The 72,089-nt window shown below is 42.2% G+C and overlaps 1 protein-coding gene and 1 long non-coding RNA gene across 10 annotated transcripts; one reads left to right on the forward strand and one right to left on the reverse strand.

Moving 5' to 3' along the window:
* Positions 1-2,258: 2,258 nt before the first annotated feature.
* On the reverse strand, positions 2,259-52,258 carry LOC110522258. 9 transcript variants are annotated; one of them, XM_036975830.1, is made up of 18 exons: positions 52,232-52,258; positions 35,877-35,916; positions 30,931-31,128; positions 30,631-30,833; positions 30,364-30,430; positions 30,195-30,265; positions 29,925-29,967; positions 29,461-29,676; positions 6,779-6,981; positions 5,531-5,599; positions 5,242-5,308; positions 5,043-5,170; positions 4,825-4,894; positions 4,515-4,724; positions 4,087-4,143; positions 3,640-3,747; positions 3,217-3,405; positions 2,259-3,019 (listed from the first exon to the last, which is right to left on the reverse strand). In XM_036975830.1, the coding sequence occupies exons 1-18, from the start codon at positions 52,241-52,243 to the stop codon at positions 2,811-2,813; spliced, it is 2,160 nt and encodes a 719-aa protein (XP_036831725.1). In that variant the 5' UTR covers positions 52,244-52,258; the 3' UTR covers positions 2,259-2,810. The 9 variants fall into 9 exon arrangements, with proteins under 9 accessions (XP_036831725.1, XP_036831726.1, XP_036831724.1 ...); XM_036975831.1 differs by lacking the exon at positions 52,232-52,258 and adding an exon at positions 36,030-36,213 and having other exon boundaries at positions 3,217-3,402; XM_036975829.1 differs by lacking the exon at positions 52,232-52,258 and adding an exon at positions 36,030-36,212.
* Positions 37,054-48,577, forward strand: LOC118964443. Its single transcript, XR_005051484.1, has 3 exons — positions 37,054-37,281; positions 40,475-40,587; positions 48,419-48,577. It is a non-coding gene; the product is annotated as an uncharacterized LOC118964443 (long non-coding RNA).
* Positions 52,259-72,089: the final 19,831 nt, after the last annotated feature.

Below are 72,089 nucleotides of genomic sequence, written 5' to 3' on the forward strand. Positions count from 1 at the left end.
TAAAATCCCCAAGCTGACAAGGTAAAAATCTGTCGTTCTGCTCCTGAACAGGCAGTTAACCCACTGTTCCTAGGCCGTCATTGAAAATAAGTATTTGTTCTTAACTGACTTGCTTAGTAAAATAAAAAATGTTTAAAAAAAAGGAGTTCCAACATATGCTTAGCACTTGTTGGCTGCTTTTCCTTCACTCAGCGGTCCGACTCATCCCAAACTATCTCAATTTGATTGAGGTCGGGGGATTGTGGAATCCAGGTCATATGATGCAGCACTCCATCACTCTCCTTCTTGGTCAAATAGCCCTTACAGTGTTTTGAGTCATTGTCCTGTTAAAAAACAAAAGATACTCCCACTAAGCGCAAATCAGATGGGATGGCATATCGCTGCAGAATGCTATGGTAGCCATCTTGGTTAAGTGTGCCTTGAATTCTAAATTAATCAGTGTCTCCCCCACACCGCACCCCCACACCGTCACAACTCCTCCTCCATGCTTCACAGTGGGAACTACACATGCGGCGATCATCCGTTCACCTACTCTGCGTCTCACAAAGACACGGTGGTTGGAACCAATACTCTCAAATTTGGACTCATCAGACCAAAGGACAGATTTCCAACAGTCTAATGTTCATTGCTCGTGTTTCTTGTCCCAAGCAAGTCTCTTCTTATTATTGGTGTCCTTTTAGTAATGATTTCTTTGCAGCAATTTGACCATGATGGCCTGATTGACAGTCACTTCTGAACAGTTGATGTTGAGATGTCTGTTACTTGAACTCTGAAGCATTTATTTGGAATGCAATCTGAGATGCAGTTAACTCTAATGAACTTATCCTCTGCAGCAGAGGTAACTCTGAGTCTTCCTTTCCTGTGGCGGTCCTCATGAGAGCCATCATAGTCATCATAGTGCTTGATGGTTTTTGCGACTGCACTTGAAGAAACTTTCAAAGTTCTTGAATTTTTCCGGATTGACTGACCTTCATTTCTTAAAGTTATAATGGACTGTTGATTCTATTTGCTTATTTGACTTAGCCATATTTGGTAGAAGACCATCTTCTGTATACCTTGTCACAATAAAATTCCACAATTTAACTTTTAACAAAACATGCCTGTTTAATTGAAATGCATTCCAGGTGACTACCTCATTAAGCTAGTTGAGAGAATGCCAAGAGTGTGCAAAGCTGTCAAGACAAACGGTGGCTACTTTAAAGAATCAAAAACATAAAATATATTTATTTGTTTTTTTGGTTACTACATGATTCTGTTTGTTTTTTCAGTAATCACTATTACTCTACAATGTAGAAAATAATAAAAACCCTTGAATGAGTAGGTGTGTCCAAACTTTTGACTGGTACTGTATATATTTTTGTGTTATTTAGAGTATATTAACCATGGCTGTCCAGTTAACATTCACAAGACATATCAGATGGTTGATTGTCTAGGTTGAGTTAACTGGGATAAATGCCATGTGTGTGTGAGAGAATTGTAAAGCTATTGTGAATTCAAGACAGTTGGTTTCTTGTGACATAGGGATATGATACTGTCTAATGGGCATACAACCAGTGGTGGTGATGAGACAGGAGTTAAATATATTAAAGAACAGTGATATACTGTTAATGGCCTATATTTTCCAGCATGTGGCAGTAGTTCTAGTGTCCTATGAGGACAAATGCTCATGTGATTCATACCAAAGTGTAAAAGGATGTTTTCTCACACTTAAGCATATTGCACACGTTAACAGGTTGCAGACCAATTCCTGTTGAGGGAGAAGATTTGAGGACAATCTCCTGTAAAGCCTGTCCCTATAAACACATTACATTTGGGAAACATGAAATATCATATATTTATCAATGATCTGCACTGTGTCATGACACGGTTACTGGATGGATCATGGGACATGGCCTTACTTCCATTGGAAATAAGAACATGCATTCTCATCTACTTTACCATGGGCCTGTAGCACCAACATGGACTGTTTTGACACTAAAGTGTTGTTGTTGTGGCCTGGTGGGCTTATGACATTTTGATCATGGTGTCCTTTATTTACATCAGCTTACAAAGCCTGTCTTTACTTTGATGGAAAGACTTAAGGCAAGAGAAAAGTGATTCTAAATCACTGTGTGACTATAAATGCAAAAGTATTGCTTGAAGGATGTTTAGAAATGAATGCCGCTATGCATCTTTTATATTGATATCAGCAGAATTTTTTTATAATCAATTACGTTCTTAGTGTTGTGATAAATATTAAATATTTGAGACTTGTTCCAATCAATGTTGCGTGTGCACTCTTTATTTTAGCTTTGGAATAGATTAGTCTATCTGCAGAGACAGAAATTCCTCAACACAAATGAGTAAGTCTATTGATATCAGAAGAGTTGAGAAAAAATCTTATCAATATCATTAAGTTATTCAATATTTTATGCAACACTTGTACTTGATTTATTCTCATAGAATAAGATGAAACATTCATAAACACATTCTCATGATTGAGGCATAATGTAACAGTAGGAAACACAAACTATAAGTGCTTCTAATACTAAAAGTAGAACAAGCTGAAATTCACATGAGGTATCTTCAAAGATTCCCTCACAACAGAGGTTCTACAGAGAGAAGTCTAGTTTTGTACTTATTGAGAATCAAGATAATATTTAATTTGGCTCACTACACAGATTGTGATAAGCTTTCTTCTAAACTAGAATGAGTCACCAACGCCCTGGGTGGAAGTTGTCGAAATGTAGGTTTTTAAATAATGTTGGTGGCGTTGTAATCTTGTTACAGACTTCAAACACTTTGTGTTGCCACAATGGGGCGCTTAATGTCTAAGGACTGCTGTTGTATTTCAGTAAGGCCTTATGTATGAGAGTCACTGCAATATCATTTGTTTTACAATGCAGAAGTCCCACAGAGTCATGGAAGAGAACATTAACTTTCTCTACTACGTTGTTGTAGTGAGATGCAGATCTCTGGTCTGTGACAAAGTAGCGATCAAAAGTATGGTGCATCACCACTAGAATGGCATCTGTGTTACCTGTTGAGTGACAAAATGATGCAAGCTTTAGAAAAGTACTTCCACCCCAAAAATCATTAGACAAAAGGTTGTTCTACAACATGGACCAATACATCCTGTTGAGTAAAATGAAATCCCATGATAGAAGTAGTATTGACAATTGTATTCGGTCTAGAAATCTTTTGCTTTCATGGTGTAATCCCAAAAGGCTTTCCTACCTGGAACTTGGCTCATGGCAGCCTCAATGTCAGTTCCCACACGAGATGTAACAGGACAGAAGACCATTATGACTTGGCAGTCCTCTACACTGGTCTCCTTTCGTTTAAGTCCCAGATCCTCCACTTGTTTCATGAGTGCAAGGTGAGTGTTCAGGGTTTTTCCACACACTTGGGAATAGACTTTAACTTCTTGAAACAAAACATAATTAAATTACAACACTACATACAGTATATCCCCAAGATGTTGCAAACAAAAGCAAAGTGGTGGATTTCCATTGCAGACATTTTACACTAGAAAGCTCATCACACATCAGCTATCAGAGTGGAGAGGTAAGGAGGGATTTATGCCAATTAGATTGACTGACAGGAAATGCATGAACAAATAGTTTTTGATTAGTACAAAGCATATCTCAAGAATCTCACCCGGAAAATGTTTTGTTACATATCTACTGAAAAAACTCCAACGTCCAGGTTCTTTTCCTTCCTTTTCTTTTGGGGCCTGGATGTTACCAGGTGCTGATGAGGACCTATCTGAAAGTAGCAATTGAAATCAAATTCTCAACACATTGTTTCCAATTCCTTAAAGGGGCAATCTGCAATTGATACATCAATTTTTGACGTATAAATTAATTATATTTTAAAGGATTTAATGACATTGAACAGTGTTTAGGCTTTGATAATGGCCTTTGTAGTATGTTGCAGATGGCTCAATATCAGCTGTTCCTGAAGTGTACGGAGAGCATGATTTTGAGGTCTCCAGTTTGCCTCGCGACCTGAACTGCACATTACCAGTGGTACTTGGAGGAGCATATGTTATTCCAGCTGCTCCTGAAGTATGAGGTGGGGGTTCCTTGAAGTTTTGCCACTTACCACTGGTGGGCAGATCTGTTCTTGGTCGTTTGGGGTGGATCTCTACAGCACCTAAGGCTGAGGACAACAAGGTACTATGAATTCAAGTCCAGTGTTTTTGCAGCACATTGTTGTGAGTCTGTGCAAGTCATTGTGGTTGGCTTTGCCAGCTGTAAAAGGGTTTAACATTATAGAATTCTTATGTTTTGAGAAAAACATTTTTAAGGTTGAGTTACCTGGTCGTTCTGAAGCGCCTTACATTTCGGCTGTTAACAGAGTAATTTTAGGCTAAGAAAAGACTGTGTTCGAGCTCCATTAAAGTCCCAATAGTGAATGTCTTGAATGTTTAATTTCTCAACATTTTGTATACCATTATCTATGTCTTTTGATTCATGAGGGATGAGACCCACTATTCTGCAACCAACACAGACAGCAGTTATGTCATTTACCTGCAACATTGGATAGCTGGTTTCCTGCTGTAGCAGAGTCAGCTGATGGGGACACAGCATTGCCCTCAGCCTCCATGGGCTCTTCTTTATTGTAGCTCTCAAGCAGTTCAACGTGTTCCTGAATGAAGTGCAGGGCTTTGGCCAGCTGCTTCTTCAAATCTTTAAGAATAGGGATGTAGCCATGTAACACTCCCCCAGGAACAAGTGCATCTGTAAGGAGAAAGTGACCAGTGCATACAATTACAACCAAAGAGACACCACAAATGTATTGGGTGACAGCTATGCTGAAAGTCCTTGAAAAGGGACTTACTCTTCATGACAACAGCTGGAAGGAATTCCCTAAACTCGTTAAGAATGAAATCGATAGGTTTAGCTGTGTCCTAAGAAACAAAAATAACAGAAAACATGGGGGGATTAGTACATACAATGGAAATGTACAATGAATCAAAAACCTTCATTCTATTAACTATACTGAATGATCCCACAAAGTGGTACAGTAACCATAGAAGCTTTTGGGACTATACCAACCTGTTTAGATTGGGTTAGAAGTTCACTGATCTTCTTCCTAAGTTTGAAATGCTCAAGGCCTGGCAGAAGTTCCTTCAGATCATCTCTTGTTAACTCTTGAATATCAATGTCCTCTTTAATTCCAGCTCCTGAAAACAAATATGATGTTATTGGGAGGACAGTTAACAACAACTGCATAAAGCTCAGGGAGATAACTTACTTGCAAGGGCAGATGCTGCAACTGGTGAGAGGCCCCTGATTTGTTCTTCCAAACTCATTGTCCTTGCCTAAGAGGAAGAGATTGATAGGCTATTTATTACTGTTCACAGGCTTATACAGCTGCTAACTGTATCATTTAATTGTAGTTACCTGAAACATATTTGTATTGTCACACTGATGCTGCTGTAAGGAAACAGGATGTGATCCCCTCTGCTCTGACCACCTCCCTCTGCTCTGACCTGTCATTCGTATTTTGACCAAGTGGCAAAGTCTGAAATGAGACGACATACCTCTAGGTTTTCCTGCTCAGGGGCATCACTGGCTTCTTCTTCTCCGATTAGTTCCCAGACCTCATCATTCTGCACCAGTGTTAAAATACACAGTACACATACAGGTCAGTGTGCATGAGGAGTATTACAACTACGTGTTATTTCCCTAGACGTTACTAATCTCAACTCAAGCTCACTTTTTCCCATTTGTATTAATTGGGGACACAATGTTCCAGGTGGTATCCGATTTTAAGTACCTTGGCATCATACTTGATTCCAACCTCTCTTTTAAAAAGCATGTGAAAAAGGTAATTCAAATAACCAAATTCAAACTAGCTAATTTCCGATTTATACGAAATTGTTTGACTACAGAGGTAGCAAAATTGTACTTCAAATCTATGATACTCCCCCACTTAACATACTGCTTGACTAGTTGGGCCCAAGCTTGCTGTACAACATTAAAACCTATTCAGTCTGTCTACAAACAGGCTCTCAAAGTGCTTGATAGGAAGCCCAATAGCCATCATCATTGTCACATTCTTAGAAAGCATGAGCTCTTGAGTTGGGAAAATCTTGTGCAATACACCGACGCATGTCTTGTATTCAAGATCCTTAATGGCCTGGCTCCCCCTCCACTCAATATTTTTGTTAAACAGAAAACCCAGACATATGGCAGCAGATCCACAAGGTCTGCCATGAGAGGTGACTGCATAGTTCCCCTAAGGAAAAGCACCTTTAGTAAATCTGCATTCTCTGTGAGAGCTTCCCATGTCTGGAATACACTGCCATCAGACACACATAACTGCACCACATATCACACTTTCACAAAATGCTTGAAGACATGGCTAAAGGTCAATCAGATTTGTGAACATGGTCCCTAGCTGTGTGTTGCCGCTTTCCATGTTGTCTGTTGTCTGTAGCTTGTGAGGTGTGGAAACACTTAGTTGCTTTTATGAATTTTGTCTTGCTGCTTTTTATTTTATGTTGCTCTGTCTGTATGCTGCGTCTTGCTTGTCTTATGTTGCTCTGTCTTTATGCTATGTCTTGCTTGTCCTATGTTGCTATGTCTTGCTTGTTCTATGCTGCTATTGTCTATATTGTAATTGGTTTTAATAACCTGCCCAGGGACTGCGGTTGAAAATTAGCCGGCTGGCTAAAACCGGCACTTTTACTGAAACGTTGATTAATGTGCACTGTCCCTGTAAAAATAAAAAATAAACTCAAACTCAAACTCTATCTAAATTATCATATTGAATAAAGGTGAACTACCTTTGGCTGTTTTTCTGGCCTGCCCAGAATCTTTCTAATTGCATCTTCATTGCGAGGACACTTCAGTAGTCCCTGGTTCTCATGGAAGAGACAGTCCACTGTGAGTATTACATCACCTCTGGTCACTAGTCTGCTACTGTCAGGTACAGTGTAGTCTGGATTGAAGGTGTGATGCAGCACTACCAGAATGACAGGTTTACCAGCTGTAAAGAGAATGAGGGACAGATAAGAGCTTTTGGAATTAGATGTCACTTTTTGAGAAGTTCCTTTATGAATTATTGATCGCCTGGAAATAGTCTCTGGTGACTGATTGTTACAGTACACTTGGTTCTGGGTGCCCAGATTACCTGGAATCTTCTGCAGTGCTGCTTTAACATCAGTTCCAGCACGAGAGACAATGGGACAGAAAGCCAGGATGACATCACTCTCCTCTAGTGACGTCACCTCAGTTAAACCTTTTGCAGTGAGACAGCGATTGATTTCCTCATGAGACCGCAGAGTATTCCCAGTCACAATGGTGAAGAATGTCTCCGTCCTCCACTCTATAGAATAATAAACATGTGATTTAAGTATAGGGTTAAGCAACTGTGACACCTCAGTTACTACATTAGCATATTCAAAAGTGTCTTACAGCTAGCCTGGTCCATAAATGGCAGTGTTGTAGGCAAACTTAAATTGTACTGTAGAAGTCGCAGCTACAATAAAGACATCTAACTAGCCTGTTTGAATCCCTTATTGTGCCCTTACAGGCAATGTCCACTAACATGGACGTGCACTGACAACATGACGGAGCCCATTCATTTTCAATGAAAGGAAAGTGGATCTCGACAAAATGAGCACGGATAGATAAGTTTGGCGAACAGAGCGATGCAAAAAGTTGGAGATAGCGGAACTCTTTGTTAATTCCTGGTGATATTGCGGTGAAATTGACCAATTGGGGACACTATTCTACTGATGCACAAATGTTCAGCACCACAACAGCGCAAACTACAGGAATATAGAGCTCGCCCGCTTGAAGTCCTAAAATACTGAAATGAGTTACCTCTGGTTCGTTCAGCCATTCCTAACAGGTAAATTAATGGGGAAAGAATAGGGTTTTGGGATAAACGCCGTAAACAAAGTCTGAGGTTAACACAGGCTTAGGAGATATTTTGTATGAATGTAGAAGATCTCCTGGTCTGTGTTTACCACAGACCTTATTTCAGCTTTTATTCAAAATGCCTACAAAAACTCAATTTATTTCCCAATAAGCTTTGTCCAACGAACGATGGCGGAGTTAATGCCTACAAAAAGACGCCATTACGATTGCTCTCTATACCGGCGCACAAACATTTAGCACCATGGACAGCACCACGACCATTGAAAACTGATAGCTAGTCGACCTAACCTTTTCAGACACTTCCTTTTTGCCAAGATGCCCATTGTTCCCCTTCCCTTGAAATGTAGATGTGTTAAATAAATATAAGATTATTGCAATAGCCTACAGCTCTCAGACTCTTTGATATCCTACAACCGGTGGTTACCACAAGTTAATTGGGACCCAGATCATGTAAATCTTTGCTTACTTGTAAGGGCACATGCTGCATCTGGTGAGAGGCTCCTGTTTGGCTTTTCGAAACTCATTGTCCTTGCCTAGGAGGAAGAGAATTATAGACTATTTATTAGTACAAAACATTGTTCACAGGCTTACACAGCTGCTAACTGTATCATTTCATTGTAGTTACCTGACTCATACTTGTCACACTGATGCTGCTGTAGGGAAACAGGATTTGCTGTCCTCTGCTCTGATCTTGAAAAGATAACGGATTCAGGACGGTAGGCCTATTCTGATACAACGTCACAACACTTTCAGATAGAAAATACATTGTGCCCAGAGAATACATTTTCCTTGCTGTTCCTTGCTGTAAAAAGGTACATTTATCAACATTTTTTATAATTCAATAAGCCTGGGCAATCAAATAACAAATTCACTGATTAGGGCAAGGTAAGAGTCATGAGTGGATGCAAAAATTAGAAATATAATCTCACCTGCTGCTGTTTATCAACCTTTATTACGCTGCCAGGTAAGACCCACGGAGAAACAGTCACTGTTTAGATGAGTGTTGGCTGAGTGGGACGTCAAATACTGACACTGCAGAGACACAAAGGATTGCCTGTTACTGAAACACTTAATGACATAGATTGTGGCATCATTTCCCTCCTATACTAGCTTTAACGACGAGAAGGCAGAAACAAAAGTTAAATACCAGTATAAAATAGTGCTTTTGGTTGGTCGTGACAGACAACCACTACGCAGATGCACACCAGGTATCACGGTCGCAAGGCATATGAATTAACAGTAGCGGTGTGTGGATAAGTTCACTGGGGAAGCCAAGCCACCCCCCTCACCAGAAAAGCCATATTACATCCTACACTGTATGTGCTGTGATAATTGCGTTGTTTGCTGTTAATTCATATGCCTTGCGAGCGTGATATATAGGCCTAAAGGCCGAGACAATAAGAAGACACAGTGGCAGAATACATTAACAAAACCTTGGCTTTATCACAAAACAGTAAAGTCCCCCCTTATCTCAGCTCGCTGGTCACCATAGCATCTCCCACCTGTAGCACACGCTCCAGCAGGTATATCTCTCTAGTCACCCCCAAAACCAATTATTTCTTTGGCCGCCTCTCCTTCCAGTTTTCTGCTGCCAATGACTGTAACGAACTACAAAAATCTCTGAAACTGGAAACACTTATCTCCCTCACTAGCTTTAAGCACCAACTGTCAGAGCAGCTCACAGATTACTGCACCTGTACATAGCCCACCTATAATTTAGCCCAAACAACTACCTCTTTCCCTACTGTATTTTATTTATTTATTTATTTTTCTCCTTTACACCCCATTATTTTTATTTCTACTTTGCACATTCTTCCACTGCAAATCTACCATTCCAGTGTTTAACTTGCTATTTTGTATTTACTTTGCCACCATGGCCTTTTTTTTGCCTTTACCTCCCTTATCTCACCTCATTTGCTCACATCGTATATAGACTTGTTTATACTGTATTATTGACTGTATGTTTGTTTTACTCCATGTGTAACTCTGTGTCGTTGTGTGTGTCGAACTGCTTTGCTTTATCTTGGCCAGGTCGCAATTGTAAATGAGAACTTGTTCTCAACTTGCCTACCTGGTTAAATAAAGGTGAAATTAAAAATATATATCTATTTTTTTAATACAAGGAAAATTATGAAACACAGAGATCTGAAAAATATCTATATATATTTTTACCCCCATTTAGTGATATGCGATCTTGTCTCATTACTGCAACTCCCCAACAGGTTCGGGAGGTGAAGGTCAAGTAATGCGTACTCCGAAACATGACCCGCCAAACCGCGCTTCTTAACACCCGCCCGCTTAACCCAGAAGCCAGCTGCACCAATGTGTGGGAGGAAGCACCATTCAACAGACAATCGAAGTAAGCCTGCAGGTGCCCGGCCCACCACAAGGAGTCGCTAGAGCACAATGAGCCAAGTAAAGCCACCCCGGCCAAATCCTCCCCTAACCTGAACGACCCTAACCTGAACGACGCTGGGCCAATTGTGCGCCACCCTATGGGACTCCCGGTCACGGCCGGTTGTGACACAGCCTGGGATTGAACCCGCATCTGTAGTGACGCCTCAAATACTGCTTCCCAGTGATTTTACCCACACATAGCTACTGGTGACAACCAAAACCTAAGAGGTCTTCAGCAGGTTGGGTGCCACCGGTAGCAATGACTTGAGTCTGTGCGACATCAGATGCTGTGTGTGTAACAGTACTCGTCTTGTACAATCAGTCATCGACACGGAACTCCAACATGTAGCACCAGTCATGTAGCTTTATTCTGATAAGAACGACACAAAATTGCACGTCATGCAATGCACGTCTCACCATCCAACTCTGCACTCACGCACGCTGGTTTGGTGCTTGTTCACTGGGCTAGTTACCAAAATAATACAATTACAATATAATATATTTAACAATGTACCTGATAAGAACGACACAAAATTGCACGTCATGCAATGCACGTCTCACCATCCAACTCTGCACTCACGCACTGTACAAAATATATGAACCCCCCCCACCAGACACAGTAAGTTGCTAGCTAATACTGGCGGGAATTCTCTACAACAAAATGCACAACAAATATTCTCCAAAAACCGCTGCATCTTATGTGTGATGTTCGAATAACATTTACAAACAATTTGATATAAATTGTACATTTAAATCATCACTTGAGAGTATAAAAATCACTTTTGATGTACAGTGCTTTGCAACCAACAACTTACCGCTGGTTTGGTGCTTGTTCACTGCGACGATTCTAACTGGAACATCCCCCCTCGTAAGCAAGCTACGCAAACCAGCCAATAAGATGCCATGTTGAGTAGGTGAAGGCAAAACAAACTCAAACCAAAAACCCATTGGCTTAACAATAAAGTGGCATGGGGAATCACCAATATAACCCTGTTACATGTGTGTCTACTGTCCATCCCCTCCGTGGCGTGTTGCACCACTGCAGTATAGCTGACCATACATCCATACTGTCTAGCTTTGCCCTCTTGCATAAGTCTTTCACTCTCTTGGCAGCTGGCTCTGCCTCATAGCCCCCCTCCTCCCCACTTTGCAGAATGTGATGACCATGTCAGCTGACACGTCTGGCAGTGGCTCCACCTCCAAGTAATCTACGTAATGATCAACCTTTTTTTTATTTTTATTTTTTATTTTTTTTATTAATTTCAAATCAATACATAAATCACATGAGGGAACACAAGCATACATAGATTACAAACAATAGACAATCGAGCTAGGGGGTACAATATCACATTACAATTACACAAGGACCTTAAGGGACATGCATATACTTACAATTCTAACAGCTTTTTTGTTAGTAGAGCATTTAACTGTCTTAAAATACAGTTCAATTTCTTTTGTAGGGTACGAAAATGTGGTTTTCTGTTTGTAAATTTACATTTGTGTATATGAAATTTGGCCAAAAGAATAATGAAATTAATTACATAAAAATGATTCCGCTTATTTCTATTGTATGTAAAGAATCCAAACAGTACATCTCTCCACAATAGTGTAAAATCTTCATAAATATGTTCAATTATAAACCTACTGATGTCTTGCCAGAGTTTTCTTACATGAACACAATGCCAAAAAAGATGCACAACTGTTTCTGGGTGGTCATTACAAAAGGAGCAATTTGAGTTTATGTTTTCCTTAAACTTCTTCATATAGTGGTTGGCAGGATAATATTTATGAATAATTTTAAAGGAAACTTCCTTAATTTTGTTAACAAGTAGGTATGTGTGTGGCAACATCCAAACTTTTTTCCAACAGATATTATCAATAAATCCATTCCAATAAGGCATGACATAAGGTATAGATACAACATCCTGCTGAAACAAGGTTCGTATCGCTCTGTTGTTGAATGGACCAAAAGAGAAACAAATCTTTCCTACTGATGAGTCAACAGGGTCAACAGAAGGTAGGCTCTGAGGGTCAGGTCTTGACAGGTTCCTGAATAACATAGCAACACCTGAGGGAATGGCATTTAAAACAATTGCAAAATCTTTAGGTGTTACAGGGACCTTGTAAAGTGATAAGAATTATTTATAACTGAGTAAAAGACCCTCTGCATTTACCAGTTGGCTCACCAATAGGATATTATTTCGGAACCAATATTCTAAAAACAGAGTTATTTGTATACAATATATCCCGATTATTCCATATATAATATCTGTGTGGAGAAAAATTGTGTTTATAAATTAAGGACCATGACAAGAAAACCTGCCGATGAAAAACAGAAAGTTTCACTGGAACTTTGTCAATATTATAATTGCAAACCAACATGAAGTTAAGGCCTCCAAAAGTAGAGAAGACATGATGAGGAATATAATTCCAGATAGAAGTGGGTCTTCTTAGAAATTGTTTTATCCAATTGATCTTAAAAGTATTATTTAAAGTAGTAAAATCCAGAAAATTCAGTCCTCCATTCTCATAAGTGTTCATTACAACAGTTTTCCTAATGTAATGGGTACGGTTTCTCCAAAGAAAGTTGAAAAGCATCTGGTCTATCTCCTTGCTTATTTTACGGTCAAGATATAAAGATGGCGCACCATATGTTAGTCTAGAGATACCTCCAGCCTTGGTTATTAGGACTCTACCTTTTAAAGATAGGTCCCTCTGTAGCCATTGATTTAGTTTCTTCTGGGTTTTTTTAATAAGAGGGTTAAAATTTAGAAAGCCTCTAGACTTCTGATCCTTTGTAATGGTTATGCCTAAATATGTAAGTTCTTCTTTTACTGGAATACCATAATATGAAGGTGTCACACAATCTTTGACAGCCATGAGTTCACATTTCTTAATGTTAAGATATAGACCAGACGCTTTGGAAAAGGATTGTATCACATTGATCGATATGGGAATTTGGTTAGCGTCTTTCAGAAAAAGTGTAGTATCGTCAGCCAGCTGGCTTATAATAATTTCTTTACCAGCTATGGAGATACCTTGTACAGGACTATTATTTAAAGAATTGTAATGATCAACCATAATCAGGAAGTCCTTTCCTATATACGTAAAAAGGTCCATGCTCACTGTTTGCCATGGGCACTCTGGGATGTTATGTGAAATCATTGATTCGTTTTGCTGTGCTCGTGCATATTCATTACAGGCTGAGCAGTTGGATACATGTCCTTGATTCCTCTCTCATGTTCGACCAGAAAAGTGTGTCCCTTGCCTGTCTATAGCGTGCCTCCCCGCCAATGTGTCTTGCATTTATTCGGCTCAACATTTCCGGAATCAGGGTTAGAAGAAGGGTTAGCTAACATGCTAATGAGTTGCAGAGTAGCTAAAAAGTAGTAAGTAGATGAAAAGCTGCTAATTAGTTACAGTTGTCCGTGATGAGATTCCAAATCGCAACCTTTGAGTTGCTAGACGTTCGCCTTATACGTTCGACCCCGACAAACCACCCTAAGTAGCCATCTGTTTTATGTAACCATACCAAACATAACATTACTAATTTGAGTCTCCAATATGTACATTTACGATGTTATGTCTAGTCTATGAGACCAGACTGGAAGAGGACATCTCCAAGCACAGACTCCACTAGATCATTGAACACGTCATGATATTCGCTCAGCAGCTCTTTGGGGCACTGCTCCACTTTGTTTAGCTCGGCTGGAATTGTGAGTTACGAGTCCTACGTGCTCACACGTACAACCAGAGAGTAGTGGGTTTTGATCCAACTCCACAACTTCAAAGACTAGCTTGTGCTTAACCCCCTTAATGACACAGTCTGTGTTATTTCACCCCATTTATCAAATTAGCTCTCCTGAGTACAGCTTCAGTTGTGTGTTACTTGCCTGTAGTGGGGTATTTGGTGATATTCTATTTCACTCTCCTACTCACTACATGTTGCACCTGTATCAAACTGGCATTATTGTCTTTTATTATTCTGTTTTAGTTGCAAAAACCATTTCTGGCACTGAGTGAGCTGTAATGATGCAGGCCAATTCCTCTCTGTCAGAGCATTCCTCTCTCTCTATATATATATATATATATATGTATATACAGTGCCTTGCGAAAGTATTCGACCCCCTTGAACTTTGTGACCTTTTGCCACATTTCAGGCTTCAAACATAAAGATATAAAACTGTATTTTTTGTGAAGAATCAACAACAAGTGGGACACAATCATGAAGTGGAACGACATTTATTGGATATTTCAAACTTTTTTAACAAATCAAAAACTGAAAAATTGGGCGTGCAAAATTATTCAGCCCCTTTACTTTCAGTGCAGCAAACTCTCTCCAGAAGTTCAGTGAGGATCTCTGAATGATCCAATGTTGACCTAAATGACTAATGATGATAAATACAATCCACCTGTGTGTAATCAAGTCTCCGTATAAATGCACCTGCACTGTGATAGTCTCAGAGGTCCGTCAAAAGCGCAGAGAGCATCATGAAGAACAAGGAACACACCAGGCAGGTCCGAGATACTGTTGTGAAGAAGTTTAAAGCTGGATTTGGATACAAAATATTTCCCAAGCTTTAAACATCCCAAGGAGCACTGTGCAAGCGATAATATTGAAATGGAAGGAGTATCAGACCACTGCAAATCTACCAAGACCTGGCCGTCCCTCTAAACTTTCAGCTCATACAAGGAGAAGACTGATCAGAGATGCAGCCAAGAGGCCCATGATCACTCTGGATGAACTGCAGAGATCTACAGCTGAGGTGGGAGACTCTGTCCATAGGACAACAATCAGTCGTATATTGCACAAATCTGGCCTTTATGGAAGAGTGGCAAGAAGAAAGCCATTTCTTAAAGATATCCATAAAAAGTGTTGTTTAAAGTTTGCCACAAGCCACCTGGGAGACACACCAAACATGTGGAAGAAGGTGCTCTGGTCAGATGAAACCAAAATTGAACTTTTTGGCAACAATGCAAAACGTTATGTTTGGCGTAACAGCAACACAGCTGAACACACCATCCCCACTGTCAAACATGGTGGTGGCAGCATCATGGTTTGGGCCTGCTTTTGTTCAGCAGGGACAGGGAAGATGGTTAAAATTGATGGGAAGATGGATGGAGCCAAATACAGGACCATTCTGGAAGAAAACCTGATGGAGTCTGCAAAAGACCTGAGACTGGGACGGAGATTTGTCTTCCAACAAGACAATGATCCAAAACATAAAGCAAAATCTACAATGGAATGGTTCAAAAATAAACATATCCAGGTGTTAGAATGGCCAAGTCAAAGTCCAGACCTGAATCCAATCGAGAATCTGTGGAAAGAACTGAAAACTGCTGTTCACAAATGCTCTCCATCCACCTCACTGAGCTCGAGCTGTTTTGCAAGGAGGAATGGGAAAAAAATTCAGTCTCTCGATGTGCAAAACTGATAGAGACATACCCCAAGCGACTTACAGCTGTAATCGCAGCAAAAGGTGGCGCTACAAAGTATTAACTTAAGGGGGCTGAATAATTTTGCACGCCCAATTTTTCAGTTTTTGATTTGTTAAAAAAGTTTGAAATATCCAATAAATGTCGTTCCACTTCATGATTGTGTCCCACTTGTTGTTGATTCTTCACAAAAATATACAGTTTTATATCTTTATGTTTGAAGCCTGAAATGTGGCAAACGGTCGCAAAGTTCAAGGGGGCCGAATACTTTCGCAAGGCACTGTATATATAATATCCTCCACAACATGCACTTTCTTTATCCTGCCTGACACACCTTGACAAAATGCATATCAAGCCTAGACAGACGATAGTGCAGATCTAGCGCCCATGCACTATCCGCTGCCCAAACTAGAAAAATATACACAAATTAAGATGACCAATTCGTAGTCTACTTACCGCATAATACTGTCACGACGTCAACCAACACAGATAATAAACAAACTAGTCACAATCACTTTTGGACGAGAGGTTCGTCAAATACCAGATCAAAAGTAATATAATCTTAATTTATGTAAACACTTCTGTGTCGGTATTTTCACTCTTGAAACGTCCTCCTGATTTCTAGTAATCAGAAAGTGAAAGTGTCAGGCTATAACAGCCCAGCCCGTTGGTTGGCGGGGGATAACGTTCAACTCACAATCAGCCAAGCGTCTCTATGGCTCTGACAAAATAAATAGCCTCCTTTATTTATTCGTTTTTATTGGTTTCTTGCACAGCAGGTCATTATTGTCACAACAATACACCATTTTCTGACAAAGTAAAGGTCAAATAGCTTGACACAATGCAAGTATTAATTGGTTTAACAAAAATAATATACATGCATTTGTGAGTTCATTGGCTCGTATATTAGATAAAGTAATGTTTAAGGCATGTCTAAGGCATGTTCAGTGTATTATTTAAACAATAAGGGCTGGGGGGGTGTGGTATGTGGCCAATACACCACAGCTGATGCTGCCTTCATAACCAAGATGGAGGGGGGAATTTACCGGTGATGCATTCACGTGCTTTGAACCAGTTTAGAAACGCTGATTGGCTAATGGCCAACGAGCTGTGTAACCTATCAACTAAAAGTACAGCTATCATGCTCGTAAACATATTACTATAAATAAATAGTTTTGTTTTTGCATATAACTTTTGAAAATGTCTGGAAATGTGAAAATGTGAACTGTTGAAAATGTGAAGTGTCTGGATACAGCCCTTAGCCGTGATATATTGTCTTTACACGTGTCGCATTCAACCAGTTAGCATGTCGTACATTTCCGAGTTCCGACCAGCACGTGAACGCTGCAAAAAGGTTTGAGGCAAGCAACATCTTGGAGCCAAACTACCCCGTTTATAATATTGAATATATTGTTTTGTTCGTTCTGTACTGCCTTGGCATCAGTGGGCTTCGGCATCTCCAGTTCATCACCAGTCATCTCTGTGTCCAGCACATGAACACAGCAAAAAATGTCTCATATACCACAGCTTTCAGGCGATCACCATCCAGGAGCCAAACTACCCGTTTATAATAATATTGAATATATTGTTTTGTTTTATCACAGGTATAACCATCTCAGTCATTATCAATGTATAAATTGTATTTTAAGCACACATTTCTTCTTTGAAAATAATTAGATATCTTTTTAGAGCAACAAAAACATTTGATTTCTAGTTTATAACATGACAAATATTAATTTCTAATTATACATGCTTTTGAGGGGAGAAAACAGCAACAGTGGTTGTTGAGGAAAATGTCACAACAGCTTGTCTCCTGAGAAGAGATTAACATACTGTCACGACTCCTACCAAAGGTGGCTCTCCTTGTACCAAAGGTGGCTCTCCTTGTTGTTCGGGTGGCGATCAGCGGTCGTTTTCACCGGCCTACTAGCTGCCACTGATCTTTTCCTCCCCCTCCTTGTCTGTTCATTAGTTACACCTGTTTTTAGTTAGGATAATTAGTTGGGCTTTATTATCCAGCCGGCCCCGCCTGCTGGGTGTGCGGGATTGTTTTATGTGTACTCGTGTAAACGCCTGTAAGTCACGGTTGTTCGTGTATGTGAATTATTTTTGGGACTGTTTAGTTCCCCTGTGCTTTGGGGCATTTGTTTTGAGTGGCGTCATTTTCAACTGTGGTGAATAAAGAAGTAGCGCTACTCTGAACTCTCTGTCTCCTGCGTCTGACTTCTTCCTCCACTACACCCCGGGCATTACAGAATCCCGCACCATTAAGAATGGAGTAAGCAGGAGCAGCTGCCAACCGCCTCCTATCGATGGAGGAACGTGTCCTCCACCACACCACCGTCCTCCATCGGATCCGCCATGGACCAGATGATGGAGAGAATGGACAGATGGGAGAGGAGTGGTCTCCTCTCTCCACCTTCGGTTTCCCCAGCTCAGGATTCCCCTTCTCCTCTCTCCCCATCCACCGGCTCCAGCGCTCTCCGTCTTGCGCTCCCGAGGGATTATGATGGAGCGGATGCGGGGTGTCAGGGGTTCTTACTCCAACTAGAAGTGAGACCCACTCCCTCGGGAGCGGAGAGGGTGAGTGTCCTCGTCTCCTGCCTGACTGATCGTGCTCTGGAGTGGGCAAACGCAGACTCAGCGAAGGAGCACTACCCGGAATTCACCCGCTGCTTTCGTGCCGTGTTTGACCACCCTCCAGAGGGCAGAGCGGCGGGAGAGTGACTGTTCCACCTTAGGCAGAAGAGAAGAGGAGAGGAAGAAGAGGAGCGCCCAGGATTACGCCTTGGAGTTCCGGACGTTGGCCGCTGGGTCTGGGTGGAACGACAGGGCCCTTATAGACCACTGCCGGTGTAGTCTCCGGGAGGATGTCCGCAGGGAGCTAGTGTGTCGGGACACTGCTCTCTCACTAGATAAACTTATTGACATGTCTATCCGGCTGGACAATCTGTTGGCTGCCCGCGGGCGTTCGGAGAGGGTCCTGTGCGTTCCACCACCCAGCGCCCCCGCTCCCATTCCGATGGAATTGGGAGGGGCCGTGCCGAGGGGTAGCAGAGGAGGAGGCTCCCCCTGCACCAGCTGGGGTCGGAGAGGACACACGGCCGATCGGTGCTGGGGGGGCCGTCTGGGAGTCGAGATGGCAGGCGGAACGCTTCTCGGTCACCCCAGGTGAGTAAGCACCAAACTCACCCAGTTGGTCACATGTTTGTCTTGATTTTTTTCCTTGATTTTCTCCCCTCTTCCCAGCATAAGGCGCTAGTCAATTCAGGTGCAGCTGGGAACTTTATGGATCGCGGACTCGCCATCAAGCTGGGTGTTCCGCTCGTGTCGATAGATTCTCCCTTCCCCGTGCACTCCCTAGATAGCCGGCCATTAGGGTCAGGGTTGGTCAGGGAGGCCACGGTTCCACTGGACATGCTGACGCAGGGGAATCATAGGGAGCGGATAAGTCTCTTCATTATGGATTCGCCTGCATTTCCAGTGGTTCTGGGGATTCCCTGGCTGGCTAGTCACAATCCTAAGATTTCGTGGAGACAGGGGGTTCTCCAGGGGTGGTCAGAGGAGTGTTCTGGAAGGTGTCTGGGAGTTTCCATCAGTGCCACATCGGTGGAGAGTCCAGACCAGGGTTCCACGGTGCGCATCCCCCCCGAATATGCCGATTTGGCAATCTCTTTCAGTAAAAAGAAAGTGACTAAATTACCACCTCATCGACCGGGAGGGGATTGTGCGATAGATCTCCAGGTAAACGCTGCGCTTCCCAAGAGTCACCTGTACCCATTGTCCCAGGAAGAGACGTTGGCTATGGAGACATATGTCACGGAGTCTCTGGGACAGGGGTACATTCAGCCCCCCATCTCACCCGTCTCCTCGAGTTTCTTTTTTGTGAAGAAAAAGGAGGGAGGTCTGCGTCCGTGCATTGATTATAGAGGTCTAAATGCCATCACAGTGGGGTTTAGTTACCCACTACCTCTCATCGCTATGGCGGTGGAATCATTTCACGGAGCACAGTTCTTCACAAGACTGGATCTCAGGAGCGCGTATAGTCTGGTGCGTATTCGGGATGTAGACGAGTGGAAAACCGCATTTAGTACCACATCGGGCCACTATGAGTACCTCATCGTGCCGTATGGGTTAAAGAATGCTCCAGCCGTCTTTCAATCCTTTGTAGACGAGATTCTCAGGGACCTGCACAGGCAGGCCGTGGTTGTTTATATCGATGATATTCTGATCTATTCCGCCACCCGCGCCGCGCATGTGTCACTGGTACGCAAGGTGCTTGGTAGACTGCTGGAGCATGACCTATACGTCAAGGCTGAGAAGTGTGTGTTCTCCAAATGAACCGTCTCCTTCCTGGGTTATCGCATTTCCACCTCAGAGGTGGTGATGGAGTGTGACTGCATTAAGGCCGTGCGTAATTGGCGGTGAAGCGGTTTTTGGGTGAAGCGGTTTTTGGGGTTTGCCAATTACTACTGGAGGTTTATCCAGGGTTTTGGCCAGGTAGCGGCTCCCATTACCTCACTGCTGAAAGGGGGCCCGGTGCGTTTGCAGTGGTCAGCAGAGGCGGACAGAGCCTTCAATAGGTTGAAGGCGCTGTTTACGGATGCACCCGTGTTGGCGCACCCGGACCCCTCTCTAGCATTCATAGTGGAGGTGGACGCGTCCGAGGCTGGGGTGGGTGCCGTGCTATCACAGCACGGCACTCTTTTCGAGGAAACTCAGTCCAGGGGAGCGTAACTATGATGTGGGAGACCGGGAGTTGTTAGCGGTGGTCAGGGCTCTGAAGGTGTGGAGACACTGGCTTGAGGGGGCTAAGCACCCCTTTCTCATCTGAACCGACCACCAGAATCTGGAGTATATTCGGGCAGCTAGGAGACTGAATCCACGTTAGGCAAGGTGGGCCATGTTCTTCACCCGATTCCGGTTTACTCTGTCGTATAGACCAGGCTCCCAGAACGTAAAGGCTGACGCCCTGTCCCGCCTTTATGACACAGTTTACTCCCATCCTTCCCGCCTCGAGGCTGATGGCACCAGTGGTATGGGAGGTGGACTCAAACATCGAGCGGGCGTTACGGGCGGAGCCTATGCCTCCTCAGTGTTCGGCTGGGCGGAAGTACGTGCCGCTTGGTGTTCGGGACCAACTGATTCGGTGGGCTCACACCCTACCCTCCTCGGGTCACCCTGGGGTGGCGAGGACAGTGTGGGGCCTCCGGGAGGATTATTGGTGGCCCACCTTGGCTAGGGACGTTAGGATTTATGTATCTTCCTGTTCGGTGTGCGCCCAGAGTAAGGCTCCTAGGCACCTTCCTAGAGGGAAGTTACAACCCCTCCCCGTTCCACAACGGCCATGGTCTCACCTATCAGTAGATTTTTTGACCGATCTCCCCCCGTCTCAGGGGAACACTACGGTTTTGGTTATTGTGGATCGGTTCTCTAAGTCCTGCCGCCTCCTCCCGTTGCCCGGTCTCCCTACAGCCCTACAGACTGCGGAGGCTATATTCTCCCACGTCTTCCGGTACTACGGGGTGCCAGAGGACATCGTCTCTGATCGGGGCCCACAGTTCACTTCGAGGGTCTGGAGGGCGTTCATGGAACGTCTGGGGGTCTCGATCAGACTTACCTCGGGTTTTCACCCCGAGAGTAACGGGCAGGTGGAGAGAGTTAACCAGGATGTGGGTAGGTTTCTGAGGTCCTATTGCCTGGACACTATATCATCAGGCACCCCATAGTGCCCATAGACGTGCGTAAACAAGGCTTCCGCAGTCTCTAGGGCCGTAGGGAGACCGGGCAGAGGAAGGAGACGGCAGTACTTAGAAAAACAATCCACAACAACCAGGATTGTAGTGTTTCCCTGTGATGGGGGAAGATCGGTCAGGAAATCGATTGACAGGTGTGACCATGGCCGTTGTGGAACAGGTAAGGGGTGTAGCTTACCTCTGGGCAGGTGCCTAGGAGCCTTACACCGAGCAGGAGGAAACATAAACCCACACGTCCTTAGCCAAAGTGGACCACCAGTACTTCCCAGTCAGACAGCGCACCGTCCAACCGATGCCTGGATGACCAGAGGAGGGTGACGTGTGGGCACAATAGATCAACCGGTCACGAACAGCAGACGGGACGTCTTCATGGTCTCGATGACAGCCAACAGCTCCCGGTCCCCCACGTCATAGTTTCGCTCCGCCGGGCTGAGCTTCTTCGGGAAGAAGGCACAGGGGCGGAGCTTCGGTGGCGTACCCGAGCGCTGAGAGAGCACAGCTCCTATCCCAGCCTCGGACGCGTCCACCTTCACTATGAACTCCAAAGAGGGATCCAAATAAGCCGGCACGGGAGCCGAGGTAAACAGAGCACTCAGGTGACCAAAAGCCCTGTTCGCCTCAGCCGACCACTGCAAACGTACCGGGCCCCCCTTCAGCAGTGAGGTAATGTGAGCCGCTACCTTACCAAAACCCTGGTAGTAGTTGGAAAACCCTAAGAACCGCTGCACATCCTTTACAGTGGTGGGAATCGGCCAATTACACACGGCTGAAATGCGGTCACTCTCCATCTCCACCCCTGAGGTAGGGGTACCCTAGGAAGCAGACGGACTGCTGGAAGAACAGGCATTTCTCAGCCTTGACGTCCAGGTCATGCTCCAACAGACGACCAAGCACCCTGCGCACCAGGGACACATGCTCGGCGCGTGTAGTGGAATATATCAGAATGTCATCAATATACACCACTACACCCTGCCCGTGCAGTTCCCTGAAAATCTTGTCTACAAAGGCTTGGAAGACTGATGGAGCATTCATCAACCCGTACGGCATGACGAGGTACTCATAGTGCCCTGAGGTGGTACTGAAAGCCATCTTCCACTCGTCTCCCTCCCGGATACGCACCAGGTTGTAAGCGCTCCTGAGATCTATTTTAGTGAAGAAGCGCGCCCCGTGCATTGACTCAATTGCTGCGGCTATGAGCGGTAGCGGGTAACTATACCTCACAGTGATCTGGTTCAGACCTCGATGGTCAATACATGGGCGCAGACCTCGCTCCTTCTTCTTCACAAAAAAGAAACTCGAGGAGGCGGGTGAAGTGGAGGCCCGAATGTACCCGATGCAGAGATTCGGAGACATATGTTTCCATAGCCTCCGTCTCCGCCTGTGAGAGGGGATACACGTGACTCCTGGGAAGTGCAGCGTCTACCAGGAGATTTATCGCACAAATGCCCCGTCGATGGGGTGGTAATTGAGTCGCCTTCTTTTTGGAGAAGAGCCAAATCGGCATATTCAGGGGGAATGCGCACGGTGGAGACCTGGTCTGGACTTTCCACCGTAGTAGCACCAACGGAAACCCCTAAACACCTCCCCGTGCACTCTCGCGACCACCCCGTGAGAGCCCTCTGTTGCCAAGAAACAGTGGGGTCATGACAAGCTAACCAGGGTAGGCCTAGCACAATGGGAAACGCAGGAGAGTCAATAAGAAAGAGACTAATTCTCTCCTTGTGACCCCCCTGCGTCACCATGCCCAGAGGAGCGGTGGCCTCCCTAATCAACTCTGACCCTAATGGTCAACTATCTAAGGCATGAACGGGGAAGGGCACTGCCACAGGAACAATGGGGATCATGCATGTCCGCGCAAAAAACAAGCCATATGGTCAAAGGAATTGTCCGTAGAGCTCCAAGACAGGATTGTGTCGAGGCACAGATTTGGGGAAGGGGACCAAAACATGTCTGCAGCATTGACGGTCCCCAAGAACACAGTGGCCTCCATCATTCTTAAATGGAAGAAGTTTGGAACCACCAAGACTCTTCCTGAAGCTGGCCGTCCGGTCAAACTGAGTAATCAGTGGAGAAGGGCCTTGGTCAGGGAGGTGACCAAGAACCAGATTGTTGGCCCGTCAGGAAGTCCAGGATCAAGTTGCAGAGGGAGGTGTTTAGTCCCAGGGTCCTCAGCTTAGTGATGAGCTTTGAGGGCACTACAGTGCCTTGCGAAAGTATTCGGCCCCCTTGAACTTTGCGACCTTTTGCCACATTTCAGGCTTCAAACATAAAGATATAAAACTGTATTTTTTTGTGAAGAATCAACAACGAGTGGGACACAATCATGAAGTGAAACGACATTTATTGGATATTTCAAATTTTTTAACAAATCAAAAACGGAAAAATTGGGCGTGCAAAATTATTCAGCCCCCTTAAGTTAATACTTTGTAGCGCCACCTTTTGCTGCGATTACAGCTGTAAGTCGCTTAGGGTATGTCTCTATCAGTTTTGCACATCGAGAGACTGACATTTTTTCCCATTCCTCCTTGCAAAACAGCTCGAGCTCAGTGAGGTTGGATGGAGAGCATTTGTGAACAGCAGTTTTCAGTTCTTTCCACAGATTCTCGATTGGATTCAGGTCTGGACTTTGACTTGGCCATTCTAACACCTGGATATGTTTATTTTTGAACCATTCCATTGTAGATTTTGCTTTATGTTTTGGATCATTGTCTTGTTGGAAGACAAATCTCCGTCCCAGTCTCAGGTCTTTTGCAGACTCCATCAGGTTTTCTTCCAGAATGGTCCTGTATTTGGCTCCATCCATCTTCCCATCAATTTTAACCATCTTCCCTGTCCCTGCTGAACAAAAGCAGGCCCAAACCATGATGCTGCCACCACCATGTTTGACAGTGGGGATGGTGTGTTCAGCTGTGTTGCTTTTACGCCAAACATAACGTTTTGCATTGTTGCCAAAAAGTTCAATTTTGGTTTCATCTGACCAGAGCACCTTCTTCCACATGTTTGGTGTGTCTCCCAGGTGGCTTGTGGCAAACTTTAAACAACACTTTTTATGGATATCTTTAAGAAATGGCTTTGTTCTTGCCACTCTTCCATAAAGGCCAGATTTGTGCAATATACGACTGATTGCTGTCCTATGGACAGAGTCTCCCACCTCAGCTGTAGATCTGTGCAGTTCATCCAGAGTGATCATGGGCCTCTTTGCTGCATCTCTGATCAGTCTTCTCCTTGTATGAGCTGAAAGTTTAGAGGGACGGCCAGGTCTTGGTAGATTTGCAATGGTCTGATACTCCTTCCATTTCAATATTATCTCTTGCACAGTGCTCCTTGGGATGTTTAAAGCTTGGGAAATCTTTTTGTATCCAAATCCAGCTTTAAACTTCTTCACAACAGTATCTCGGACCTGCCTGGTGTGTTCTTTGTTCTTCATGATGCTCTCTGCGCTTTTAACGGACCTCTGAGACTATCACAGTGCAGGTGCATTTATATGGAGACTTGATTACACACAGGTGGATTGTATTTATCATAATTAGTCATTTAGGTCAACATTGGATCATTCAGAGATCCTCACTGAACTTCTGGAGAGAGTTTGCTGCACTGAAAGTAAAGGGGCTGAATAATTTTGCACGCCCAATTTTTCAGTTTTTGATTTGTTAAAAAAGTTTGAAATATCCAATAAATGTCTTTCCACTTCATGATTGTGTCCCACTTGTTGTTGATTCTTCACAAAAAAATACAGTTTTATATCTTTATGTTTGAAGCCTGAAATGTGGCAAAAGGTCGCAAAGTTCAAGGGGGCCGAATACTTTCGCAAGGCACTGTATGGTGTTGAATACTGAGCTGAAGTCAAGGAATGGCATTCTCATATACAGTTGAAGTCGGAAGTTTACATACATTTAAACTAAATTTTTCACAATTCCTGACATTTAATCCTAGTAAAAATTCCCTGTTTTAGGTCAGTTAGGATCACCACTTTCCTATGTCGATGCAGGAAAGAGCCAATTTCAGCTAGCTAGCCACCGGTGGACAACAACACAATGAGATGCAACAATTCAAGTTGTTCCTGTTATTGAAGTATGCTCTCAAAGCGATTTGATAGGAGAGACGCCATAATCCAAGCTGGCTTCCCTTTAGACTTAGATTTTTTCGGCAGGACCATTCACAGTTGAACTCACTCAGTTTAGCTCAACGCTGATTAGCACATTTTTGTTTCGCTCGCTCTGATGCTTTCTCTGGTGAGATACATTCACCCTCTTGCGAATTGAAGGAAAATTATGAAACACAGAGATCTGAAAATATCTCTATATTTTTTTACCCCCATTTAGTGATATGAGATCTTGTCTCATTGCTGCAACTCCCCAACGGGTTCGGGAGGTGAAGGTTGAGTAACATGACCCGCCAAACCGCGCTTCTTAACACCCGCCCGCTTAACCCGGAAGCCAGCTGCACCAATGTGTGGGAGGAAGCACCATTCAACAGACAACCGAAGTCAGCCTGCAGGTGCCCGGCCCACCACAAGGAGTCGCTAGAGCACAATGTGCCAAGTAAAGCCACCCCGGCCAAACCCTCCCCTAACCTGAACGACGCTGGGCCAATTGTGCGCCACCCTATGGGACTCCCGGTCACGGCCGGTTGTGACACAGCCTGGGATCGAACCCGCATCTGTAGTGACACCTCAAATACTGCTTCCCAGTGATTTTACCCACACATAGCTACTGGTGACAACCAAAACCTAAGAGGTCTTCAGCAGGTTGGGTGCCACCGGCAGCAATGACTTGAGTCTGTGCGACATCAGACGCTGTGTGTCTACTGTCCATCCCCTCCGTGGCGTGTTGCACTAATTTGAGTCTCCAAGATGTACGTTTACGACGTTATGTCTAGTCTATGAGACCAGACTGGAAGAGGACATCTCCAAGCACAGACTCCATTAGATCATTGAACACGTCATGATATTCGCTCAGCAGCTCTTTGGGGCACTGCTCCACTTTGTTTAGCTCGGCTGGAATTGTGAGTTACGAGTCCTACGTGCTCACACGTACAACCAGAGAGTAGTGGGTTTTGATCCAACTCCACAACTTCAAAGACTAGCTTGTGCTTAACCCCCTTAATGACACAGTCTGTGTTATTTCACCCCATTTATCAAATTAGCTCTCCTGAGTACAGCTTCAGTTGTGTGTTACTTGCCTGTAGTGGGGTATTTGGTGATATTCTATTTCACTCTCCTACTCACTACATGTTGCACCTGTATCAAACTGGCATGATTGTCTTTTATTATTCTGTTTTAGCTGCACAAACCATTTCTGGCAAATAGTGAGCTGTAATGATGCAGACCAGTTCCTCTCTGTCAGAGCATCCCTCTCTCTCTATATATAACATCCTCAACAAAATGCACTTTCTTTATCCTGCCTGACACACCTTGACAAAATGCATATCAAGCCTAGAAAGACGACAGTGCATGGGCGCTAGAGCTGCACTATCGGTTGCCCAAACTACAAAAATAAACACAAATTAAGTGGACCAATTCGTAGTCACAATCACTTTTGGACGATAGGTTCGTCAAATACCAGATCAAAAGTAATATAATCTTAATTTATGTAAACACTTCTGTGTCGGTATTTTCACTCTTGAAACGTCCTCCTGATTTCTAGTAATCAGAAAGTGAAAGTGTCAGGCTATAACAGCCCAGCCCGTTGGTTGGCGGGGGATAACGTTCAACTCACAATCAGCCAAGCTGACAAAATAAATAGCCTCCTTTATTTATTCGTTTTTATTGGTTTCTTGCACAGCAGGTCATTATTGTCACAACAATACACAATTTTCTGGCAAAGTAAAGGTTAAATAGCTTGACACAATGCAAGTAATAATTGGTTTAACAAAAAAGTATCTACATGCATTTGTGAGTTCATTGGCTCATGTATTAGACAAAGTAATGTTTAAGGCATGTCTAAGGCATGTTCAGTATATTATTTAAACAATAAGGGCTGGGGGGGGGGGGTGTGTGTGGTATGTGGCCAATACACCACAACTGATGCTGCCTTCATAACCAAGATGGAGGTGGGAATTTACCAGTGATACATTCACGTGCTTTGAACTCGTTTAGAAACGCTGATTGGCTAATGGCCAACGAGCTGTGTAACCTATCAACTAAAAGTACAGCTATCATGCTCGTAAACATATTACTGTAAATAAATACTTTTGTTTTTGCATATAACTGTTGAAAATGCTTTTATAGAGGTAATTTCTTTAGTAGGTGATATCAGAGGTGGCCAGCATGTGGGAGAAAGTGGAGATCAGGATGATGGATGAGTTTCACACTAGTAATGACCAGTTGGAGGGCCGTTCAGGTGGATTTTTCCCAGTTGTATGTGGTAATTTCCAACTTGGTCATGAACGCAGCATGGGGGCTGTTTTTAGGCAAAGAGCAAAGTGGAGTGCCTGGATACAGCCCTTAGCTGTGGTATATTGGCCACATACCACAAACCCTCAAGGGGCAATATTGCCATTATAAACTGGTTACCAACATAATTAGAACAGTAAACAAGTAATTCTATGTCATACCCATGGTATATTGTCTGATATACCACAGCTTTCAACAAGCATCCAGGACCCAGACTACCAGGTTTATAGGCAGCGTTCATGTGCTAGTCGGAACTAAGAAACTTGGACATTTTCGACTTGCTAACTGGTTGTACACGTGCCGCATTCAACCAGTTAGCAAACGGACATTTCCGAGTTCCGACCAGCACGTGAATGTGGCACAAATGTCTCATATACAACAGCTTTCAGCTAATCTTCATCCAGGAGCCAAACTACCCAGTTTATACTATTGAATATATTGTTTTATCACAGGTATAACCATCTCAGTCATTATCAATGTATAAATTGTATTTTAAGCACACATTTCTTGTTTTTGTTTGATGTTGTATCCGCGGCCTACACATAAAGTAAATATACAGGTACACGACTTGGAAAGAGCATATACCACTACATGTTATAGTGATGATTGAGATTCATGTGTCTATTCCCCCTAAAATGTAAAAAAAAAAAAAAAATTGTCAGAAAATGTACTTCCTGCAATTGATTACAGTCATAGTCATTGGATGCATTGCAAAAGGATCACACAATGTATGTATGTGGTGCTCAGTGAAACATGGAAAGTATCAGAATCAATCAGTATTTATGCAATGTCAGTATTTATGCAATACTGTTCATACGCTTCTTTATCTTATACCTTTTCAATTAGGCCCCTGTCCTCTCATCTTGGATAAGGGGAGTGTTCTGGCCCTCTGTAGGACATACTCTTGAGGGTAGAAAACAGCAACAGTAGTTGTTGAAGAAAATGCCCCAAAGGCTTGTCTCCTGAGAAGAGAATAACATACTGCATCTCAACTTCATTTGGAAAGAATTAGATATCTGTTTAGAGTAACACAAATATTTGATTTGATTTCTAGTTTATAACTTGAAAAATATCATCTTCATATTACTAATAAACATACAAGTGTAGAGTGAATGTAGAATATAGAATAAACTACCATTGGCTGTACAGTTTGCCTCTCCTGAGCCCTATTGGCTCCTGCTTTCATTTTAGTCTGAAAAAATATATATACTGTATTAGTTTCTCTGGTACATTATCTACAAAGTGACACAGTACTGAATTAAAACACTTAAAATTGTGATTGTAAATCATACAATACCTCAGGAAGTATGTCAAGCTTCTTCAAAATGTCTTTGAACACTGATTCATTGCGAGGACACTTCAGTAGTCCCTGGTTCTCATGGAAGAGACAGTCCACTGTGAGTATTACATCACCTCTGGTCACTAGTCTGCTACTGTTAGGTACAGTGTAGTCTGGATCGAAGGTCTGATGCAGCACTACCAGGATGACAGGTTTACCAGCTGTCAAGAGAGAGGGGATAACAGTAACAATAATCACGTAAACATACCTGATTAATGAATCATTAACGTTTTGACAATGGTCTTCATGGATATTGATTACCTGGAATCTGCTGCAGTGCTGCTTCAATATCAGTCCCAGCACGAGAGACAATGGGACAGAAAGCCAGGATGACATCACTCTCCTCTAGTGACGTCACCTCAGTTAAACCTTTTGCAGTGAGACAGCGATTGATTTCCTCATGAGACCGCAGAGTATTCCCAGTCACAACAGTGAAGAATTTGTCCATCGTCGACCCTATAGAGACACAGGAAATGTCTGAGGTAAATTAGAGATGATTGTCAGATCTTTAAGCCCTGCTCACTCTGATCAACACACAAGTATTCACTTCAGTGGATGAACCCTCAGCTTATTCCATGATAACTACTTTTAACATGGTTTCATGGATATTGATTACTTTGAAGGGAACACCCTGCTTGACAGTAGATAACCGTTTCAAAAGACCCTATGACACCTATTTATTGTGCAACATATTATATTAATGTTTAATTTATAACAGTACTTACTTGTTGGATAGTCCTGCTGCAACAGAAAGAAAAGTTTAGTTTCCTTTTAAAAAATAATAGAAAAGACCCTGTGTTAATTGTTGGGGGGGGGGGGGGGGGGGGGGGGGGAATATTCATTTCAAAAGTCCAATATAATTGCCACAAGCAGACTGTTATGTGTCATTCAATGTGATTTCTAATGTTGATATGTTATGAGGTAACTCTATTAGTTATCAAATATCAACAGAATGCCTAGAAGAAAATGGACATAGCTGTAGCCTTCATGCCAACCTGTTTAGGTTGCTTTGTAATCTCAGAGTTCTTGAGACCTGGAGGACGTTCGTCAGCATCGTTAACAGCATCTAAAAAACAATAGAAAAAAACATCAGTGAGTGAGCACTGAAGGACAATGCATAGTGTAAATAAAGTGTCAAAATGAATCCCCATGTGCTGACTGTACCTTCAGGTGGATTTGAAACAGCAGGGGGTCTCTGTCTGGTCTTCTCTGGAGCAGCAGGATTACTTGTCTAGAAGGAGAGGTTGTTATCCATTCATCCAAAACAATGAATAATTTATTATAATTTATTTAAATACTAGTTTTCAAATTATGAATATTATTAAAGACAATAGCACATTAAAAATAAAATGTTTTTGGTGTCAAATCTCTGCTCTTGAATGTGTATTGTATTTAATAATAAGTTGTTTGCTGACAAGAACCAGAAACTACCTTTGGCTGTATTTCTGGCCTGTTCAGAATCTTTAGAATTGCTTCTTCATTGCGAGGACACTTCAGTAGTCCCTGGTTCTCATGGAAGAGACAGTCCACTGTGAGTATTACATCACCTCTGGTCACTAGTCTGCTACTGTCAGGTACAGTGTAGTCTGGATTGAAGGTGTGATGCAGCACTACCAGAATGACAGGTTTACCAGCTGTCAAGAGAGAGGGTATAACAGTAACAATAATCACGTAAACATACCTGATTAATGAATCATTAACGTTTTGACAATGTTCATGAATATTGATTACCTGGAATCTGCTGCACTGCTGCTTCAATATCAGTCCCAGCACGAGAGACAATGGGACAGAAAGCCAGGATGACATCACTCTCCTCTAGTGAAGTCACTTCAGTTACGTGTCTTTTGGCAGCGAGACAATGAAATAATTCCTCATGAGACCCCAGAGTATTCCCAGTCACAACAGTGAAGAATTTGTCCATCGTCGACCCTATAGAGATACAGGAAATGTCTGAGGTAGACTAGAGAGGATTGTCAGATCTTTAAGCCCTGCTCACTCTGATCAACACGCAAGTATTCACTTCAGTGGATGAACCCTCAGCCTATTCCATGATAACCACTTTTGGTTGGTCTTGTCTCATCGCTACAACTCCCGTACGGGCTCGGGAGAGACGAAGGTTGAAAGTCATGCGTCCTCCGATACACAACCCAACCAAGCCGCACTGCTTCTTAAAACGGCGCCATCCAACCCGGAAGCCAGCCGCACCAATGTGAGGCAGGACTTGCAGCGTCACATTGGAGGCAGGACTTGCAGCGTGATCTGTGTCAGAAATAGAACTGACTTCTATTTTAGCCCTTGGCGATGCAGGCGCTCGTTGGCGCGTGCGAGCAGTGTGGTGGGTGCAATAATTGAATAACATAGATTTCTAAATGTAGCCCTCTCCTGTACTCCCTGTTCACTCACGACTGCGTGGCCATGCACGCCTCCAAATCAATCATCAAGTTTGCGGACGACACTACAGTGGTAGGCTTGATTACCAACAACGACGAGACGACCTACAGGGAGGAGGTGAGGGCCCTCTGAGCGTGGTGTCAGGAAAATAACCTCACACTCAACGTCAACAAAACAAAGGAGATGAATGTGGACTTCAGGAAACAGCAGAGGGAGCACCCCCCTATCCACATCGACGGGACAGTAGTGGAGAGGGTAGTAAGTTTAAAGTTCCTCGGCGTACACATCACCGACAAACTGAATTGGTCCACCCACACAGACAACGTTGTGAAGAAGGCGCAGCAGCGCCTCTTCAACCTCTGGAGGCTGAATAAATTTGGCTTGTCACCAAAAGCACTCACAAACTTCTACAGATGCACAATCGAGAGCACCCTGTCGGGCTGTATCACCGCCTGGTACGGCAACTGCTCCGCCGACAACCGTAAGGCTCTCCAGAGGGTAGTGAGGTCTGCACCACAACGCATCACCGGGGGCAAACTACCTGCCCTCCAGAACACCTACACCACCCGATGTCACAGGGAGGCCATAAAGATCATCAAGGACAACAACCACCCGAGCCACTGCCTGTTCATCCCGCTATCATCCAGAAGGTGAGGTCAGTACAGGTGCATCAAAGCAGGGACCGAGAGAATGAAAAACAGCTTCTATCTCAAGGCCATAAGACTGTTAAACAGCCACGACTAACATTGAGTGGCTGCTGCCAACATACTGACTAAACTCCAGCCACTTTAATAATGGAAATTGATGGAAAAAATGTATCACTAGCCACTTTAAACAATGCAACTTAATATAATGTTTACATACCCTACATTACTCATCTCATATGTATATGTATATACTGTACTCTATATCATCTACTGCATCTTGCCATCTTTATGTAATACATACAGTGCCTTGCGAAAGTATTCGGCTCCCTTGAACTTTGCGACCTTTTGCCACATTTCAGGCTTCAAACATAAAGATATAAAACTGTATTTTTTTGTGAAGATTCAACAACAAGTGGGACACAATCATGAAGTGGAACGACATTTATTGGATATTTCAAATTTTTTTAACAAATCAAAAACTGAAAAATTGGGCGTGCAAAATTATTCAGCCCCCTTAAGTTAATACTTTGTAGCGCCACCTTTTGCTGCGATTACAGCTGTAAGTCGCTTGGGGTATGTCTCTATCAGTTTTGCACATCGAGAGACTGACATTTTTTCCCATTCCTCCTTGCAAAACAGCTCGAGCTCAGTGAGGTTTGATGGAGAGCATTTGTGAACAGCAGTTTTCAGTTCTTTCCACAGATTCTCGATTGGATTCAGGTCTGGACTTTGACTTGGCCATTCTAACACCTGGATATGTTTATTTTTGAACCATTCCATTGTAGATTTTGCTTTATGTTTTGGATCATTGTCTTGTTGGAAGACAAATCTCCGTCCCAGTCTCAGGTCTTTTGCAGACTCCATCAGGTTATCTTCCAGAATGGTCCTGTATTTGGCTCCATCCATCTTCCCATCAATTTTAACCATCTTCCCTGTCCCTGCTGAAGAAAAGCAGGCCCAAACCATGATGCTGCCACCACCATGTTTGACAGTGGGGATGGTGTGTTCAGTGTGATGAGCTGTGTTGCTTTTACGCCAAACATAACATTTTGCATTGTTGCCAAAAAGTTCAATTTTGGTTTCATCTGACCAGAGCACCTTCTTCCACATGTTTGGTGTGTCTCCCAGATGGCTTGTGGCAAACTTTAAACAACACTTTTTATGGATATCTTTAAGAAATGGCTTTCTTCTTGCCACTCTTCCATAAAGGCCAGATTTGTGCAATATACGACTGATTGTTGTCCTATGGACAGTCTCCCACCTCAGCTGTAGATCTCTGCAGCTCATCCAGAGTGATCATGGGCCTCTTGGCTGCATTTCTGATCAGTCTTCTCCTTGTATGAGCTGAAAGTTTAGAGGGACGGCCAGGTCTTGGTAGATTTGCAGTGGTCTGATACTCCTTCCATTTCAATATTATCGCTTGCGCAGTGCTCCTTGGGATGTTTAAAGCTTGGGAAATCTTTTTGTATCCAAATCCGGCTTTAAACTTCTTCACAACAGTATCTCGGACCTGCCTGTGTTCCTTGTTCTTCATGATGCTCTCTGCACATTTAACAGACCTCTGAGAGACTTGATTACACACAACTGGATTGTATTTATCATCATTAGTCATTTAGGTCAACATTGGATCATTCAGAGATCCTCACTGAACTTCTGGAGAGAGTTTGCTGCACTGAAAGTAAAGGGGCTGAATAATTTTGCACGCCCAATCTTTCAGTTTTTGATTTGTTAAAAAAGTTTTAAATATCCAATAAATGTCATCCACTTCATGATTGTGTCCCACTTATTGTTGATTCTTCACAAAAAAATACAGTTTTATTTCTTTATGTTTGAAGCCTGAAATGTGGCAAAAGGTCGCAAAGTTCAAGGGGGCCAAAATACTTTCGCAAGGCACTGTATATCACTAGCCACTTTAAACTATGCCACTTTGTTTATATACCCTACATTACTCATCTCATATGTATATGTATATACTGTACTCGATACCATCTACTGCATCTTTCCTATGCCGTTCTGTACCATCACTCATTCATATATCTTTATGTACATATTCTTTATCCCTTTACACTTGTGTGTATAAGGTAGTAGTTGTGGAATTGTTAGGTTAGATTACTCGTTGGTTATTACTGCATTGTTGTAACTAGAAGCACAAGCATTTCGCTACACTCGCATTAACATCTGCTAACCATGTGTATGTGACAAATAAAATTTGATTTGACGTTCATCCAAAATCATTCCATCAATTTGAAAGTGGCTGTAACTATCACAGAAGAAAGAATCCAAGTGAGCGAAACAGCGCCCCTCATTCTTACCATATTTAGCCCATGTATCAGATGCTGTCTGGTCAAAAAGAGTATGACATGCCATAATATTTTTTGACCAGACAGCATCAGATACAAGCGTTACACATACATGTCCTCTGTCTCAATGACAATGGCAGATTTATCAACAGCACCTGTCTTTTAACTAAAGAAATGCGTATTGTAACCACCTAGAGCAGATATGGGCAACTTTGATGGTGGGGGGGCACAAAAAATCATGAGGTGCCGCAGTTGAGCCGTCACCAAAACATAAACAATTATTTGATGAAACATTGAATTTGACCTTACTGCTATTATCCCATAGAAACTTATCAGTCAAAAATGTAGTTAAAAGTAGGTATGTTTAGAAGTGTCTGTTCTATATCTGAGCGATATAAAAAAGCTCTGAATTTCATTTTTTTTTTTTACAGTGGAATTACCCTGTGCCTGGGCTCGTCTCCATCGTGCCCTCTTCCTCGACGATGATGGCAGTATTATCAGCGGCACCTTTCTTTTAACTAAAGAAATGCGTTAATTCATGTAATTTTTCTTTCAAAATCTAATCTTTCCTTTTTTGCTGCAGCTGACTTTCAATGAACATCACGTTTGCAATCATATTGTGTGAAACAATGCACGGGCCTGCAGTACGGCTAGAAGGGATCAAGCTTTTGTCATTTTAGCTAACCCTAACATTAACCCAATATTCCTAACATTCTACGTTAATTCTCCTAACCTGCTACGAAAAGTCAAATCTGACATTTCTTTTTCAAATATGTATCTTAAATATGCCCAGCTCATTGATGATGTGAAGCCTGAGGTAAATGCCTCTTCTGCCTAACATGCTTCGTGAGCGTTGCAAAATAAATGTACACAAACATGTTATTCAGTCCTTGCACCCACACTGCACGCGAGCGTCTGCGTGGCCAGGCTAAGAAGTAGGTTATATTTGTGACGCTCAACCCGCTGCAAGTCCGGCCCCTACCATCTCCTCATTGGTTTTTAAGAGCATATACCCACGAGCACCTCAGGTTTGGTCAGCATGTAATGGTAAGTCCGTCACCGCTGCCACGTTAATTCTCCTAACCTGCTACTTTAGTCATTATAACCTGCTATGTAAACAAACCACCCGTGCCAGTAAACCATCAGTATCACCCCATTGGCCACCCATTTTTAAATAGGATATAAAATCCATCTGTAAATTCCTGTTGAAGGCTATGTGCTGAAACAGTAAAGAAACACTTTTATCAACTTCCACTATCCTCCAAGTGTTTCTGGATTTCCTCATTGCATTAATAAGGTAAGATTGTGAAGGTGTCACATGCATAGTCCTTCAGCTTACCTTGGGGTGCATCTGCATCTGCAGGTGGCAGACAGTTTACCTTGGAAAGAGAAATACATAGGTCTACTTTAAGTGCTGGTTCGAAACATTATTCAAAGTTAACATTTATCTGGTTATTATTAATGATATATATTTTTTTGTCCTATTCTTTACCTTGTTGCTGATTTTCAATTTTAATTGACGCTGCCTCACAAAGATCATCTGATTTTCAATGTAATACAAAAGCAGATGCGTGAGAACACAAGCAAGACGCTCAAATGACAGTTTGTCCGATACAGTGTGCACTACCGCAGAACATCAAGGTGCATACTGAACTTCTAAATGCTGTCAATGTCAATGAGCCCATCAAGATAGACAAAGCAATAACAATTTGAACATTGCATTCATGAAAAGAGATTCAATGAAATAACGAACCTGCTTCTGCACCGTGTCTGTCAAAGCATTTACTTTCACTCTTGAAATATTCTCTGAACTCACTGAATTCTTATAATAAGAAAGTGAAACTAAAAGGGTCAGTATATCACGTGGATTTACATTATACTAACCCAGCAGACTTCTATAAAATAGGATAAGTCCAAACTGCTTCTGATAAAACAGATTGTTTTGTGTTCTGTATATATATTGTATATTGTTGTATACACAGCAACTCCCATGGTGACAAAAAAATCTGCTTAATTTAGTCATTGACCTTACAATGCTATTGCCTTACATTAAGAGCAATCCTGTTGTGAGGGTTGAGCCCTGCAAGAATATAACTGATATGTCAACATTTCTAATTTTTTTACCTAATTTATGTAATGATTCACAGGTGTCTGATGCCCTCCATGTGCATGTGTAAGCAAGCTTATACTACCTTTTTGATTGTCAATGCAAATATTTTCGAGTATTTATGCCCATCAACCCCCCCCCCCCCCCCCGCCCTAATGTCTCAATGTCACAAATGTCACTGTAGTGTAAACTATATGTATACAGTGGAGGCTCCTCAGAGAAGGAAGGGGAGGACTATCCTCCCTAGTGAATTTCGTTTTTTTTTAAATGGTCAGACATTTAAGTTATCCTTTTTAGAAAACGAAAGTAAATAAATTCCTGTCACCAAATAATTTATTTAAACACCCTGTTTTGCAATGAAGGTCGACAGTAGCCTCAACAGCACTCTGCAGGGTAGCAGCATGGTGTAGCCGGAGGACAGCTAGCTTCCGTCCTCCTCTTGGTACATTGACTTCAATACAAAACCTAGGTGGCTCTTGGTTCTCACCCCCTTCAATAGACTTCCACAGTAATTATGACAACTTCCGGAGGACGTGCTCCAACCTACCAGAGCTCTTGCAACATGAACTGACATGTTGTCCACCCAATCAAAGGAGCAGAGAATGAATCTAGTACTGAAAGCATAAGCTAACATGTGGTGAGTAGTTGACTCAAAGAGAGAGAAAGACAATAGTTGAACAGTTTTAAACAAATTAATTTCTTCAAAAATGAAGGAGAAGAGAGAGAGAGAGAGTGTTTTTTTCTTCACTTTCAGTTTCACTTAGCTAGCGAATTAGCCTACCCAAAACACCCGGCTCAAACTGAGGGATGCTATGTTAGCTCGCTGGCTATCCAACACAACACTGGAACTCTTCCAAGTCAAGTTAAGCTTTTGGTTTTATTCATTTATTTCCACCGGGGTCCGCTGGTGTAACTGCTATACTGCTTAATGACTGTCAGGTTACTGCATGATTGTAAGGGGTTTACTAACGCGTTGGTTCTATTAGCTATGTTGACTAGGACGTTACTTTTGCTGATATGCTAACAACGATGTAGTATCACGTTTCACGTCAGACAACATCAAAATAACAACAGTTTATTGATCCAACAGGGGCAGGGAAAAGACAGGTCAAGGGCAGGCAGGGGTCAGTAATCCAGATAGGTGGGGCAAAGGTGCAGGCAGTCTCAGGGTGAGGGCAGGCAGAAAAGGTCAAAACTGGGAAAACTAGAAAACAGGAACAATCGAGAGACAGGAACAGAGGGAAAACCACTGGCCGGCTTGACAAAACAAAATGAACTGGCAACAGATAAACAGAGAACACAGGTATAAATACACAGGGGATAATGGGGAAGATGGACGACACCTGGAGGGGGGTGGAGACAATCACAAAGACAGGTGAATTAGATCAGGGTGTGACATGTAGACTGTGTGTAGCGCTTAGGATATTGTTTGGGTTGAACTTTTATTTTGCCTAGTCACATACTGCTGATGCATTGAAGTCCACAAATTAAGAGAAAAGGTGAGTGAACTGTTTACACGTGATTAGGGGTGTATTCATTCCGCCGACTCTGTTGAAAAACACTTCTTAAACAGAAGCAAATGGAACGAAACAGGGATAAACATACCTGAATTTGTCCAATAAAAACTCTAGTTTACAACTGCTAGATGCAGGAAAAAGTGTGCACGGCGGTATTGAATATGTCACTGTCTGTCACCTCAACATTTTCTCTTGACCTGTGTGCAGCTATGTTGTAAACTTTCATTCAGGCTTGGTTGTAACAACCTCATGATGGGTATATGGAAAATTTTAGGATAATGTTGTAGCCTAAACCTATCGACGTTACATTGAGCTGGGTGAATGGAATATGAATGGAATATGCTGTAATAGAAATAAGGACATGCTCATTACAACAACAAAAAATCCTCCTCCCTCATCATAAACAGCTCTGACCGCAACTGGTGTATAATCCAGTGTCAGTCATCTTGATTCACAAGGCGAGTGATTATATCATTGTCAGTGGAACAGCAACATCAACAGGCACAGCAGCTGAGCAGCAGATTCTTCTGAAAAGAGGGTAACATATGTGAATGTTTGTATGGAAAACAATGAGAATGTGTCTCTTGTGTCAACAATAAGTATACACCAGTATTCAACTCTATCGCCATCATGTGGAATACAAGTGAAATGGCTTACCTTTGGTTATATGTTGAACCTCTTCAGAATCTTTTTGACTACTTTTCAATGCAACGACACTCCTGTAGTCCCTGGCTCTCATGAAAGAGACAGTCCACTGTGAGTATTACATCTCCTCTGGTCACTAGTCTGCTACTGTTAGATACAGTGTAGTCTGGATTGGAGGTATGATGCAGCACTACCAGGATGACAGGTTTACCAGCTGTCAAGAGAGTGAGGGACAGACAAGAACAATAAATCATTCAGGAAAACAGATAATTACAATATATTAAGGTACAGAATGTTTGTGGTAAGGAGTGCAGTACATGTGGTTTGAAAGGAGTGTAGGTTGCACTACATGTGGTTTGAAAGGAGTGTAGGTTGTAGTACATGTGGTTTGAAAGGAGTAAGTATCAGATCCTTAAATCTAGGGCAAGCATTCATATTGAAATCCTGGAATCTGCTGCAGTGCTGCTTCAATATCAGTCCCAGCACGACAGACGATGGAACAGAAAGCCAGGATAACATCATTCTCTTCTTTCGTCACTTCAGTTAAACCTCTTCCTGTAATGAGACACCCTGTAAAGTCCTCATGAGACGTCCCAGGATTCCCAGTTGTTACAGTGAAGAATTTCAGAGTAGTACTTATACTGTATCATGTATTACATCTGATCACATTGTACACAAAACTATGATGTTAATGTCATCTGGTCTCTTTCCCAAGTGTTCTCTCACGTTGGACCTCTGTGCAACATCTTCTCCAGAATTGCTTCTTTGTGTTGTGAGTGTCGAGCACGGTATATATCAACCTCAAATATATGCCTCTGTTTTATGTAATAGGAACATTTTGTTATTTACATAACATACTGTATAACATAAACCATTTGGAAATATGGAGCAATCTAAAATGTTCACTTTCGTGCAACTACAATAATAAGCAGTAGCCCACAGTAGAATAATTTAAATGTAAGCCTACATATTTCATTATATTTACCCTGTCGCTAATTTTTCATTTTGCTTAGTTGGGGGTTGTTTTCAATGATGTTGCAGAGCAGGATGTTGAGTAGGCAATTATTTATCACCCCGCCCTGATCTATGGATCACCCCTGGCCTGTCAATAAAATACAAATACACATCAGTGCAATACCTTCCTTCATATCTCAACCGTTTGTAGCAGGACGTTTGAATCCAAACAGAGATACCAACCAGTCAATTGCAACATTTGGAAAAAGAGAAATATTAGGGAGGTAAAACTACAATAGTCCATAAATGTTGCAGTAACACTACAGTAGTCAGCAGTCATTTTAGCCAATGTGTCAGCAGGTCTAAACCAGTGGCAATTAAATACCCCTAGTCGATCTTCTGTCAGTGTCACTTGAATCCAAGCAGTGATACATTGGGTTTGGATTATTTTACAATGTAGAAAATTGTAAAAATAAAGAAAAACGAGTAGGTGTGTCCAAACTTTTGACTGGTACTGTATGTACTGTATAACATAATTGGATAGGGTCAGAGCAAGGTGTACATTTCATGGCTTACACCAGTAAACCCACCAGTAAACTCATGTCAGATCAGTGATTACATCAAAAAAAGGAGAATGGAGGGATTAATTTTGTACAAAATAATTCAAACACGTCACATCTCATAGGATGCCTCTGTGCTCTTGCCCTACCACAGTTTGTGTGGAAGCCCTCCATTCTATGACGAGAACGACGCCAAGCTCTTTGAGCAGATTCTGAAGGCTGAATACGAGTTTGACTCTCCTTACTGGGGCCCTATCTCCAACTCAGGTACGGCAGTCCTCCACTCAGATGAAAGAGACATAAATCCAGTCCATTTCAATATATATTACATTATGTTGCCAGTATTACTCCACTTTGTCAGTGATTTCGTATTATTGGAAATGGCTACCTGGGATTGGTGTTTCTTTGAGCGTGTGCCAAACTGTCAGTGTGTGTATGGGATTAGCCATTATACACTGACTGGCCAAGGAACAGAGTCACTGTGTGTGAGATCATTACTAAGAGAGCACCAGGGATCATGGTACACAGAGAACTTAGAGACCTGCAGGACTGGTTCGAAGTCTAGCCAATGCCAGGCTGGAGTCTGGCCAGTGTTTTTTTTACTGCAGTGAAGCTCCTTGTTGGAGCCTGGGTTGAAGTGATAGTTTAGCTCTCCTTTGGCAAACTTTTGCCATATAGAACTACACTTTAAAAACACCTGCTCTTTCCATGACATAGACTCACTAGGTGAATCCAGGTGACAGCTATGATTCCTTATTGATGTCACTTGTTAAACTACTTCAATCAGTGTAGATGAATGGGGGGAAAACAGGTTAAAGAAGGATTTTTAATCCTTGAGACATGGATTGTGTGTGTGCCATTAAGAGGGTGAATGGGCAAGACAAAAGATTTAGAGCTGAAATACACTACATTACTAAAAGTATGTGGACACCTGCTCGTCAAACATCTCATTCCAAAATCATGGACATTAATATGGAGTTGGTCCCCCCCCCCCCCCCTACACTGCTATAACAGCCTCCACTCTTCTGGGAAGGATTCCACTAGACGTTGGAACATTGCTGCTGGAACTCCCTTCAATTTAGCCACAAGAGTATTAGTGAGGTCGGGCACTGATGTTGGGCGATTAGACCTGGCTCGCAGTCGGTGTTCCAATTCATTCCAAAGGTGTTCGATGGGGTTGAACACCTTTGGGCCAGTCAAGTTCTTCCACACAGATCTTGACAAACCATTTCTGTATGGACTTCGCTTCGTGCACAGGGGCATTGTCATGCTGAAACAGGAAAGGGCCTTCCCCAAATTGTTGCCACAAAGTTGGAAGCTCAGAATCGTCTAGAATGTCATTGTATGTTGTAGCGTTACGATTTCCCTTCACTGGAACTAAATGCAGTATTGGAAAAAGTACCCAATTGTCATACTTGAGCAAACATTTTTTATTTATTTCACCTTTATTTAACCAGGTAGGCAAGTTGAGAACAAGTTCTCATTTACAATTGCGACCTGGCCAAGATAAAGCAAAGCAGTTCGACACATACAACGACACAGAGTTACACACGGAGTAAAACAAACATACAGTCAATAATACAGTATAAACAAGTCTATATACGATGTGAGCAAATGAGGTGAGATACAGTGCCTTGCGAAAGTATTCGGCCCCCTTGAACTTTGCGACCTTTTGCCACATTTCAGGCTTCTAACATAAAGATATAAAACTGTATTTTTTTGTGAAGAATCAACAACAAGTGGGACACAATCATGAAGTGGAACGACATTTATTGGATATTTCAAACTTTTTTAACAAATCAAAAACTGAAAAATTGGGCGTGCAAAATTATTCAGCCCCTTTACTTTCAGTGCAGCAAACTCTCTCCAGAAGTTCAGTGAGGATCTGTGTTGACCTAAATGACTAATGATGATAAATACAATCCACCTGTGTGTAATCAAGTCTCCGTATAAATGCACCTGCACTGTGATAGTCTCAGAGGTCTGTTAAAAGCGCAGAGAGCATCATGAAGAACAATGAACACACCAGGCAGGTCCGAGATACTGTTGTGAAGAAGTTTAAAGCCGGATTTGGATACAAAAAGATTTCCCAAGCTTTAAACATCCCAAGGAGCACTGTGCAAGCGATAATATTGAAATGGAAGGAGTATCAGACCACTGCAAATCTACCAAGACCTGGCCGTCCCTCTAAACTTTCAGCTCATACAAGGAGAAGACTGATCAGAGATGCAGCCAAGAGGCCCATGATCACTCTGGATGAACTGCAGAGATCTACAGCTGAGGTGGGAGACTCTGTCCATAGGACAACAATCAGTCGTATATTGCACAAATCTGGCCTTTATGGAAGAGTGGCAAGAAGAAAGCCATTTCTTAAAGATATCCATAAAAAGTGTCGTTTAAAGTTTGCCACAAGCCACCTGGGAGACATACCAAACATGTGGAAGAAGGTGCTCTGGTCAGATGAAACCAAAATGGAACTTTTTGGCAACAATGCAAAACGTTATGTTTGGCGTAAAAGCAACACAGCTGAACACACCATCCCCACTGTCAAACATGGTGGTGGCAGCATCATGGTTTGGGCCTGCTTTTCTTCAGCAGGGACAGGGAAGATGGTTAAAATTGATGGGAAGATGGATGGAGCCAAATACAGGACCATTCTGGAAGAAAACCTGATGGAGTCTGCAAAAGACCTGAGACTGGGACGGAGATTTGTCTTCCAACAAGACAATGATCCAAAACATAAGGCAAAATCTACAATGGAATGGTTCAAAAATTAACATATCCAGGTGTTAGAATGGCCAAGTCAAAGTCCAGACCTGAATCCAATCGAGAATCTGTGAAAAGAACTGAAAACTGCTGTTCACAAATGCTCTCCATCCAACCTCACTGAGCTCGAGCTGTTTTGCAAGGAGGAATGGGAAAAAATGTCAGTCTCTCGATGTGCAAAACTGATAGAGACATACCCCAAGCGACTTACAGCTGAAATCGCAGCAAAAGGTGGCGCTACAAAGTATTACCTTAAGGGGGCTGAATAATTTTGCACGCCCAATTTTTCAGTTTTTGATTTGTTAAAAAAGTTTGAAATATCCAATAAATGTCGTTCCACTTCATGATTGTGTCCCACTTGTTGTTGATTCTTCACAAAAAGATACAGTTTTATATCTTTATGTTAGAAGCCTGAAATGTGGCAAAAGGTCGCAAAGTTCAAGGGGGCCGAATACTTTCGCAAGGCACTGTAAGGGAGGTAAAGGCAAAAAAGGCCATGGTGGCAAAGTAAATACAATATAGCAAGTAAAACACTGGAATGGTAGATTTGCAATGGGAGAATGTGCAAAGTAGAAATTAAAATAATGGGGTGCAAAGGAGCAAAATAAATATATAAATTAAATACAGTAGGGAAAGAGGTAGTTGTTTGGGCTAAATTATAGGTGGGCTATGTACAGGTGCAGTAATCTGTGAGCTGCTCTGACAGTTGGTGCTTAAAGCTAGTGAGGGAGATAAGTGTTTCCAGTTTCAGAGATTTTTGTAGTTCGTTCCAGTCATTGGCAGCAGAGAACTGGAAGGAGAGGCGGCCAAAGAAATAATTGGTTTTGGGGGTGACTAGAGAGATATACCTGCTGGAGCTGGTGCTACAGGTGGGAGATGCAATGGTGACCAGCGAGCTGAGATAAGGGGGGACTTTACCTAGCAGGGTCTTGTAGATGACATGGAGCCAGTGGGTTTGGCGACGAGTATGAAGCGAGGGCCAGCCAACGAGAGCGTACAGGTCGCAATGGTGGGTAGTATATGGGGCTTTGGTGACAAAACGGATTGCACTGTGATAGACTGCATCCAATTTGTTGAGTAGGGTATTGGAGGCTATTTTGTAAATGACATCGCCAAAGTCGAGGATTGGTAGGATGGTCAGTTTTACAAGGGTATGTTTGGCAGCATGAGTGAAGGATGCTTTGTTGCGAAATAGGAAGCCAATTCTAGATTTAACTTTGGATTGGAGATGTTTGATATGGGTCTGGAAGGAGAGTTTACAATCTAACCAGACACCTAAGTATTTGTAGTTGTCCACGTATTCTAAGTCAGAGCCGTCCAGAGTAGTAATGTTGGACAGGCGGGTAGGTACAGGTAGCGATCGGTTGAAGAGCATGCATTTAGTTTTACTTGTATTTAAGAGCAATTGGAGGCCACGGAAGGAGAGTTGTATGGCATTGAAGCTTGCCTGGAGGGTTGTCAACACAGTGTCCAAAGAAGGGCCAGAAGTATACAGAATGGTGTCGTCTGCGTAGAGGTGGATCAGAGACTCACCAGCAGCAAGAGCAACCTCATTGATGTATACAGAGAAGAGAGTCGGTCCAAGAATTGAACCCTGTGGCACCCCCATAGAGACTGCCAGAGGTACGGACAGCAGACCCTCCGATTTGACACACTGAACTCTATCAGAGAAGTAGTTGGTGAACCAGGCGAGGCAATCATTTGAGAAACCAAGGCTGTCGAGTCTGCCGATGAGGATGTGGTGATTGACAGAGTCGAAAGCCTTGGCCAGATCAATGAATACGGCTGCACAGTAATGTTTCTTATCGATGGCGGTTAAGATATCATTTAGGACCTTGAGCGTGGCTGAGGTGCACCCATGACCAGCTCTGAAACCAGATTGCATAGCAGAGAAGGTATGGTGAGATTCGAAATGGTCGGTAATCTGTTTGTTGACTTGGCTTTCGAAGACCTTAGAAAGGCATGGTAGGATAGATATAGGTCTGTAGCAGTTTGGGTCAAGAGTGTCACCCCCTTTGAAGAGGGGGATGACCGCAGCTGCTTTCCAATCTTTGGGAATCTCAGACGACACAAAAGAGAGGTTGAAGAGGCTAGTAATATGGGTGGCAACAATTTCGGCAGATAATTTTAGAAAGAAAGGGTCCAGATTGTCTAGCCCGGCTGATTTGTAGGGGTCCAGATTTTGCAGCTCATTCAGAACATCAGCTGAGCAGATTTGGGAGAAGGAGAAATGGGGAAGGCTTGGGCGAGTTGTTGTGGGGGGTGCAGTGCTGTTGACCGGGGTAGGAGTAGCCAGGTGGAAAGCATGGCCAGCCGTAGAAAAATGCTTATTGAAATTCTCAATTATGGTGGATTTATCAGTGGTGACAGTGTTTCCTATCTTCAGCGCAGTGGGCAGCTGGGAGGAGGTGTTCTTATTCTCCATGGACTTTACAGTGTCCCAGAACTTTTTTGAGTTAGTGTTGCAGGAAGCAAATTTCTGCTTGAAAAAGCTAGCCTTGGCTTTTCTAACTGCCTGTGTATAATGGTTTCTAGCTTCCCTGAACAGCTGCATATCACGGGGGCTGTTCGATGCTAATGCAGAACGCCATAGGATGTTTTTGTGTTGGTTAAGGGCAGTCAGGTCTGGGGAGAACCAAGGGCTATATCTGTTCCTGGTTCTAAATTTCTTGAATGGGGCATGTTTATTTAAGATGGTTAGGAAGGCATTTAAAAAAAATATCCAGGCATCCTCTACTGACGGGATGAGATCAATATCCTTCCAGGATACCAGAAAAATAAAGAGACATTAATAGAAAATGACTCAAGTAAAAGTGAAAGTCACACAGTAAAATCCTACATGAGTCAAAGTCTAAAAGTATTTGGTTTTAAATATACTTAAGTATCAAAAGTAAATGTAATTGCTAAAATATACTTAAGTATCAAAAGTGAAAGTATAACGAACAAGAATTTCAGATATGTTTATATGATATGTCCTGGGAAATGTTCTTGTTACTTACAACCTCATGCTAATCACATTAGCCTACGTTAGCTCAACCATCACATGGGGAGCCACCGATCCTGAAGAAGTTTTAAATAAAGTTTAAATATTTTTTTTTAAATAAAGTACCTTTGAACAGGGTATGGTAGTAGGTGCCAGGCGCACCTGTTTGTGTCAAGAACTGCAATGCTTCTGGGTTTTTCACACTCAACAGTTTCCTGTGTGTATCAAGAATGGTGCACAAGCCAACTCAACAAAACTGTGGGAAGCATTGGAGTCAACATGGCCAGCATCCCTGTGGAACATTTTCGACACCTTGTAGAGGCCATACGCCGACGAATTGAGGCTGTTCTGAGGGCGAAAGGTGTGAGGGGAGGGGGTGCAACTCAATATTATGAAGATGTTCCTAATGTTTGGTATACTCAGTGTATATGTCATTAGGTAATCTACTGGCATTTAAACAAGATGTAAAAGACTGATGACTGGACATACTTAATCAGGAGTGGACAACCTTGGGGGGGGAGACCCATTTGGAAGACCCATTTGTGACCAAGCTTTAACTTCCTGACTGATGTCTTGATGTTGCATCAATATATCCATATAATTTTCCATCCTCATGATGCCATCTATTTTGTAAAGTGCACCAGTCCCTCCTGCAGCAAAGCACCCCCACAACATGATGCTGCCACCCCCGTGCTTCACGGTTGGGATGGGTGTTCTTCGGCTTGCAAGCCTCCCCTTTTTCCTCCAAACATAACGATGGTCATTATGGCCAAACAGTTCTATTTGTGTTTCATCAGAACAGAGAACATTTCTCCAAAAAGGACGAACTTTGTCCCCATGTGCAGTTGCAAACCGTAGTCTGGATTTTTTATGGCGGTTTTGGAGCAGTGGCTTCTTCCTTGCTGAGCGGCCTTTCAGGTTACTTCAAATATCGGACTCGTTTTATTTACTGTGGATATAGATACTTTTGTACCTGTTTCCTCCAGCATTTTCTCAAGGTCCTTTGCTGTTGTTCGCACCAAAGTACAATCATCTCTAGGAGACAGAATGCGTCTCCTTTCTGAGCGGTATGACGGCTGCAGGGTCCCATGGTGTTTATACTTGCGTACTATTGTTTGTACAGATGAACGTGGTACCTTCAGGCGTTTGGAAATTGCTCCCAAGGATGAACCAGACTTGTGTAGGTCTACAATTTTTTTTCTGAGATCTTAGCTGATTTCTTGATATTCCCATGATGTCAAGCAAAGAGGCACTGAGTTTGAAGGTAGGCCTTGAAACATCCACAGGTACACCTCCACTTGACTCAAATGATGTCAGTTAGCGTATCAGAAGCTTCTAAAGCCATGACATCGTTTTCTGGATTTTTTTATTTGTTTAAAGGCACAGTCAGCTTAGTGTATGTAAACTTCTCACCCACTGGAATTGTGATACAGTGAATTTTAAGTGAAATAAATAAATAAACATAGAAATAATAAATTGTTGGAAAAATGACTTGTCACTCACAAAGTAGATGTCCTAACTGACTGACAAGAAATTTGTGGAGTGGTTGAAAAATGAGTTTTAATGATTCCAACCTAAGTGTATGTAAACTTCCGACTTCAACTGAATCTATTTTTTAACTAAACACCTTTTTCTTTTTTTAACTGCATTGTTGGTTAAGGGCTTGTAAGTAAGCATTTCACTGTAAGGTCTACTACACCTGTTGTGTTCGGTGCATGTGACAAATAACATTTTAGTTTATTTGATACAATTTTATTTTATTTTATCATTTGTGTCTGTGTTGGTGGGAAAGATGTCAGAAAGCAATTTGCTGGTCCTCTATCTTCCTTTATTCTTTTTCAAGGATATCACATTGGAAAATTGATATCTGATGTGAAATACAAGTGGCACTCCTCTTACAGCTGTGTAATTACCTTAGATTGGAACCGTTTTATTGCAAAAAGCGTATTTCTTTAATCCTTCTATAAGAAGTGTATATGCCCCAGCTTACACCAATAACACCGCAGATCCAGAGAATCTTCCTCTGGAGAAAGATAAGAAAATCATGTATTAGAAAGATGCCAAATAAGTTGAGTTTTATATCTGCACTACTTATCTAGGCTTACATCTGTATATTAGTTTTACTTTCAGTACAAACATTTGTAGGAATCATTAACATACAGAACACATTTCTCAAAGTTAGTTATATGAAAATGGGTCAATACAGTATAATATGTTATTTAGAAATGTGTAATTTACCAAGTATTGGCATACCAGTCTGGCCGACTGATCTTTGTTCTGTAAAAAACAAACAAACACAAAAAGGACATTACATTCGTCAACTCCTATTTGTTTTCCTTCTTCATTTAGCTTGGTCTGCATAATGGAACCTATGGAAGAGTCCCAAAAGTCTGAACCCCACCCACACAGATTTTCCATCCTCCACAATGAAGGTATTGATTTTTACTTTTATATTATTGAACCCTTATTTTAGAAGATAAGTTGATACATTGATGCTTTACCTCAGAACCTTTGTCAAGACTCTTTAGAATCTTTAGAATTGCTTCTTCATATCGAGGACACTCCTGTAGTCCCTGGTTCTCATGGAAGAGACAGTCCACTGTGAGTATTACATCACCTCTGGTCACTAGTCTGCTACTGTCAGGTACAGTGTAGTCTGGATCGAAGGTGTGATGCAGCACTACCAGGATGACAGGTTTACTAGCTGTCAAGAGAGAGGGGATAACAGTAACAATAATCACGTAAACATACCGTATTAATGAATCATCCACGTTTTGACAACGTTCTTCATGGATATTGATTACCTGGAATCTGCTGCAGTGCTGCTTCAATATCAGTCCCAGCACGAGAGACGATGGGACAGAAAGCCAGGATGACATCACACTCCTCTAGTGACGTCACTACAGTTAAGTGTTTTTTGGCAGCGAGACGGTTAATTAATTTCTCATGAGACCCCAGAGTATTCCCAGTCACAACAGTGAAGAATTTGTCCATCGTCGACCCTATAAAGATACAGGAAATGTTTGAGGAAAACTAGAGAGGATTGTCAGATCTTTAAGCCCTGCTCACTCTGATCAACACACAAGTATTCACTTCAGTGGATGAACCCTCAGCCTATTCCATTATAACCACTTTTGGTTGGTCTTGTCTCATCGCTACAACTCCCGTACGGGCTCGGGAGAGACGAAGGTTGAAAGTCATGCGTCCTCCGATACACAACCCAACCAAGCCGCACTGCTTCTTAACACGGCGCCATCCAACCCGGAAGCCAGCCGCACCAATGTGAGGCAGGACTTGCAGCGTCACATTGGAGGCAGGACTTGCAGCGTGATCTGTGTCAGAAATATAACTGACTTCTATTTTAGCCCTTGGCGATGCTGGCACTCGTTGGCGCGTGCGAGCAGTGTGGTGGGTGCAATAATTGAATAACATAGATTTCTAAATGTAGAACCTCTCCTGTACTCCCTGTTCACCCACGACTGCGTGGCCATGCACGCCTCCAACTCAATCATCAAGTTTGCGGACGACACTACAGTGGTAGGCTTGATTACCAACAACGACGAGACGACCTACAGGGAGGAGGTGAGGGCCCTCTGAGTGTGGTGTCAGGAAAATAACCTCACACTCAACGTCAACAAAACAAAGGAGATGAATGTGGACTTCAGGAAACAGCAGAGGGAGCACCCCCCTATCCACATCGACGGGACAGTAGTGGAGAGGGTAGTAAGTTTAAAGTTCCTCGGCGTACACATCACGGACAAACTGAATTGGTCCACCCACACAGACAATGTTTTGAAGAAGGCGCAGCAGCGCCTCTTCAACCTCAGGAGGCTGAAGAAATTTGGCTTGTCACCAAAAGCACTCACAAACTTCTACAGATGCACAATCGAGAGCATCCTGTCGGGCTGTATCGCCTGGTACGGCAACTGCTCCGCCGACAACCGTAAGGCTCTCCAGAGGGTAGTGAGGTCTGCACCACAACGCATCACCGGGGGCAAACTACCTGCCCTCCAGGACACCTACACCACCCGATGTCACAGGGAGGCCATAAAGATCATCAAGGACAACAACCACCCGAGCCACTGCCTGTTCACCCCGCTATCATCCAGAAGGCGAGGTCAGTACAGGTGCATCAAAGCAGGGACCGAGAGAATGAAAAACAGCTTCTATCTCAAGGCCATCAGACTGCTAAACAGCCACCACTAACATTGAGTGGCTGCTGCCAATATACTGACTAAACTCCAGCCACTTTAATAATGGAAATTGATGGAAAAAATGTATCACTAGCCACTTTAAACAATGTAACTTAATATAATGTTTACATACCCTACATTACTCATCTCATATGTATATGTATATACTGTACTCGATACCATCTACTGCATCTTTCCTATGCCGTTCTGTACCATCACTCATTCATATATCTTTATGTACATATTCTTTATCCCTTTACACTTGTGTGTATAAGGTAGTAGTTGTGGAATTGTTAGGTTAGATTACTCGTTGGTTATTACTGCATTGTCGTAACTAGAAGCACAAGCATTTCGCTACACTCGCATTAACATCTGCTAACCATGTGTATGTGACAAATAAAATTTGATTTGACGTTCATCCAAAATCATTCCATCAATTTGCAAGTGGCTGTAACTATCACAGAAGAAAGAATCCAAGTGAGCGAAACAGCGCCCCTCATTCTTACTATATTTAGCCCATGTATCAGATGCTGTCTGGTCAAAAAGAGTATGACATGCCATAATATTTTTTGACCAGACAGCATCAGATACAAGCGCTACACATACATGTCCTCTGTCTCAATGACAATGGCAGATTTATCAACAGCACCTGTCTTTTAACTAAAGAAATGCGTTTTGTAACCACCTAGAGCAGATATGGGCAACTTTGATGGTGGGGGGGCACAAAAAATCATGAGGGGCCGCAGTTGAGCCGTCACCAAAACATAAACAATTATTTGATGAAACATTGAATTTGACCTTACTGCTATTATCCCATAGAAACTTATCAGTCAAAAATGTAGTTAAAAGTAGGTATGTTTAGAAGTGTCTGTTCTATATCTGAGCGATATAAAAAAGCTCTGAATTTCATTTTTTTTTTTACAGTGGAATTACCCTGTGTCTGGGCTCGTCTCCATCGTGCCCTCTTCCTCGACGATGATGGCAGTATTATCAGCGGCACCTTTCTTTTAACTAAAGAAATGCGTTAATTCATGTAATTTTTCAATCTTTCTTTTTTTGCTGCAGCTGACTTTCAATGAACGTCACGTTTGCAATCATATTGTGTGAAACAATGCACGGGCCTGCAGTACGGCTAGAAGGGATCAAGCTTTTGTCATTTTAGCGAACCCTAACATTAACCCAATATTCCTAACATTCTACGTTAATTCTCCTAACCTGCTACGAAAAGTCAAATCTGACATTTATTTTTCAAATATGTATCTTAAATATGCCCAGCTCATTGATGATGTGAAGCCTGAGGTAAATGCCTCTTCTGCCTAACATGCTTCGTGAGCGTTGCAAAATAAATGTACACAAACATGTTATTCAGTCCTTGCACCCACACTGCACGCGAGCGTCTGCGTGGCCAGGCTAAGAAGTAGGTTATATTTGTGACGCTCAACCCGCTGCAAGTCCGGCCCCTACCATCTCCTCATTGGTTGTTAAGAGCATATACCCACGAGCACCTCAGGTTTGGTCAGTATGAAATGGTAAGTCCGCCATCGCTGCCACGTTAATTCTCCTAACCTGCTACTTTAGTCATTATAACCTGCTATGTAAACAAACCACCCGTTCCAATAAACCATCAGTATCACCCCATTGGCCAACCATTTTTAAATAGGATATAAAATCCATCTGTAAATTCCTGTGGAAGGCTATGTGCTGAAACAGTAAAGAAACACTTTTATCAACTTCCACTATCCTCCAAGTGTTTCTGGATTTCCTCATTGCATTAATAAGGTAAGATTGTGAAGGTGTCACATGCATAGTCCTTCAGCTTACCTTGGGGTGCATCTGCATCTGCAGGTGGTAGACAGTTTACATTGGAAAGAGAAATACATAGGTCTACTTTAAGTGCTGGTTCGAAACATTATTCAAAGTTAACATTTATCTGGTTATTATTAATGATTTTTTTTGTCCTATTCTTTACCTTGTTGCCCATTTTCAATTTTAATTGACGCTGCTTCACAAAGATCATCTGATTTTCAATGTAATAATTCAATGTAATGTAATGCGTGAGAACACATGCAAGACGCTCAAATGACAGTTTGTCCGATACAGTGTGCACTACCGCAGAACATCAAGGTGCATACTGAACTTCTAAATGTTGTCAATGTCAATGAGCCCATCAAGATAGACAAAGCAATAACAATTTGAACATTGCATTCATGAAAAGAGATTCAATGAAATAACGAACCTGCTTCTGCACCGTGTCTGTCGAAGCATTTACTTTCACTCTTGAAATATTCTCTGAACTCACTGACTTCTTATAATAAGAAAGTGAAACTAAAAGGGTCAGTATATCACGTGGATTTACATTATATATAAAATAGGATAAGTCCAAACTGCTTCTGACAAAACAGATCGTTTTATGTTCTGTATATATATTGTATATTGCTGTATACACAGCAACTCCCATGGTGACCAAAAAAATCTGCTTAATTTAGTCATTGACCTTACAATGCTATTGCCTTACATTAAGAGCAATCCTGTTGTGAGGGTTGAGCCCTGCAAGAATATAACTGATATGTCAACATTTCTAATTTTTTTACCTAATTTATGTAATGATTCACATGTGTCTGATGCCCTCCATGTGCATGTGTAAACAGGTTGCTTTCAAATAGCTTATACTAGCTTTTTGATTGTCAATGCAAATATTTTAGAGTATTTATGCCCCCCCCCCCCCCGCCCTAATGTCTCAATGTCACAAAATATATATATCATATACATATCAAATTGCTTCATTTCAGTTGATATAATATAGCTTCAGTCGATGTTGTGCTCGATGAAATATGTCATTGTCAGGATAGTGTTTAGTATGTGTTCAACTGCAGTCCAAACTGTAGTGTAAAGTATATGTATACAGTGGAGGCTCCTCAGAGAAGGATGGGGAGGACTATCCTCCCTAGTGATTTTCGTTTTTTTTAAAATGGTCAGACATTTAAGTTATCCTTTTTAGAAAACGAAAGTAAATATATTCCCGTCACCAAATAATTTATTTAAACACACTGTTTTGCAATGAAGGTCGACAGTAGCCTCAACAGCACTCTGCAGGGTAGCAGCATGGTGTAGCCGGAGGACAGCTAGCTTCCGTCCTCCTCTTGGTACATTGACTTCAATACAAAACCTAGGTGGCTCTTGGTTCTCACCCCCTTCAATAGACTTCCACAGTAATTATGACAACTTCCGGAGGACGTGCTCCAACCTACCAGAGCTCTTGCAACATGAACTGACATGTTGTCCACCCAATCAAAGCAGCAGAGACTGAATCTAGTACTGAAAGCATAAGCTAACATTCACCTCAACATTTTCTCTTGACCTGTGTGCAGCTACGTTGTAAACTTTCATTCAGGCTTGGTTATAACAACCTCATGATGGGTATATGGAAAATTTGAGGATAATGTTGTAGCCTTAACCTATCGACGTTACATTGAGCTGGGTGAATGGAATATGAATGGAATATGCTGTAATAGAAATAAGGCCATGCTCATTACAACAACAAAAAATCCTCCTCCCTCATCATAAACAGCTCTGACCGCAACTGGTGTATAATCCAGTGTCAGTCATCTTGATTCACAAGGCGAGTGATTATATCATTGTCAGTGGAACATCAACAGGCACAGCAGCTGAGCAGCAGATTCTTCTGAAAAGAGGGTAACATATGTGAATGTTTGTATGGAAAACAATGAGAATGTGTCTCTTGTGTCAACAATAAGCATACACCAATATTCAACTCTATCGCCATCATGTGGAATACAAGTGAAATGGCTTACCTTTGGTTATATGTTGAACCTCAGAATCTTTTTGACTACTTTTCAATGCAACGACACTCCTGTAGTCCCTGGCTCTCATGAAAGAGACAGTCCACTGTGAGTATTACATCACCTCTGGTCACTAGTCTGCTACTGTTAGATACAGTGTAGTCTGGATTGAAGGTATGATGCAGCACTACCAGGATGACAGGTTTACCAGCTGTCAAGAGAGTGAGGGACAGACAAGAACAATAAATCATTCAGGAAAACAGATAATTACAATATATTAAGGTACAGAATGTTTGTGGTAAGGAGTGCAATACATGTGGTTTGAAAGGAGTGTAGGTTGCAGTACATGTGGTTTGAAAGGAGTAAGTATCAGATCCTTAAATCTAGGGCAAGCATTCATATTGAAATCCTGGAATCTGCTGCAGTGCTACTTCAATATCAGTCCCAGCACGACAGACGATGGAACAGAAAGCCAGGATAACATTATTCTCTTCCTTCGTCACTTCAGTTAAACCTCTTCCTGTAGTGAGACACCCTGTAAAGTCCTCATGAGACGTCCCAGGATTCCCAGTTGTTACAGTGAAGAATTTCAGAGTAGTACTTATACTGTATCATGTATTACATCTGATCACATTGTACACAAAACTATGATGTTAATGTCATCTGGTCTCTTTCCCAAGTGTTCTCTCACGTTGGACCTGCAACATCTTCTCCAGAATCGCTTCTTTGTGTTGTGAGAGTCGAGCACGGTATATATCAACCTCAAATATATGCCTCTGTTTTATGTAATAGGAACATTTTGTTATTTACAGAATATACTGTATAACATAAACCATTTGGAAATATGGAGCAATCTAAAATGTTCACTTTCGTGCAACTACAATAATAAGCAGTAGCCCACAGTAGAATAATTTAAATGTAAGCCTACATATTTCATTATATTTACGCTGTTGCTTATTTTTCTTTTTGCTTAGTTGGGGGTTGTTTTCAATGATGTTGCAGAGCAGGATGTTGAGTAGGCAATTATTTATCACCCCGCCCTGATCTATGGATCACCCCTGGCCTGTCAATAAAATACAAATACACATCAGTGCAATACCTTCCTTCATATCTCAACCGTTTGTAGCAGGACGTTTGAATCCAAACAGAGATACCAACCAGTCAATTGCAACATTTGGAAAAAGAGAAATATTAGGGAGGTAAAACTACAATAGTCCATAAATGTTGCAGTAACACTACAGTAGTCAGCAGTCATTTTAGCCAATGTGTCAGCAGGTCTAAACCAGTGGCAATTAAATACCCCTAGTCGATCTTCTGTCAGTGTCACTTGAATCCAAGCAGTGATACATTGGGTTTGGATTATTTTACAATGTAGAAAATTGTAAAAATAAAGAAAAACGAGTAGGTGTGTCCAAACTTTTGACTGGTACTGTATGTACTGTATAACATAATTGGATAGGGTCAGAGCAAGGTGTACATTTCATGGCTTACACCAGTAAACCCACCAGTAAACTCATGTCAGATCAGTGATTACATCAAAAAAAGGAGAATGATGGGATTCATTTTGTACAAAATAATTCAAACACATGTCACATCTCATAGGATGCCTCTGTGCTCTTGCCCTACCACAGTTTGTGTGGAAGCCCTCCATTCTATGACGAGAACGACGCCAAGCTCTTTGAGCAGATTCTGAAGGCTGAATACGAGTTTGACTCTCCTTACTGGGGCCCTATCTCCAACTCAGGTACGGCAGTCCTCCACTCAGATGAAAGAGACATAAATCCAGTCCATTTCAATATATATTACATTATGTTGCCAGTATTACTCCACTTTGTCAGTGATTTCGTATTATTGGAAATGGCTACCTGGGATTGGTGTTTCTTTGAGCGTGTGCCAAACTGTCAGTGTGTGTATGGGATTAGCCATTATACACTGACTGGCCAAGGAACAGAGTCACTGTGTGTGAGATCATTACTAAGAGAGCACCAGGGATCATGGTACACAGAGAACTTAGAGACCTGCAGGACTGGTTCGAAGTCTAGCCAATGCCAGGCTGGAGTCTGGCCAGTGTTTTTTTTACTGCAGTGAAGCTCCTTGTTGGAGCCTGGGTTGAAGTGATAGTTTAGCTCTCCTTTGGCAAACTTTTGCCATATAGAACTACACTTTAAAAACACCTGCTCTTTCCATGACATAGACTCACTAGGTGAATCCAGGTGACAGCTATGATTCCTTATTGATGTCACTTGTTAAACTACTTCAATCAGTGTAGATGAATGGGGGGAAAACAGGTTAAAGAAGGATTTTTAATCCTTGAGACATGGATTGTGTGTGTGCCATTAAGAGGGTGAATGGGCAAGACAAAAGATTTAGAGCTGAAATACACTACATTACTAAAAGTATGTGGACACCTGCTCGTCAAACATCTCATTCCAAAATCATGGACATTAATATGGAGTTGGTCCCCCCCCCCCCCCCCCCTACACTGCTATAACAGCCTCCACTCTTCTGGGAAGGATTCCACTAGACGTTGGAACATTGCTGCTGGAACTCCCTTCAATTTAGCCACAAGAGTATTAGTGAGGTCGGGCACTGATGTTGGGCGATTAGACCTGGCTCGCAGTCGGTGTTCCAATTCATTCCAAAGGTGTTCGATGGGGTTGAACACCTTTGGGCCAGTCAAGTTCTTCCACACAGATCTTGACAAACCATTTCTGTATGGACTTCGCTTCGTGCACAGGGGCATTGTCATGCTGAAACAGGAAAGGGCCTTCCCCAAATTGTTGCCACAAAGTTGGAAGCTCAGAATCGTCTAGAATGTCATTGTATGTTGTAGCGTTACGATTTCCCTTCACTGGAACTAAATGCAGTATTGGAAAAAGTACCCAATTGTCATACTTGAGCAAACATTTTTTATTTATTTCACCTTTATTTAACCAGGTAGGCAAGTTGAGAACAAGTTCTCATTTACAATTGCGACCTGGCCAAGATAAAGCAAAGCAGTTCGACACATACAACGACACAGAGTTACACACGGAGTAAAACAAACATACAGTCAATAATACAGTATAAACAAGTCTATATACGATGTGAGCAAATGAGGTGAGATACAGTGCCTTGCGAAAGTATTCGGCCCCCTTGAACTTTGCGACCTTTTGCCACATTTCAGGCTTCTAACATAAAGATATAAAACTGTATTTTTTTGTGAAGAATCAACAACAAGTGGGACACAATCATGAAGTGGAACGACATTTATTGGATATTTCAAACTTTTTTAACAAATCAAAAACTGAAAAATTGGGCGTGCAAAATTATTCAGCCCCTTTACTTTCAGTGCAGCAAACTCTCTCCAGAAGTTCAGTGAGGATCTGTGTTGACCTAAATGACTAATGATGATAAATACAATCCACCTGTGTGTAATCAAGTCTCCGTATAAATGCACCTGCACTGTGATAGTCTCAGAGGTCTGTTAAAAGCGCAGAGAGCATCATGAAGAACAATGAACACACCAGGCAGGTCCGAGATACTGTTGTGAAGAAGTTTAAAGCCGGATTTGGATACAAAAAGATTTCCCAAGCTTTAAACATCCCAAGGAGCACTGTGCAAGCGATAATATTGAAATGGAAGGAGTATCAGACCACTGCAAATCTACCAAGACCTGGCCGTCCCTCTAAACTTTCAGCTCATACAAGGAGAAGACTGATCAGAGATGCAGCCAAGAGGCCCATGATCACTCTGGATGAACTGCAGAGATCTACAGCTGAGGTGGGAGACTCTGTCCATAGGACAACAATCAGTCGTATATTGCACAAATCTGGCCTTTATGGAAGAGTGGCAAGAAGAAAGCCATTTCTTAAAGATATCCATAAAAAGTGTCGTTTAAAGTTTGCCACAAGCCACCTGGGAGACATACCAAACATGTGGAAGAAGGTGCTCTGGTCAGATGAAACCAAAATGGAACTTTTTGGCAACAATGCAAAACGTTATGTTTGGCGTAAAAGCAACACAGCTGAACACACCATCCCCACTGTCAAACATGGTGGTGGCAGCATCATGGTTTGGGCCTGCTTTTCTTCAGCAGGGACAGGGAAGATGGTTAAAATTGATGGGAAGATGGATGGAGCCAAATACAGGACCATTCTGGAAGAAAACCTGATGGAGTCTGCAAAAGACCTGAGACTGGGACGGAGATTTGTCTTCCAACAAGACAATGATCCAAAACATAAGGCAAAATCTACAATGGAATGGTTCAAAAATTAACATATCCAGGTGTTAGAATGGCCAAGTCAAAGTCCAGACCTGAATCCAATCGAGAATCTGTGAAAAGAACTGAAAACTGCTGTTCACAAATGCTCTCCATCCAACCTCACTGAGCTCGAGCTGTTTTGCAAGGAGGAATGGGAAAAAATGTCAGTCTCTCGATGTGCAAAACTGATAGAGACATACCCCAAGCGACTTACAGCTGAAATCGCAGCAAAAGGTGGCGCTACAAAGTATTACCTTAAGGGGGCTGAATAATTTTGCACGCCCAATTTTTCAGTTTTTGATTTGTTAAAAAAGTTTGAAATATCCAATAAATGTCGTTCCACTTCATGATTGTGTCCCACTTGTTGTTGATTCTTCACAAAAAGATACAGTTTTATATCTTTATGTTAGAAGCCTGAAATGTGGCAAAAGGTCGCAAAGTTCAAGGGGGCCGAATACTTTCGCAAGGCACTGTAAGGGAGGTAAAGGCAAAAAAGGCCATGGTGGCAAAGTAAATACAATATAGCAAGTAAAACACTGGAATGGTAGATTTGCAATGGGAGAATGTGCAAAGTAGAAATTAAAATAATGGGGTGCAAAGGAGCAAAATAAATATATAAATTAAATACAGTAGGGAAAGAGGTAGTTGTTTGGGCTAAATTATAGGTGGGCTATGTACAGGTGCAGTAATCTGTGAGCTGCTCTGACAGTTGGTGCTTAAAGCTAGTGAGGGAGATAAGTGTTTCCAGTTTCAGAGATTTTTGTAGTTCGTTCCAGTCATTGGCAGCAGAGAACTGGAAGGAGAGGCGGCCAAAGAAATAATTGGTTTTGGGGGTGACTAGAGAGATATACCTGCTGGAGCTGGTGCTACAGGTGGGAGATGCAATGGTGACCAGCGAGCTGAGATAAGGGGGGACTTTACCTAGCAGGGTCTTGTAGATGACATGGAGCCAGTGGGTTTGGCGACGAGTATGAAGCGAGGGCCAGCCAACGAGAGCGTACAGGTCGCAATGGTGGGTAGTATATGGGGCTTTGGTGACAAAACGGATTGCACTGTGATAGACTGCATCCAATTTGTTGAGTAGGGTATTGGAGGCTATTTTGTAAATGACATCGCCAAAGTCGAGGATTGGTAGGATGGTCAGTTTTACAAGGGTATGTTTGGCAGCATGAGTGAAGGATGCTTTGTTGCGAAATAGGAAGCCAATTCTAGATTTAACTTTGGATTGGAGATGTTTGATATGGGTCTGGAAGGAGAGTTTACAATCTAACCAGACACCTAAGTATTTGTAGTTGTCCACGTATTCTAAGTCAGAGCCGTCCAGAGTAGTAATGTTGGACAGGCGGGTAGGTACAGGTAGCGATCGGTTGAAGAGCATGCATTTAGTTTTACTTGTATTTAAGAGCAATTGGAGGCCACGGAAGGAGAGTTGTATGGCATTGAAGCTTGCCTGGAGGGTTGTCAACACAGTGTCCAAAGAAGGGCCAGAAGTATACAGAATGGTGTCGTCTGCGTAGAGGTGGATCAGAGACTCACCAGCAGCAAGAGCAACCTCATTGATGTATACAGAGAAGAGAGTCGGTCCAAGAATTGAACCCTGTGGCACCCCCATAGAGACTGCCAGAGGTACGGACAGCAGACCCTCCGATTTGACACACTGAACTCTATCAGAGAAGTAGTTGGTGAACCAGGCGAGGCAATCATTTGAGAAACCAAGGCTGTCGAGTCTGCCGATGAGGATGTGGTGATTGACAGAGTCGAAAGCCTTGGCCAGATCAATGAATACGGCTGCACAGTAATGTTTCTTATCGATGGCGGTTAAGATATCATTTAGGACCTTGAGCGTGGCTGAGGTGCACCCATGACCAGCTCTGAAACCAGATTGCATAGCAGAGAAGGTATGGTGAGATTCGAAATGGTCGGTAATCTGTTTGTTGACTTGGCTTTCGAAGACCTTAGAAAGGCATGGTAGGATAGATATAGGTCTGTAGCAGTTTGGGTCAAGAGTGTCACCCCCTTTGAAGAGGGGGATGACCGCAGCTGCTTTCCAATCTTTGGGAATCTCAGACGACACAAAAGAGAGGTTGAAGAGGCTAGTAATATGGGTGGCAACAATTTCGGCAGATAATTTTAGAAAGAAAGGGTCCAGATTGTCTAGCCCGGCTGATTTGTAGGGGTCCAGATTTTGCAGCTCATTCAGAACATCAGCTGAGCAGATTTGGGAGAAGGAGAAATGGGGAAGGCTTGGGCGAGTTGTTGTGGGGGGTGCAGTGCTGTTGACCGGGGTAGGAGTAGCCAGGTGGAAAGCATGGCCAGCCGTAGAAAAATGCTTATTGAAATTCTCAATTATGGTGGATTTATCAGTGGTGACAGTGTTTCCTATCTTCAGCGCAGTGGGCAGCTGGGAGGAGGTGTTCTTATTCTCCATGGACTTTACAGTGTCCCAGAACTTTTTTGAGTTAGTGTTGCAGGAAGCAAATTTCTGCTTGAAAAAGCTAGCCTTGGCTTTTCTAACTGCCTGTGTATAATGGTTTCTAGCTTCCCTGAACAGCTGCATATCACGGGGGCTGTTCGATGCTAATGCAGAACGCCATAGGATGTTTTTGTGTTGGTTAAGGGCAGTCAGGTCTGGGGAGAACCAAGGGCTATATCTGTTCCTGGTTCTAAATTTCTTGAATGGGGCATGTTTATTTAAGATGGTTAGGAAGGCATTTAAAAAAAATATCCAGGCATCCTCTACTGACGGGATGAGATCAATATCCTTCCAGGATACCAGAAAAATAAAGAGACATTAATAGAAAATGACTCAAGTAAAAGTGAAAGTCACACAGTAAAATCCTACATGAGTCAAAGTCTAAAAGTATTTGGTTTTAAATATACTTAAGTATCAAAAGTAAATGTAATTGCTAAAATATACTTAAGTATCAAAAGTGAAAGTATAACGAACAAGAATTTCAGATATGTTTATATGATATGTCCTGGGAAATGTTCTTGTTACTTACAACCTCATGCTAATCACATTAGCCTACGTTAGCTCAACCATCACATGGGGAGCCACCGATCCTGAAGAAGTTTTAAATAAAGTTTAAATATTTTTTTTTAAATAAAGTACCTTTGAACAGGGTATGGTAGTAGGTGCCAGGCGCACCTGTTTGTGTCAAGAACTGCAATGCTTCTGGGTTTTTCACACTCAACAGTTTCCTGTGTGTATCAAGAATGGTGCACAAGCCAACTCAACAAAACTGTGGGAAGCATTGGAGTCAACATGGCCAGCATCCCTGTGGAACATTTTCGACACCTTGTAGAGGCCATACGCCGACGAATTGAGGCTGTTCTGAGGGCGAAAGGTGTGAGGGGAGGGGGTGCAACTCAATATTATGAAGATGTTCCTAATGTTTGGTATACTCAGTGTATATGTCATTAGGTAATCTACTGGCATTTAAACAAGATGTAAAAGACTGATGACTGGACATACTTAATCAGGAGTGGACAACCTTGGGGGGGGAGACCCATTTGGAAGACCCATTTGTGACCAAGCTTTAACTTCCTGACTGATGTCTTGATGTTGCATCAATATATCCATATAATTTTCCATCCTCATGATGCCATCTATTTTGTAAAGTGCACCAGTCCCTCCTGCAGCAAAGCACCCCCACAACATGATGCTGCCACCCCCGTGCTTCACGGTTGGGATGGGTGTTCTTCGGCTTGCAAGCCTCCCCTTTTTCCTCCAAACATAACGATGGTCATTATGGCCAAACAGTTCTATTTGTGTTTCATCAGAACAGAGAACATTTCTCCAAAAAGGACGAACTTTGTCCCCATGTGCAGTTGCAAACCGTAGTCTGGATTTTTTATGGCGGTTTTGGAGCAGTGGCTTCTTCCTTGCTGAGCGGCCTTTCAGGTTACTTCAAATATCGGACTCGTTTTATTTACTGTGGATATAGATACTTTTGTACCTGTTTCCTCCAGCATTTTCTCAAGGTCCTTTGCTGTTGTTCGCACCAAAGTACAATCATCTCTAGGAGACAGAATGCGTCTCCTTTCTGAGCGGTATGACGGCTGCAGGGTCCCATGGTGTTTATACTTGCGTACTATTGTTTGTACAGATGAACGTGGTACCTTCAGGCGTTTGGAAATTGCTCCCAAGGATGAACCAGACTTGTGTAGGTCTACAATTTTTTTTCTGAGATCTTAGCTGATTTCTTGATATTCCCATGATGTCAAGCAAAGAGGCACTGAGTTTGAAGGTAGGCCTTGAAACATCCACAGGTACACCTCCACTTGACTCAAATGATGTCAGTTAGCGTATCAGAAGCTTCTAAAGCCATGACATCGTTTTCTGGATTTTTTTATTTGTTTAAAGGCACAGTCAGCTTAGTGTATGTAAACTTCTCACCCACTGGAATTGTGATACAGTGAATTTTAAGTGAAATAAATAAATAAACATAGAAATAATAAATTGTTGGAAAAATGACTTGTCACTCACAAAGTAGATGTCCTAACTGACTGACAAGAAATTTGTGGAGTGGTTGAAAAATGAGTTTTAATGATTCCAACCTAAGTGTATGTAAACTTCCGACTTCAACTGAATCTATTTTTTAACTAAACACCTTTTTCTTTTTTTAACTGCATTGTTGGTTAAGGGCTTGTAAGTAAGCATTTCACTGTAAGGTCTACTACACCTGTTGTGTTCGGTGCATGTGACAAATAACATTTTAGTTTATTTGATACAATTTTATTTTATTTTATCATTTGTGTCTGTGTTGGTGGGAAAGATGTCAGAAAGCAATTTGCTGGTCCTCTATCTTCCTTTATTCTTTTTCAAGGATATCACATTGGAAAATTGATATCTGATGTGAAATACAAGTGGCACTCCTCTTACAGCTGTGTAATTACCTTAGATTGGAACCGTTTTATTGCAAAAAGCGTATTTCTTTAATCCTTCTATAAGAAGTGTATATGCCCCAGCTTACACCAATAACACCGCAGATCCAGAGAATCTTCCTCTGGAGAAAGATAAGAAAATCATGTATTAGAAAGATGCCAAATAAGTTGAGTTTTATATCTGCACTACTTATCTAGGCTTACATCTGTATATTAGTTTTACTTTCAGTACAAACATTTGTAGGAATCATTAACATACAGAACACATTTCTCAAAGTTAGTTATATGAAAATGGGTCAATACAGTATAATATGTTATTTAGAAATGTGTAATTTACCAAGTATTGGCATACCAGTCTGGCCGACTGATCTTTGTTCTGTAAAAAACAAACAAACACAAAAAGGACATTACATTCGTCAACTCCTATTTGTTTTCCTTCTTCATTTAGCTTGGTCTGCATAATGGAACCTATGGAAGAGTCCCAAAAGTCTGAACCCCACCCACACAGATTTTCCATCCTCCACAATGAAGGTATTGATTTTTACTTTTATATTATTGAACCCTTATTTTAGAAGATAAGTTGATACATTGATGCTTTACCTCAGAACCTTTGTCAAGACTCTTTAGAATCTTTAGAATTGCTTCTTCATATCGAGGACACTCCTGTAGTCCCTGGTTCTCATGGAAGAGACAGTCCACTGTGAGTATTACATCACCTCTGGTCACTAGTCTGCTACTGTCAGGTACAGTGTAGTCTGGATCGAAGGTGTGATGCAGCACTACCAGGATGACAGGTTTACTAGCTGTCAAGAGAGAGGGGATAACAGTAACAATAATCACGTAAACATACCGTATTAATGAATCATCCACGTTTTGACAACGTTCTTCATGGATATTGATTACCTGGAATCTGCTGCAGTGCTGCTTCAATATCAGTCCCAGCACGAGAGACGATGGGACAGAAAGCCAGGATGACATCACACTCCTCTAGTGACGTCACTACAGTTAAGTGTTTTTTGGCAGCGAGACGGTTAATTAATTTCTCATGAGACCCCAGAGTATTCCCAGTCACAACAGTGAAGAATTTGTCCATCGTCGACCCTATAAAGATACAGGAAATGTTTGAGGAAAACTAGAGAGGATTGTCAGATCTTTAAGCCCTGCTCACTCTGATCAACACACAAGTATTCACTTCAGTGGATGAACCCTCAGCCTATTCCATTATAACCACTTTTGGTTGGTCTTGTCTCATCGCTACAACTCCCGTACGGGCTCGGGAGAGACGAAGGTTGAAAGTCATGCGTCCTCCGATACACAACCCAACCAAGCCGCACTGCTTCTTAACACGGCGCCATCCAACCCGGAAGCCAGCCGCACCAATGTGAGGCAGGACTTGCAGCGTCACATTGGAGGCAGGACTTGCAGCGTGATCTGTGTCAGAAATATAACTGACTTCTATTTTAGCCCTTGGCGATGCTGGCACTCGTTGGCGCGTGCGAGCAGTGTGGTGGGTGCAATAATTGAATAACATAGATTTCTAAATGTAGAACCTCTCCTGTACTCCCTGTTCACCCACGACTGCGTGGCCATGCACGCCTCCAACTCAATCATCAAGTTTGCGGACGACACTACAGTGGTAGGCTTGATTACCAACAACGACGAGACGACCTACAGGGAGGAGGTGAGGGCCCTCTGAGTGTGGTGTCAGGAAAATAACCTCACACTCAACGTCAACAAAACAAAGGAGATGAATGTGGACTTCAGGAAACAGCAGAGGGAGCACCCCCCTATCCACATCGACGGGACAGTAGTGGAGAGGGTAGTAAGTTTAAAGTTCCTCGGCGTACACATCACGGACAAACTGAATTGGTCCACCCACACAGACAATGTTTTGAAGAAGGCGCAGCAGCGCCTCTTCAACCTCAGGAGGCTGAAGAAATTTGGCTTGTCACCAAAAGCACTCACAAACTTCTACAGATGCACAATCGAGAGCATCCTGTCGGGCTGTATCGCCTGGTACGGCAACTGCTCCGCCGACAACCGTAAGGCTCTCCAGAGGGTAGTGAGGTCTGCACCACAACGCATCACCGGGGGCAAACTACCTGCCCTCCAGGACACCTACACCACCCGATGTCACAGGGAGGCCATAAAGATCATCAAGGACAACAACCACCCGAGCCACTGCCTGTTCACCCCGCTATCATCCAGAAGGCGAGGTCAGTACAGGTGCATCAAAGCAGGGACCGAGAGAATGAAAAACAGCTTCTATCTCAAGGCCATCAGACTGCTAAACAGCCACCACTAACATTGAGTGGCTGCTGCCAATATACTGACTAAACTCCAGCCACTTTAATAATGGAAATTGATGGAAAAAATGTATCACTAGCCACTTTAAACAATGTAACTTAATATAATGTTTACATACCCTACATTACTCATCTCATATGTATATGTATATACTGTACTCGATACCATCTACTGCATCTTTCCTATGCCGTTCTGTACCATCACTCATTCATATATCTTTATGTACATATTCTTTATCCCTTTACACTTGTGTGTATAAGGTAGTAGTTGTGGAATTGTTAGGTTAGATTACTCGTTGGTTATTACTGCATTGTCGTAACTAGAAGCACAAGCATTTCGCTACACTCGCATTAACATCTGCTAACCATGTGTATGTGACAAATAAAATTTGATTTGACGTTCATCCAAAATCATTCCATCAATTTGCAAGTGGCTGTAACTATCACAGAAGAAAGAATCCAAGTGAGCGAAACAGCGCCCCTCATTCTTACTATATTTAGCCCATGTATCAGATGCTGTCTGGTCAAAAAGAGTATGACATGCCATAATATTTTTTGACCAGACAGCATCAGATACAAGCGCTACACATACATGTCCTCTGTCTCAATGACAATGGCAGATTTATCAACAGCACCTGTCTTTTAACTAAAGAAATGCGTTTTGTAACCACCTAGAGCAGATATGGGCAACTTTGATGGTGGGGGGGCACAAAAAATCATGAGGGGCCGCAGTTGAGCCGTCACCAAAACATAAACAATTATTTGATGAAACATTGAATTTGACCTTACTGCTATTATCCCATAGAAACTTATCAGTCAAAAATGTAGTTAAAAGTAGGTATGTTTAGAAGTGTCTGTTCTATATCTGAGCGATATAAAAAAGCTCTGAATTTCATTTTTTTTTTTACAGTGGAATTACCCTGTGTCTGGGCTCGTCTCCATCGTGCCCTCTTCCTCGACGATGATGGCAGTATTATCAGCGGCACCTTTCTTTTAACTAAAGAAATGCGTTAATTCATGTAATTTTTCAATCTTTCTTTTTTTGCTGCAGCTGACTTTCAATGAACGTCACGTTTGCAATCATATTGTGTGAAACAATGCACGGGCCTGCAGTACGGCTAGAAGGGATCAAGCTTTTGTCATTTTAGCGAACCCTAACATTAACCCAATATTCCTAACATTCTACGTTAATTCTCCTAACCTGCTACGAAAAGTCAAATCTGACATTTATTTTTCAAATATGTATCTTAAATATGCCCAGCTCATTGATGATGTGAAGCCTGAGGTAAATGCCTCTTCTGCCTAACATGCTTCGTGAGCGTTGCAAAATAAATGTACACAAACATGTTATTCAGTCCTTGCACCCACACTGCACGCGAGCGTCTGCGTGGCCAGGCTAAGAAGTAGGTTATATTTGTGACGCTCAACCCGCTGCAAGTCCGGCCCCTACCATCTCCTCATTGGTTGTTAAGAGCATATACCCACGAGCACCTCAGGTTTGGTCAGTATGAAATGGTAAGTCCGCCATCGCTGCCACGTTAATTCTCCTAACCTGCTACTTTAGTCATTATAACCTGCTATGTAAACAAACCACCCGTTCCAATAAACCATCAGTATCACCCCATTGGCCAACCATTTTTAAATAGGATATAAAATCCATCTGTAAATTCCTGTGGAAGGCTATGTGCTGAAACAGTAAAGAAACACTTTTATCAACTTCCACTATCCTCCAAGTGTTTCTGGATTTCCTCATTGCATTAATAAGGTAAGATTGTGAAGGTGTCACATGCATAGTCCTTCAGCTTACCTTGGGGTGCATCTGCATCTGCAGGTGGTAGACAGTTTACATTGGAAAGAGAAATACATAGGTCTACTTTAAGTGCTGGTTCGAAACATTATTCAAAGTTAACATTTATCTGGTTATTATTAATGATTTTTTTTGTCCTATTCTTTACCTTGTTGCCCATTTTCAATTTTAATTGACGCTGCTTCACAAAGATCATCTGATTTTCAATGTAATAATTCAATGTAATGTAATGCGTGAGAACACATGCAAGACGCTCAAATGACAGTTTGTCCGATACAGTGTGCACTACCGCAGAACATCAAGGTGCATACTGAACTTCTAAATGTTGTCAATGTCAATGAGCCCATCAAGATAGACAAAGCAATAACAATTTGAACATTGCATTCATGAAAAGAGATTCAATGAAATAACGAACCTGCTTCTGCACCGTGTCTGTCGAAGCATTTACTTTCACTCTTGAAATATTCTCTGAACTCACTGACTTCTTATAATAAGAAAGTGAAACTAAAAGGGTCAGTATATCACGTGGATTTACATTATATATAAAATAGGATAAGTCCAAACTGCTTCTGACAAAACAGATCGTTTTATGTTCTGTATATATATTGTATATTGCTGTATACACAGCAACTCCCATGGTGACCAAAAAAATCTGCTTAATTTAGTCATTGACCTTACAATGCTATTGCCTTACATTAAGAGCAATCCTGTTGTGAGGGTTGAGCCCTGCAAGAATATAACTGATATGTCAACATTTCTAATTTTTTTACCTAATTTATGTAATGATTCACATGTGTCTGATGCCCTCCATGTGCATGTGTAAACAGGTTGCTTTCAAATAGCTTATACTAGCTTTTTGATTGTCAATGCAAATATTTTAGAGTATTTATGCCCCCCCCCCCCCGCCCTAATGTCTCAATGTCACAAAATATATATATCATATACATATCAAATTGCTTCATTTCAGTTGATATAATATAGCTTCAGTCGATGTTGTGCTCGATGAAATATGTCATTGTCAGGATAGTGTTTAGTATGTGTTCAACTGCAGTCCAAACTGTAGTGTAAAGTATATGTATACAGTGGAGGCTCCTCAGAGAAGGATGGGGAGGACTATCCTCCCTAGTGATTTTCGTTTTTTTTAAAATGGTCAGACATTTAAGTTATCCTTTTTAGAAAACGAAAGTAAATATATTCCCGTCACCAAATAATTTATTTAAACACACTGTTTTGCAATGAAGGTCGACAGTAGCCTCAACAGCACTCTGCAGGGTAGCAGCATGGTGTAGCCGGAGGACAGCTAGCTTCCGTCCTCCTCTTGGTACATTGACTTCAATACAAAACCTAGGTGGCTCTTGGTTCTCACCCCCTTCAATAGACTTCCACAGTAATTATGACAACTTCCGGAGGACGTGCTCCAACCTACCAGAGCTCTTGCAACATGAACTGACATGTTGTCCACCCAATCAAAGCAGCAGAGACTGAATCTAGTACTGAAAGCATAAGCTAACATTCACCTCAACATTTTCTCTTGACCTGTGTGCAGCTACGTTGTAAACTTTCATTCAGGCTTGGTTATAACAACCTCATGATGGGTATATGGAAAATTTGAGGATAATGTTGTAGCCTTAACCTATCGACGTTACATTGAGCTGGGTGAATGGAATATGAATGGAATATGCTGTAATAGAAATAAGGCCATGCTCATTACAACAACAAAAAATCCTCCTCCCTCATCATAAACAGCTCTGACCGCAACTGGTGTATAATCCAGTGTCAGTCATCTTGATTCACAAGGCGAGTGATTATATCATTGTCAGTGGAACATCAACAGGCACAGCAGCTGAGCAGCAGATTCTTCTGAAAAGAGGGTAACATATGTGAATGTTTGTATGGAAAACAATGAGAATGTGTCTCTTGTGTCAACAATAAGCATACACCAATATTCAACTCTATCGCCATCATGTGGAATACAAGTGAAATGGCTTACCTTTGGTTATATGTTGAACCTCAGAATCTTTTTGACTACTTTTCAATGCAACGACACTCCTGTAGTCCCTGGCTCTCATGAAAGAGACAGTCCACTGTGAGTATTACATCACCTCTGGTCACTAGTCTGCTACTGTTAGATACAGTGTAGTCTGGATTGAAGGTATGATGCAGCACTACCAGGATGACAGGTTTACCAGCTGTCAAGAGAGTGAGGGACAGACAAGAACAATAAATCATTCAGGAAAACAGATAATTACAATATATTAAGGTACAGAATGTTTGTGGTAAGGAGTGCAATACATGTGGTTTGAAAGGAGTGTAGGTTGCAGTACATGTGGTTTGAAAGGAGTAAGTATCAGATCCTTAAATCTAGGGCAAGCATTCATATTGAAATCCTGGAATCTGCTGCAGTGCTACTTCAATATCAGTCCCAGCACGACAGACGATGGAACAGAAAGCCAGGATAACATTATTCTCTTCCTTCGTCACTTCAGTTAAACCTCTTCCTGTAGTGAGACACCCTGTAAAGTCCTCATGAGACGTCCCAGGATTCCCAGTTGTTACAGTGAAGAATTTCAGAGTAGTACTTATACTGTATCATGTATTACATCTGATCACATTGTACACAAAACTATGATGTTAATGTCATCTGGTCTCTTTCCCAAGTGTTCTCTCACGTTGGACCTGCAACATCTTCTCCAGAATCGCTTCTTTGTGTTGTGAGAGTCGAGCACGGTATATATCAACCTCAAATATATGCCTCTGTTTTATGTAATAGGAACATTTTGTTATTTACAGAATATACTGTATAACATAAACCATTTGGAAATATGGAGCAATCTAAAATGTTCACTTTCGTGCAACTACAATAATAAGCAGTAGCCCACAGTAGAATAATTTAAATGTAAGCCTACATATTTCATTATATTTACGCTGTTGCTTATTTTTCTTTTTGCTTAGTTGGGGGTTGTTTTCAATGATGTTGCAGAGCAGGATGTTGAGTAGGCAATTATTTATCACCCCGCCCTGATCTATGGATCACCCCTGGCCTGTCAATAAAATACAAATACACATCAGTGCAATACCTTCCTTCATATCTCAACCGTTTGTAGCAGGACGTTTGAATCCAAACAGAGATACCAACCAGTCAATTGCAACATTTGGAAAAAGAGAAATATTAGGGAGGTAAAACTACAATAGTCCATAAATGTTGCAGTAACACTACAGTAGTCAGCAGTCATTTTAGCCAATGTGTCAGCAGGTCTAAACCAGTGGCAATTAAATACCCCTAGTCGATCTTCTGTCAGTGTCACTTGAATCCAAGCAGTGATACATTGGGTTTGGATTATTTTACAATGTAGAAAATTGTAAAAATAAAGAAAAACGAGTAGGTGTGTCCAAACTTTTGACTGGTACTGTATGTACTGTATAACATAATTGGATAGGGTCAGAGCAAGGTGTACATTTCATGGCTTACACCAGTAAACCCACCAGTAAACTCATGTCAGATCAGTGATTACATCAAAAAAAGGAGAATGATGGGATTCATTTTGTACAAAATAATTCAAACACATGTCACATCTCATAGGATGCCTCTGTGCTCTTGCCCTACCACAGTTTGTGTGGAAGCCCTCCATTCTATGACGAGAACGACGCCAAGCTCTTTGAGCAGATTCTGAAGGCTGAATACGAGTTTGACTCTCCTTACTGGGGCCCTATCTCCAACTCAGGTACGGCAGTCCTCCACTCAGATGAAAGAGACATAAATCCAGTCCATTTCAATATATATTACATTATGTTGCCAGTATTACTCCACTTTGTCAGTGATTTCGTATTATTGGAAATGGCTACCTGGGATTGGTGTTTCTTTGAGCGTGTGCCAAACTGTCAGTGTGTGTATGGGATTAGCCATTATACACTGACTGGCCAAGGAACAGAGTCACTGTGTGTGAGATCATTACTAAGAGAGCACCAGGGATCATGGTACACAGAGAACTTAGAGACCTGCAGGACTGGTTCGAAGTCTAGCCAATGCCAGGCTGGAGTCTGGCCAGTGTTTTTTTTACTGCAGTGAAGCTCCTTGTTGGAGCCTGGGTTGAAGTGATAGTTTAGCTCTCCTTTGGCAAACTTTTGCCATATAGAACTACACTTTAAAAACACCTGCTCTTTCCATGACATAGACTCACTAGGTGAATCCAGGTGACAGCTATGATTCCTTATTGATGTCACTTGTTAAACTACTTCAATCAGTGTAGATGAATGGGGGGAAAACAGGTTAAAGAAGGATTTTTAATCCTTGAGACATGGATTGTGTGTGTGCCATTAAGAGGGTGAATGGGCAAGACAAAAGATTTAGAGCTGAAATACACTACATTACTAAAAGTATGTGGACACCTGCTCGTCAAACATCTCATTCCAAAATCATGGACATTAATATGGAGTTGGTCCCCCCCCCCCCCCCCCTACACTGCTATAACAGCCTCCACTCTTCTGGGAAGGATTCCACTAGACGTTGGAACATTGCTGCTGGAACTCCCTTCAATTTAGCCACAAGAGTATTAGTGAGGTCGGGCACTGATGTTGGGCGATTAGACCTGGCTCGCAGTCGGTGTTCCAATTCATTCCAAAGGTGTTCGATGGGGTTGAACACCTTTGGGCCAGTCAAGTTCTTCCACACAGATCTTGACAAACCATTTCTGTATGGACTTCGCTTCGTGCACAGGGGCATTGTCATGCTGAAACAGGAAAGGGCCTTCCCCAAATTGTTGCCACAAAGTTGGAAGCTCAGAATC

The sequence above is a fragment of the Oncorhynchus mykiss genome, chromosome 4 (assembly GCF_013265735.2).
Source record: "Oncorhynchus mykiss isolate Arlee chromosome 4, USDA_OmykA_1.1, whole genome shotgun sequence".
NCBI classification, from domain to species: domain Eukaryota; kingdom Metazoa; phylum Chordata; class Actinopteri; order Salmoniformes; family Salmonidae; genus Oncorhynchus; species Oncorhynchus mykiss.

Coding starts and splice junctions, on each gene's coding strand:
- LOC110522258 (XM_036975829.1), bottom strand. CDS start 36,077: ATGATCTTTGTGAGGCAGCGTCAATTAAAATTGAAAATCAGCAACAAG. Junction 30,834..30,930: donor AGCAGTGCAGCAGATTCCAG/GTAATCAATATT, acceptor CTCTCTTGACAG/CTGGTAAACCTGTCATTCTG. Junction 5,600..6,778: donor GGCCAGAAAAACAGCCAAAG/GTAGTTCACCTT, acceptor ACACTGGTGCAG/AATGATGAGGTCTGGGAACT.